General features: G+C 52.7%; 5 protein-coding genes, 2 pseudogenes and 1 gene segment (V, D, J or C); 1 reads left to right on the forward strand and 7 right to left on the reverse strand.

Annotated features, from left to right (window-relative positions):
* Positions 1 to 3,449: 3,449 nt before the first annotated feature.
* On the reverse strand, positions 3,450 to 3,752 carry LOC141732606 (feather keratin Cos1-1/Cos1-3/Cos2-1-like). The gene has a single exon (XM_074561876.1). It carries the CDS (start codon positions 3,750 to 3,752, stop codon positions 3,450 to 3,452), a length of 303 nt encoding a protein of 100 aa, XP_074417977.1.
* Positions 3,753 to 12,197: 8,445 nt separating this feature from the next.
* On the reverse strand, positions 12,198 to 13,178 carry LOC141732688 (olfactory receptor 6F1-like; annotated as a pseudogene).
* Positions 13,179 to 15,936: 2,758 nt separating this feature from the next.
* Positions 15,937 to 16,239, reverse strand: LOC141732607 (feather keratin Cos2-3-like). Its single transcript, XM_074561877.1, has one exon. The coding sequence runs from the start codon at positions 16,237 to 16,239 to the stop codon at positions 15,937 to 15,939; it is 303 nt and encodes a 100-aa protein (XP_074417978.1).
* A 2,588-nt stretch (positions 16,240 to 18,827) lies between these two features.
* Positions 18,828 to 22,629, forward strand: LOC141732608 (T cell receptor alpha variable 26-2-like). The segment is given in 4 exon segments: positions 18,828 to 18,879; positions 19,329 to 19,612; positions 21,391 to 21,483; positions 22,471 to 22,629. Coding segments are annotated over 4 exon segments (588 nt in total).
* Positions 22,630 to 29,245: 6,616 nt separating this feature from the next.
* On the reverse strand, positions 29,246 to 29,551 carry LOC141732584 (feather keratin Cos2-3-like). The gene has a single exon (XM_074561801.1). It carries the CDS (start codon positions 29,549 to 29,551, stop codon positions 29,246 to 29,248), a length of 306 nt encoding a protein of 101 aa, XP_074417902.1.
* A 7,666-nt stretch (positions 29,552 to 37,217) lies between these two features.
* LOC141732583 (feather keratin Cos1-1/Cos1-3/Cos2-1) lies at positions 37,218 to 37,532 on the reverse strand. Its single transcript, XM_074561800.1, has one exon. It carries the CDS (start codon positions 37,530 to 37,532, stop codon positions 37,218 to 37,220), a length of 315 nt encoding a protein of 104 aa, XP_074417901.1.
* A 4,454-nt stretch (positions 37,533 to 41,986) lies between these two features.
* Positions 41,987 to 42,292, reverse strand: LOC141732906 (feather keratin Cos2-3-like). Its single transcript, XM_074562471.1, has one exon. It carries the CDS (start codon positions 42,290 to 42,292, stop codon positions 41,987 to 41,989), a length of 306 nt encoding a protein of 101 aa, XP_074418572.1.
* Positions 42,293 to 64,772: 22,480 nt separating this feature from the next.
* Positions 64,773 to 65,753, reverse strand: LOC141732687 (olfactory receptor 6F1-like; annotated as a pseudogene).
* Between the last annotated feature and the right edge of the window lie 1,512 nt (positions 65,754 to 67,265).

The raw sequence follows: 67,265 nt of genomic DNA on the forward strand, positions 1-67,265 counted from the left end.
CCTAGTACAACAGCACAGTCCAGGGAAAGGCTGCATTGCTGTTGACAACAGGAACATTGGGTGCCCCTGACGTGTAACTGTCATTATCCCCTTGGGAGCTGCAGGCTCCAGTCCCCGAGAGGGAGATGCCAGGCTACAGTGACTTGGGCCCACAGCAGGAGCCTTTAAGGTTTTACATTTCAGGTGCAATTGGGTAGGCTAGAGTGAGAAAGCAAGAGCAGGAAATAGGAATGAAGATGACCCCAGTCCGGGTCAGGCAGTGCGCACACCATGGGTTCAGGTGCTCATGGATGACTTTCACCACCTCATTGTCTGCTGCAGGAGGAAAATGGCTGGGCACAAGCAAACCAGGACATGTGTGGGCTGTATGGAAGACACATTTTTGATGCAGGCAATCCATGAACACATTAGGACAGAGGCTCTCTGTGATCTGCTACTCACAAATGAGGAAGAACTGTTGGATGATGGAAAGTTCAAGATCAGCCTTGCCTGCAGTGACCAGGAGACTGTGGAATTTAAGCTCCTCAGAGAACTGACCAAGACAAACAAGACGACTACTGCAATGGACTTCAGAAGAGCGCATCTTGTAGTGGTAAGGAACCGACCGGCTTGGCACAATGCCCTGGGAAACTTCCCCAAGGCAGGGAGGTCCCAGAGGAGCTGGCTAACCTTCAAGGAGAGCCTCCTCAGAGCACAAGGATGGTCCTCTGCAAAATGGATTTAAAAGCACAGCTGGAGTGGAAAATTGCAAGAGATGTGAAGGGAATCAAGAAAGGTATTTCTGGGCCTATTGGCAGCAACAGGATGGCTAAGTAGATTTGGGCTCATTACTTGGTAAGGAAGTGGATCTGGAGACAAATGACATGTACTCGATGTCTCTTTCTCCTCAGCTTTTACTGGTATGGCTTCTTCTCAGGGCTACCATATCCCTCACCCTCCCCACAGACTCTATGGGAATGAAGCAGCACCCACAGTAGAAGAATAAGGAATTAAGGAGCTCGTACTACCATTTGGACATACACAAGTTCATGGGATCACTTGGGATGCATCCAAGGGCATTCAAGGAGCTGACTGGACAGTATCTACCCAGACCCTGGAAGGAAGATGGAGACAATATTCTCAGGAACCTTCTCTAAATGCATGAAAGGCAAGAAGGGGATTGGGAGCAGCTGACATGGTTTTACTGAGGACAAATGATGCCTCACCAACCTCATTGCTTTCCATGAGGAGTTGACAGGCACTGTGGGAACAGGAGGGGCACTGCCTGGGGTGTGCCGTGACTTTAGCAAGACCTTTGACATAGCCTCATGGGTGCACACACATGCGCACCCATAGGCAGACGAAGCTATGCACACTCACAGGCATGGACACGCACAAATATGTGTGCCGTTGGGGAATTTTTATTGTACCATTTGAGGCAAGTTAAACACTTGCCTATGCTTAGAGTTAAAAAAAAAAAAAAAACGAAAAAAAACCCCCAACAAACGACCACCAAATGATCAATCTATTGGCCAGAGTCCTATCACCATAAGCAGTTCTACAAGGAATCTGCAAAGATGAGTCAGAAGCCAATTCCTTATATACACTGGCAGAAGCACAGGTGCCAACTGTCATAAGTGATCTCCCTAAGGGTGCCGTGGGGGTGTGGGACCAGTCCCAGCTCTGTAAAGGGAATGGTGCCTCAGTGATGAGTATTCACAGGGCAGCAGAGTGTGGCACACCTGGGACAAGCCAGACTCCCCACAGGCTGCAAACACTGAGGCTGGAACACCTGAAATTATAATAACTGATCCCAGTAAGAAAGGCACTCTGCCTCTTCAAAGCATTCCTTAAAAATGTCATTTGTTAGTGCCAGGACTAGAAAGAAAGAGATGATAATATAGGTAACCTTACATCCCTCGAGACGCTGGGAACACTGAGCAGATCCCATTCACAGAAGCGTTGCTCCATTTTGGTCCGTTGAGTTTTAGAGCATTTTCTTCAAAGGAAACAGTTCCATTCATCATTTCAACTGTCAAACGCCACAACTCTGCCAGTTGTTTATTGCATGTGAAAAACTACGAGCAGCTTTCCCATCCTTGTTTCTTAGGGTGGAAACCAAGGGGTTGAGCAGGGGAGTAAGAATGATGCAAAGAAGAGCCACTGCTCTGCCTAGCGACCCTTTGGAGGGGGCTCCCATGTACGTGGAGACACACGTGCCATAGAAACTGGCCACAGCAGTGAAATGGGAAGCACGGGTTGAGTCAGCTCAGTGCCTGCCTTCTGCACAGCAGAGCCACAGGATGATTCTTGCTCTGCACCTGTAGAGAAGTGAGGATGAAGTGGAAGCAGCAGAGGGTCACCTCACCAATACTGAATGTGATGACATCCTTGTTGGCAGAAGTGCCAGCACAAGCCATGTCCAGGAGGAGGGGTGGCAGATGACTGAACTGGTGCATGTGCCTGGGTGCACAGTAAACCAAGTGGGACGTGATCTTCTCATTCCCCTGCATGCTCTTTATGAGAGCAATTTGATCTCCCTCAGAAATACACCGTTTCACTGTCCTCATTTCTGTGCTGACTGCCCACAGTTCCCACAGGTTTAGCTCCAGTTTCCAGCCTCAATTCATTCAGCAGAATGAGTGACTTTTCCCTGCTGATGCCTCCAGGCCATGGCCCGAGATTTGGTGATGGAGGAAAGAGGTCACCCCAAAGCCTGTTCCCTGCATTACCACTCCTGCTATTCTGCGGAGCCAATCATCTTCTGGAACTCCACACCCACTACCCAACCACCCCAGCACAGCTCCGGCCATAGCAAGAGGAACACCCTTCCTCAAAAGCTCATAGGGCTGCTGCCCCCTCAGGGCCTCCTGCCTTTCTGGGCGTCCATGAGCAGAGGCAGAGAGGGCAACGCCTGATGCTCATTGGCAGCAGAGCAGCCCGGGATGCCTTCCTCAGCTCCAAGGGATGGTTCCCAAAAGAGAAGCCCCTGCAAGCCATACCAACCTCCCACTCCTCTGAGAATGGAGACGGGTCTCCTTGTGCTCTCAATCCCTTCCATCCCTTCTCCTTTGGAAGCCAGGCAGTGTCCCTAGAGGGAAGGACCACGTGGACGCCAGGCTTGAATGCAACAGAACTTTAATGATTCAAAAGAGGGAAACAAAGTCATTCCACATGGAGGCCACCAATGCGTGGGGCCCCAAGGGCAGCTGTGAGTCTGCTGTCCTTGGCTATGGAGAAGTTCCCACATCATGTCTGTCATCCTGGCCCACAGAAGGAGATGAGACAGACAGTCCCTACCAGGCTGGCATTAGGGGGACAAGGGGATCCAAAGCAAACAAGGAAAAGGGAGAGAAAGGCAAAGCCATTCCGCTGTGTTGAAAACAACACTCAAAAGATCAATCCGCTTCCCAGCACCGTGTTCTGAGTTCCTCAGGGAGCCTCTTCTTGGGGCTTTCCTATAATCTTTATCAGAGGAGGGACCTTCTTCCATAGTAGCGGCTGGTAATGCCAGAGAGGTCACAGCACCCAGAGGTGATGGGCACTCCATCACAGCTGAGGATGCTGCCAACGGCAGCGGAGGTGGAGGATCCCACAACGGTGTTCTGTGGGAAGGAGCTGAGGATGGGGCCAGGCAGGGTCACCACCACGGGAGAGGGCTCGATGACAACGGTGGAGTTCTGGCACTGCCTGACACAGGGCTCATTGCAGCTGTTGGCCAGAGGTGTTGGGCCACAGGGCCGGCAGGGCAGGCACTGGTTGTAGCAGGACATGTCTCTAAGGGTAGAGGTGCACCTGGCAGAGAAGCAGGGAGGAAAGAGAGCACAAGGGTGGGTGAGGAGCAGCCTGGTTACCCTGTCACAAAGAATCTAAGGCCACTACTGAGTGGAGAGATGGAAGCTGTGTTAAGGAGCCACATTGTTATCAATGGTCTACAAATTGGAGCCTGGCCCATGGAGGGTCTCGTAATTTGTAAACCAGGGCCACCACAGCTACATCCCAGCTACTCTCTTTGCAGAACTTCCCCACACTTCCCTCTAGCATGACAGGGAGCTCCAGGACACAGAAAAGAAGAGAGGCAATACCAGCTGAGAGGTCCATCGAGGAGAGATCTCACTTTGGAAGAGGAGGAGAAGGAGCTGCAGACTCACCTGGTTCCCAAGGAGAAGGAGGCCAGAGAAGTGCAGGAGAGAGCAGGGACTTGGGCTGGCTTTTATACCTGCCCTTCATTGACGCAGCACCAGAGGCATCCTTTGCGGAGGTAACAATTTTTGCACAAGCTCATCTTGAATGCAAACCATCACAGCTAATGATATGGGCTGTGCTTTGGTCTCCTGCACTGCTGCCTTTTAATTTCCAGAGTTGTACCATACCCATTCCTCAATCAAAGTTTCCTGTGATCACTGGGATGAAAGGCCCCAGGATTTCCAGGGCAGGAACGCAGCAGTGTAGGCAGAAGACTCAGTTCAAGTGCTGAGTGGGTCCAGAGGAGGCAAGTGACACCAGCCTGGGTCACTTCAGTGGGGCTGTTTGGTGTCGTTCTCTGGAAGAAGCTCCAGCCGTCCTCCGCTGGCAGCCCAAGTGCTCCCGCACATGAGGAAGTGACACTTCCATCTCTTTCGTTCCCTCCTCAGCTCACCCCGGTGGTCACTTGTTGTTGCCCCCCCAGGTGTGTGCGTTGTGCTATTAGGTTTTTGACCCCATCCTGCCTAACACTGTCTTCAGGAAAAAACTGTGGCCTGTTTTGACTCGTCCCCACTCTGTGCAGTCTGTGAGTACACAAGTAAAGACATAGGAATGCCTGGGGCCTTGTCCTTTCCCAAATGCTCTAACCCTGCCACAGTTGTCCCCAGGTGTTGTCAGCAGGATCCACACCTGGGTGTGTTCCTGCATCTGTTCTTCTCATCTGTGCTTTACGAGCAGCTGTGTTAGCGTGGATGAATGTGGAATCACAAATTAGTGTATAATTTCATGGTGGCCTGCATGAGACCGTGTGTGCATGTGTGTCCTTGTGTGTCCCTCCTCAAGAAGCAATATGCTGCTCATGACAGGGACATTCTCTGTTGCTCTCTCCATGAGCACCAGAGAGCAGCAGATTCCCAGATTCAGAAGGCACCTGAGTGCAGCTGAGTGGTGATGGCACCAGCCTGCTGGAGATGTGTCCAGGGAAGAGGCACTGAAATGCAGCCCCTGCCTCCTGACACCTCCTTCTCCTGCCCCTCCAAAGCTTCTGCCAATTTCAGGCCACAAGAACAGTTTCACTCCTGTTTGACTCCTTAGTTTAATTCATATTAGCAATATTGGGAGCTCCTCAGCATGGTTGGCAGTCCCCGCTCCCTGCCTCTCCAGGCCAGGACACAGTTCCTTTCCCCAGTATTAGAGAGATCAAAAGGATGGGGATTGCTTTCTGGGCAAGGAGAAAGGATGAGGGATCTTGTCCACCATGTGCTGGCCATCCCTGAGTGGATCTGCTTCCAAAGCACTATTGACTGTGTCTGGGATGGGACATAGCCCTCTCTCATGCCCAAGCCAATGCCAAACGTACTTGTGCTCTTCACAGGCGTGGTGCTGTGCCCGGCAGGGGCTGAGACCTTTTCCCAAACAGGTCCTGAATGAAAGGAACACAGAGTCTGATATCACTGCGCTGTGATTGGAAGAACAGACTCTGTGGATTTCATAGGAGAAGCCAAAGAACTGATGACAGCTTTGATGTTCATGCCCATAATGAACACTAGTGTCGGTGGTGTCTGGGGTGGGACACGGTCCTCTCTCATGTCCATGTCAATGCCAAATGGGCTTGTTCAGCACATTGACCTGATGCCATGTCAGGCAGGGGCTGAGACCTTGGATCAAACAGGTCCTGAATGAAAGGAACATGAAGCCTGACATCACTGTGCTGTGAGTGGAAAGACAGACCCTGTGGCTTGCACAGGGAAAGCCAAAGGGCTGACAACTGCTTTGGTCTTACAGCCTACAAGGACCTTCATGTCCCACACTGGAATCTCAGTCTGAGTGCCCAGCAACTGCCGCAGGAGGGTACAGACATTAGATTTGAGGCCACATCCACCAAAGCCTAGTGCTGTCCCACAGGGGTTTCCAAAAGGGACCCTCTTTCCGACACGGGGTGTCAAGGGTGTATGGAGTTCCTGAGCCCATCTCCCCTCCTGAATGTTTGTCTTCCTGGACTCAGGCCCAACCAGGAGACAGTGTAGCCAAGGCTTCCCCCTTCCCTTTCATGTACTTTGGTGAGCTCATTGCCAGGGAGCTCTGCTGGGACAGCTCAGCCAGGGATGACTTCCCTCTCTGTGGAGCTGCTTCTGAGTCGAGACTCTAGTGTAGTTGAGGGCAAAGCTCATTGCTTTCTCAGGAGGTGATGGGCACTGTGGACAAGAAAAGGCAGTGGAGATGAGTATCTAGAGTATAGCAGGACCTCTGACAGCCTCTCCTGTCCTTTTTATGACCTAACTGGAGGTAATTGGGCTCAATAAGAGGATGGTAAGGTAAGAGTGGAATGTCGGTCAGAAAGAGTTGTGAGCAGTGGTGCAAAGCCCAGCTGGCAGACACGACCTTGTGGGGTCCCACAGGGATCAGCAGTAGCACCAACACTTCCTAATGTTTTCATGTACAGTAGTGGGAAGGTCAGCACTTCCTGCAAGTTTGGGGATGATGCCCAAGTACAGGGAAGAGGCAGGACACTGATCTCTGTAAGCCAAATTGTTCCCAGCAGGTCCATGAAGTACCTGTTTCAAGGAAACCGAGAAGGTGGCCTAGACTCTGGAAGCACCCAATGGCAGGAGTAGAGGCAATGGACAGCAGCTGGCGCATGTCGAGCTCAAATTCAGTAATGGGCTAAAAGAATTGAGGACAGGAATAGATTTCCCTGGGGGTTTCTGCAATCTCCATCCTGGAGTGGCCTGATATAATGGGAATCAATAATGGGAACTGTTCAATGCAGGTGTTGGTCTAGATGACCTCTGAAGATCTCTTCTCACCTACATTCTGACACTGGGATTCCCCACCACCCCTGCCCTCCCTGACCCCTGCCCACCCATGGAGGACAGGGAGAGTCCATTTCCCAGTTGGGCAAAGTGCTCCCCGTGCCGGGGAGAGCCCCTGAGCGCTCTGAGCCCAGGTGAGCCCCCGAGCGGCGCCGGCACAGAGCTGAGCTCCGGGGCGGAGCTGGCGGCGGCGGAGACGAGAGGAGGCGGTGGAGAGGAGGCGGAGCGGCCGGAGCAGAGAGCCGGGGCTGGCGGGGGGCAGCGAGGTGTGGGCGGCGGAGCGGCGGGATGCGGCGGTGCCGGGGCGCAGGGCTGTCGGGGCTGGCCGCGCTGCTGCTGGGTGCGTGGGGCTGGCGGTAGTGGATGGGTCCAGGGCTGTGCCCGGCGTGTTCCCCGGGGAGCCCAGCGCCAACTCTTCCCTCTCCTTCTTCAGCCTCTCTTTCCCGCTCCTGGCTCTCTGCCATCTTTTATGCCTCCGAGCCTCCTCTTGCTATTTTCCCCATGTCCTCACCGTTTCGATCGGTAGACCTGCTTTGCATTCACCTTTGCATGTCTATTTTTGCATGCACCCTCTCCTTCCCCTGTGCATTCTGCAGTTCTTATTGCCCTGAAGATTGTCCTCTATCCTTTGCTGTAACACACACTTCCCCTCCTGGTCCTCTCTCGCCATCCATCCACCCACCCACCCACCTGACTTTTATCTAATCTCCGCATGCATAAATTTCAACTTCACTCCCTGCCTTCTCTCATGCCTTCAGACACCCACACCCGGGTCACTCTCCATTTGTGTTGATAGGCCCATACTGCCATCTCTTCCTGTCCTGTGTCCCTGCCACTGTTCCTGACAATTCCTCTGCTAGAAGAGCCATCACAGCTGGACCACCTTTAACAGCTGTCGTCCTTTCCTTCTCCTTTCTCAGCAGCAGCTGCAGGAGGAGCCCAGGTACAGCAGCAGCAGACGGTAGAGACCCCCGAGGGCACTGGCATCAACATAAATTGCTCGCACCCCAATATAAACTCTTACGACTTCAAACACTGGTACACTCAGCTGCCAGGACGAGGCCCTGCATTGCTCATGCGCACACTTGAAGATTCGAAAGAGCTGCGGGACCCGCCGGGGCGGCTGTGGGTGTCGGCAGACCGCCGCTCCAGCGCCCTGTGGCTCGCCCGGCCCCGGCGCGGGGGCCGCGCTCGGGTATTACTGCGCCCTGGGAGACACGGGGAGAGGAGCCGGGGCTGCGGCCGGGCAGGAACCGGCGCAGGCGGGGCCGGGCGTGTGTGTCGGGGTCGGGGGGACAGCCCCGGGCGGGCCCGCCAGGGGGCGATGCCGCCTCGCCCCAACCGGCTCCAGCTGGCCCCGAGCCCCGGGCCGCTTCCCCCGCCCGACTGGGTCCGGGTCCGGCCCCGGCAGCGGCAACCCCGCACGCCCAGAGGGACGCCTTCCTGCACCGCACAGGGCGGCAGAGATCCTCCTGCCCGCGGGCAGCCGCCCAGCCCTCACTGCTGCCGCGCGGACCGCCCACTGCTGCTGCTCCATGGGCAGGTGCTGGGGATCTCTTTCCACCCCACTCAACGTTGCCAGGCACTCTTAGAAGAGAAAGACCCAACTGCTACAGTGCCCTCTCAAGCCCTTGCTCTGAAACCACAACCACAAGTGGTTTCTTGCTGGGAACTTTGTCAATCCGCTCAGCTACACAATTACATCCTGTACCCTCCAGCTTCACACTGCTTCTAGTGTTGCAAAGGCATCCTGTGGAGCTTGCAGTTCTACTCCGGCACCAACTTGAGAAAGAGATACTCATTGTCACAGACACCTTCAAGTGTCTCCTGCAGTGCCTGGTGATCGGAACATAGAGCTTGGGGCACCAGATTCCCCTTAACCTCAGATTGAGAGCCTTTGGTGTTGAAGGGAAGTCCAGGAGACAGGAGAGAAGCCAGAGCTGGGCACTAGCTGAAAGACACATCTGAGACTCAAGGTCAGACTCAGGAGGGAGCCCCAAAAGAGATGTGCTAAGTTACCCCATGGGGCTGAAGGTCTGTGGGGAGAGCTGAAAGGGGGCTTCTGGGCATGGGGTCCTGGGCCCAGCTAGTCCCCGGTGAGGCCTGTGTGGCTGTAGGAGCTGAGAGAGCTGGGACAATCCGTGTTCAGAGGCTTCAGGGGCAGAGAGGAAAGGCTCAGGTCTCTTCCCTGCCTCAGCTGGGGCCTGTAGTGGCAGCCATAATTGTATTCCAAGGGAACTCCTGGCAGTTTTGCAGTCATTGGAGAGAAGAGGGGAGCCCACTGTCCTTCTGAAATGGCCTCGACTGAACAACAGGACAGTAAAGGCCTTGTGGGAGCGTGGCTGTGAATGGGGGCTGGTGTGCCAATAACGTGCTTCCTGCAGTCCCTGCCAACTGTGTGAGAAAGGCCCTGGGTGAGAAGAGGCAGAGGAGCCCTGCTCCAGGCAGCAGACACCAGAAAACATGAAAATCAAGTAGGCCTTTTGCTTGCCTGGGTATTGAGGTTCTGGGGCCCAGGGTGGGAGAAGCATGTGGAGGCTGTGTGTAATGTGGGTAAGTGAAGGGACACAGAAGGACTGCCTGCACAACAGAGAGCTGGGTTGCCATGCCAGAGTGAGGCAGTGTGTCTGTCCCTGTGCAGCTGGTTTCTGGAGCAGATGCTCTTCACAGAGATGTTTCTCTTCAGGTTCCTCCTCTATGGGCAGAGGAGAAGGGAAAGAGTGTGTGACACCTGGGTCCAAGGCACTTCAGTGTGTGCCTGGTCCTCTCTCCATCCAGACAGTCCAGGGACAGGGTGGACATGGGTGGGTGCAGGGGTGCCTTCTCCCTCTCCTGCAGAGCTGGGTGCAGGCCTGTGCAGCTGGCTAGGTGGTGGGTGTCAGGAGAAGTTCTCAAGGGATCTTTGTTCTTTAGATGGCCACTACTTAAACCATGATTCTTTTATGTCTCTAGAGAGCTGCCTTGTGGTAGAGGTCGGGGGAAAGGCCCAAAGAGGCCTGGCTGGAGCAGCAGGGAGAGAGTTTTGCTCCACCCTCTGGGCTGTGGTTTGGAGGCCTCTTTGATCAGGCAGAGGAGTAGAAGAGGTGAAGGTGCAAGCCTCAGGTCCCTCATGCTCGCAGGTCCCTGGGCACCCCCTGAAGAGAGAGCGTGACATGATCCTGATTTTCCTGTCAGCCCTGGTGGGACTGGCTGACTTTGGTGAGATGTGACTTTCAGGCTGGGGAGATTGAGGCAAGAGTTTGTGCATCTGGTGGTGGAAGGGAGGAGATGTGAGTGCTGACTGCCGAGGACACCCGGGAGTGTATCCGTAGGGAGATCAGGGGCTGCATATGGGTACAGCAAATAATCTGGGAGATGTCAGGAGTAATGGGCATCAAAGGAGGAACAAGACCTCACCTGAACTTTGCAGCTGCTCAGCATTCCTGAATGTGCTGCTAATACATATTAAGCCTGAAAAGAGGGAAAGGTGCTGGGGAATGGACCAACGTGGCATAGAGCGGCTTCTCTGCTGTTTGTATTGGATACAATGCTACCAATCTCTGTAGGGATGGTCATAAACAAGAAGCTGCAGAATAAACAAGGGCAAACAGCTAGCCGTTTCTGAAGCTAGGAAAAGTGAGATGGACAGTGGGGACAGTGAGCAAACTGATGAAGTGGTAGATGGACAGGTCCATTGGCAAGCAAAGCTGAAAGCTCTTCCTGGCTTTACAGGTCATGCCCAAAAGGACTCTGTTCTCCAGTTCCCAGCAGAAATGACCATCCAGGCGGGACACAAGGCAACGCGGCCTTGCAATTTCTCCACCAGCGATTCCAATCCCTACGCCTTCTGGTACCAGCAGAGCCAGACCCAGTCCCTTCAGATGCTGCTACGAGTAAGCAAGTACAGAGCTCGCAAGGCATCAGGGAGGTTCTCCTCCACACTGTCTGCAAAGGACTCCCAGGTGCTTCTGCATGTGCGAGACACCGAGCTCCAGGGCAGCGCTGCCTATTTCTGTGCACTGAGCCCACACTGGTGCCCACAGCTGGCAGCAGTGCACAGAAACGTGGGAGTGCTCTGAGGAGCAGTTCCCTCCCTGCCACTGCTTGCATGGAGCTCTGAGCTCAGACTGCCCAGCAGTGGCACCTGGGGCTGTGGTGAGGGTGGGCCTCTGCCTCCCCAGCCTGTGCTGCTGTGAAGCACATGCCAATGTGACTTTTACAGCTGTGTCTAGATCCAGGGTCTTTGCTGGTGAATAGAACCAAAGAAACCTGACTTGGGGCAGGCCCATTGGAGGCTAAACCATAAAGAAGCCAAACCAGGCTTGTAAATGCCCTCTGTTTAAAATAGCTGGTGTACTGGAGTGAGTCCGCAGGGCAAGTAACCTAGATGTTCAGTATGGATTCAATCATCTCAATGGAGAGCTCTACACTCAGGTGAAATCCGTCCCACACTGATCTTTGCCAATCTCATTGAAGTGTTTCCACAACAAAGCCCAAAATGGGTGGAATGATGGATTGTTAAAAACTGATGTGGGGTTTCAGATGTGGAAATGTCCTGAGACATCTAGCATGAAGCATAGTGATTTGCATATTTTTAATTAGAAAGAACAAAGTACCTCCAGATACTGGATAGGGGGAAGGAAGAGGAGTGTAAATTTTGTTGACTGCCTTCTGTTAGAAGTAATGGCTTTTGAGATACCAGACATTGCCAAATTTTCTGTTGAACCAGAGCATGACTCTCTGAAACAGCCCCAAGAGTGGGACATAAATCCTTCCAGAAAATGTCAAACTAAACATAGAAATACATGCCCCTTTCCTAAAGCAGTGAGCCAGCTGCTAAAAATCATTTAGGGGGCACAGGTGAATCCCTGACAAAATGAAGCACTTGGCAACCTGGAATTCAAACCTGTGGGAGGACTACTCTTCCAGTGTTCTGTTGGAGAGCTGCTTCTGGATGGTATTTGTGAGCCTTTCCAAGTGGTGGTCTTTAGAGCACTGGGAGGCATTCTGAGTTTACCCAGGAGGGAACAGAGGGAGGTGGGAGCATTAGAATTGAGGTGCAGCCCAGCCTAAGGTGGCTGTGAGGTGGATGAAATGGGCTCAGTGGGGAACTGGTGGCTTCTCACTACCTGTGATGCCCAGGTGCAGTTACACTTTGGTGAGGACCTTCTGCAGGGTGGAAACCGTGGGAGGGAGGGGATGAACCTCTTTGGTCCCACTGAGACCCTTTGAAAAGCCACTTCACTTGTTCTGGAAGGCCCACCACAGAGCTTGCTTCACATCTTTGTTCCTGAGTGTGTAAATGAAGGGGTTCAACACAGGAGTTACAGCTGTGTGAAAGGTGTTCATGAGTTTGTTCAGATCCAGGGAGTTCTGGGCCGATGGCTTGACGCACAGGAACATGGTGGAGCCATACCAGACTGTGATAACACTGAGGTGGGCGGAGGAAGTGGAAAATGCCTTTTTTTGATAATGAGCTGACATGATTCTGAGCATGGAAGAGGTGATGTACACGTAGGAGAGCTGGGTAACCACACAGGGCGCCACCAGAACAGTTTAGGAGGCAAGGATTGTTGCTAGCTCCATGGGCCACATGTCACTGCAGGAGAGGGCGAGGCAGGAATCTATATCACAGAGGAAATGATTGATGACATGTGGCCCACAGAACATCAGCCTGGATGTCAGAAAGGCCAGCAGCGAGACGGACAGAAAGCCTCCCAGCCAGGAGCTGAGCGCCAGCCGAGCAGAGAGGACACTGCTGATGAGGGAGCTGTATCTCAAGGGGTAGCGTATGGCTAAGTAGTGGTCATAGGCCATGACAGACAAGAGAAAACACTGAGTGGAGCCTAGGGAGAGAAGAAAGAACAACTGGAGGATGCAGGCGTTGAAGGAGATGGTCTGGCTACTCCCCAGCATGACTCCTATGGCTTTGGGAACAACACGAGTAGTGTGCCAGATCTCCAGAAAGGGGAGATTACGGAGGAGAAAGTACATTGGGGTACAGACGTTGCTGTTCATCCACATGAGAGCCATGATGGATGCATTGCATGTTACTCTCAGGGAGCACGTCAGTGCAAATACCACCACAAGGGAGACCCAGAAATGCCACGTGCCTGGCAAGCCAAGAAAAATGAATTCTTCCACAGTTGTCCCATTTGCAGTGTGTTCCCAAGGATTGAGGTTCATTTGCAAAGACAGGAAAGTTTCTGTGAGCGTCTGCATGCCTGTGCTGGTCCTTCAGATGCCACTAGGAGTGAAACTAGAGCAAATGATGCCTCATCAACCTCATTGCTTTCTATGTGGACATGAGAGGCACTGTGGGAAGGGGAGGGGTACTGCCTGGGGTGTACCTTGATTTTGTCAAGACCTTTGACCTACCTTCATGGGTGCACACACATGCACACCCATGCGCACACAGAGGTATGCAGACTCACAGGCATGCACATGCACAATTACGAATATACAGACCAGTCACACACATTTATACCCTCCTCCATGTGTGTATGTGTATGGCGGTGTGCTCTCCCCCTTTCCCCACCTCGGCTGCTGCTCAAGCCATAACCATCAGTGGGAGTTGTGATGAGTTGCACCTGGACTTTGAGGGATGGCTGGCAACACAGTCAAAACACTGTCTGGAGTGGGGACCTAGCTATTTTGTTCCCATGCGAATATGACTATAGGACAACTCTCTTACTCTATAAATAGTGGACTGCGTGCCAGGATCTCCCCTCGAGTGGGGACACCCACTTAAGGTTCTTCTCCTCGAGGCCGAGAGGTTCCTTGCCGCAACAGATTCTTGGTAAGTGACTAATAGCATGCTAAACTTTGAAATCTTAGCTAAGTGATATAAAGGATTGATTGCCATATATAATCCTTTAGACATAAACCGTTGAGCAAGTCTGGGACTAGGGCTGCATCCAGCCACGCCCAGACTCCTCTCTGAGAAGGAGTTTAGAAAGCAAGGGGGTCCTTACTGAACCTCCTGACTCAACGGGAGGGTTTCCCTGACAGCTTGTCTGACCCTGTCCTCTATGCAGTAAATAAACAAGTGTACCCTTCTACTGAAGCTCGTAAAATACTGTTGCATTCACTACTAACTTTGTTAAATTACTGTTTCATATAAATAAATATTTCACTATTTCTCTCTTACGAGTGAAGTTAATCACTCCCCCCATGACAGTCTGCGAAAACACATACACATGGATACAATTGCCAGAACACATACCCACAGAGAACATTGGTGCACGCTCACATTTGCATGTGTATTACCACAGGCACACACATGTATGTGTGAATGTGTTGTCCCAAATCTGGGTTCTTTACCCGGTGTGCAAGCCAATAACACACATAGCAGAGATATTTCCAAGTTTATTCCATTACTGCGCAGAAACGGAGTGCTCGTTCCAAGGGAGCACATCTTAGTTTCAAAAATTTCCCTTTTCATACACTGATTATTACATATTCTAATAATTGATACATATTCATTGTTATTCTCTTTAATGATTGGTCAAGGTTTCTTTGCTTCCTTTATGTATTGGTATGCAGACTCTGTCCTCTTCGTCTGTGCTTCTCTTTTAAATAGGTGGTATCAATGGGTCGGTGGTCACGGTCTCCCCCTACCAAAATTACCTTTTAACTACTTCTCCTCTAATCTTAGATTAATCATGTCAAGTTACTATTTCTCTATAATTAATGAAACATGGTTGGCGCTGTATAGATGACTTCTAGCAGCAGCGGCAGGTTCCCTTGGTTGCTTCAGATACATGCTATATTTCACTTTTCAAGTTAATATCAATTTTACTACAAGTGCACACATGAGTACAGCGAGAGGAACATGTACACAACCACGATCATGCACACACACCACTGAGAACCAGGACTCCTGACACCAGCTCTCAGCCCCTCTAGAGGAATCTAGGCCAGTCCTTCAGACCCTACAGGTAAGGAAGGAATCAGCCCTGCATGCTCTGTATCAGAGCAATATGATCTCCCTCAGAAATATACCATTTCACTGTCCCCGTTTCTGTGATGACTACCCTCAGCTCCCACAGGCTTAGCTCCGGTTTCCAGCCTCAACGCATTCGGCAACATGGATGACAATTCCCTGCTACTCCTCCCGATGCCTACTGGCCATGGCCCCTGGATTGGGCGATGGAGGGGAGAGGAAGGTGGAATGGCAGCTATGGGCCATCCCAAGGGCTGTTTCCTGCTTAACCGCTCCTGCCATTCTGCAGAACAAATCATCTTCTGTAGCCCCACACTGACCCTCTGACAGCCCAGAGCAGCTCTGGCCATAGCAAGAGGAAGGCCCTTCCTCAAGAGCTCATGGGGCTGCTGACACCTCAGGGACTCCTGCCTTTCTGGACATTTGTGGGCAGAGATAACAGCAAGGCAAGGCCTGATGGTCACTGGCAGGAGAGCAGACCAGGATATCTTCCTCAGCTTCAAGGGTTGGTGCCCAAAACAGGAGCCACTACAGGCTGTCCCAGCCTCCCACTCCTCTGAGAATGGAGACGTGTCTCCTTGTGCTCTAACCCCCTTCCACCCCAGAGCAACACCTTTCTCCTTTGGTAGCTTGGGGAGTGTCCACAGAGGGAAGGACCACATGGAGGCCAGGCTTGAATGCAGCAGAAGTTTAATGAGTCCAAAGAGGGAGACAAAGTCACTCCAGGTGGGGGCCGCCAGTTCATGGAGCCCCACGGGCAGCAGCAGAGGCTCTGTTGTCCTTGGCCGTGCAGAAGTTCTTGCATGCTGTCTGTCTGCCTGCCTGCCCCATAGAGGGAGAGGAGACAGCAGGTCCCTACCAGGCTGGCATTAGTAGCACCTTACTGCCAAGGGGAACTGAAGCAGTCAAAGAAAAGGGAGAGAAAAGCAAAGCTCTTCAGCTACACCAAAAACACATCCTAAATCTCGATCCCTTGCCCAGCATCATGTTCTGCATTGCTCGAGATGTCTCCCTGGGGCTTTCCCAGCATCTTTATCAGAGGAGGCACCTTCTGCCACAGTAGCGGCTGGAAATGCCAGAGAGGTCACAGCACCCAGAGGTGATGGGCACTCCATCACAGCTGAGGATGCTGCCAACAGCAGCGGAGGTGGAGGATCCCACAACGGTGTTCTGTGGGAAGGAGCTGAGGATGGGGCCGGGCAGGGTGACCACCACAGGAGGAGGCTCAATGACAACACTGGAGTTCTGGCACTGCCTGATGCAGGGCTCATTGCAGCTGTTGGCCAGTGGGGTGGGGCCACAGGGCTGGCAGGGCTGGCACTGGTTGTAGCAGGACATGTCTCAAGGGCCTGGAGGTGCACCTGCAGAGGATCAAGGAGGAAACAGAGCACAAGGGTGGGTGAGGAGCAGCCTTGTTACCCCCTCAGAAAGGAGCCAAGGCCACTACTGATTGGGGAGCTGGAATCTTGGCCAGGAGACACACAGTCTTCATCACCCTACAAAGAGTAGCCTGGCCCATGGAAGGTGTCTCCTAGAGCATAAACCAAAAGCCCTGTCCGCCACCACTCAGCTTGTCTCTAAGCAGACCTTCTCCCTGCTTTCCCCTAGCATGACAAGAAGACGCAAACCGAAGGATGGAGAGAGACAATATCAGCTGAGAGGTCCATCGAGGAGAGATCTCACTTTGGAAGAGGAGGAGAAGGAGCTGCAGACTCACCTGGTCCCCAAGGAGAAGAAGGCCAGAGAAGTGGAGGAGAGAGCAGGGACTTGGGCTGGCTTTTATACCTGCCCTTCATTGACGCAGCACCAGAGGCATCCTTTGCAGAGGTAACAATTTTTGCACAAGCTCATCTTGAGTGCAAACCATTGCAGCTAATGATATGGGCTGTGCTTTGGTTTCCTGCACTGCTGCCTTTTCATTTCCAGAGTTGTTCCATGCCCATTCCCCATTCCCCATTCCCCAGTGAAGGCTTCCTGTCATCAGTGGGATGAAAGGCCCCAGGATTTCCAGGGCAGGAATGCAGCAGTGTGGGCAGAAGACTCAGATCAAGTGCTGGACAGGTTCAGAGCAGATGACAATAGCCTGGGTCACTCTGCTCATCTCGCCTCATCTCACCCCAATGGTCACTTACTGTTGCTTCCCCAGATGTATGTGTTGCACTGCCAGGTTTTCACCCCACCCTGCCTAATACTGCCCGGTTCCCAGGGGTCCTCAGAAGAATCCATGGTTCATGGTGTTCCTATGTGTGTTCTTGTCTTTTGTGTACTTGTAAGCAGCCAGGTTTTTGTGAATGCACATGGGAACACAAATTTTTGCATGATTCCATGCCAGCGTGCCTGAGCCTGTGTGTATGTGTCGTTGTGTGTCACTCATCAAGAGGGCATGTGCTGGTTATGGCAGGGATACTGTCCGCTGCTCTATCCATGAGCACCACAGAGCAGCATGTTCCCCGGGGCAAAAGGAGCCCGAGTGCAGCTGAGCGGTGATGGCACCAGCCTGCTGGAGGTGTATCCAGGGAAGAGGCACTGAAATGTAGCCCCTGCCTCCTGACACCTCCTTCTCCTGCCCCTGCAGAGCTCACACTCTGCTGCTGCCTATTTCAGGCCACAACGAGGATGGTTTCACTCCATTTTGGATCCTTAGTTGAATTCAGTGTGACACTATTTAGAGTTCCTCAGCACGGCCTCTCCAGGCCAGGGCACAGCTGCTCTCCCCAATGCTAGAGAGTTCAAAGGATGCGGATTGCATTCTGGGCAAGGAGAAAGGCTGAGCAATCCTGCCCACCTTGTGCTGGCTGCCCCTGAGTGCACTTCTTTCCAATGCAGTGTCGGTGGTGTCGGGGGTGGGACATGGCTCTCTCTCATGTCCATGTCAATGCCAAACGTATTTATGTAGCTTATCAACCTGGTGCGGGGACAGGCAGGGGCTGAGACCTTGGATCAAACAGGTCCTGAATGAAAGGAACATGAAGCCTGACATTGCTGTGCTGTGAGTGGAAGGACAGACCCTGCGGCTTGCACAGGAAAGCCAAAGAACTAATGACCACTTTGGACTTCAGCCAATAAGGTCCATCATGTCCCACATTGGAATCTCAGTCTGAGCCCAGCAACTGTCCCTGGGAGGGAAGGGACAGTGGATTCAAGACCACATCCCCCAAAGCCAGCTACTGTCCCACAGGGCTGTCCAGTATAGACCCTCTTTCTGACAAGGGCTGTGCCCAGTGGGGAAATTTTCTAAGGCCATCTCCCCTCCTGAATATCGGTCGCCCTGTGCTCACATCAAGCTTGGAGACAGTACAGCCAAGGGCTTTCCCCCTTGCCTTTGAGAGACCTTAGTGAGATCAGAGGCAGGGAGCTCTGCTGGGAGAGCTCAGCCAGGGCAGGTTCCCCTCTCCGTGGAGCTGCTGTTTCTGAGCTGAGGCTCTAGTGTAGCCACGATAGCTGACTGTTCCTTTTCTATTGCTACCTGAGAGCATCCAGCAGAACCCCGTGCCCTTCCCTTCCACATCTGGTTTTAAATGTCCAAGTTTTGTCCAAGAATGTCCGAGACATATTCGAGAAAATAAGAGTACTGTTAAAATAGCAAGCACTTGACCTCCAAACCTTCCTGCCATGCCCTGCTGCTGTGCCATTTGCCCTCCCCTTGGCTCCTTCCAGGCCACCAGCGTCCCCGTGGCTGAGGTGCCCGTGCCGGGGACAGCCCGTGCCCGCCCTCCCTCACAGCCGGTGTAGCTGCGGGCAGCTCCGCTCCGGCCGGTCTCTGCCCCGGTGCCGCCTTCCTGCTCAGGGCGCAGGGCTGAGCCCCGGGGCGGAACTGGCGGAGGCGGAGAGGAGAGTAGAGGAGGCGGCGGAGAGAAGGGGGCGTGGCAGGAGCAGAAAGCCGAGGCTGGCGGCGGGCAGCGAGGCACGGGCGGCGGAGCGGCGGGATGCAGCGGTACCGGCGCGCAGGGCTGTCGGGGCTGGCCGTGCTGCTGCTGGGTGTGTGGGGCTGGTGGCGGCAGGCAGTGGGCTGTGTGTTACCAGCGCTGGAGCCGGGGCTCTCCTGCTCCTTCTCGAACCTTATTCCCCCTCTGTTCTCCTTTCTACAGACATCCCTTCTGCCCTCAATGAGGACATTCCCTCCCAGATGACCTGTCTCACTCTGTTACTCCATCCATCCATCCATCCATCCATCCATCCATCCATCCATCCATCCATCCATTCCTCCCAGTCCATATCTTTTCCTTATTCCTTTCTCCTCGTCTTTATTCTGTTCTTCCAAACATCCCTCCTACATTCTTGTCTCCAACCAAGCACTCTCAGAGAAATTTTCTCTCCATACTTTGTTCTCTGAACATATCCCCATCATCAGTGACCTGTCTTCTCCCCTCTCCTGGTGCATGACATTTCCTGCTGAAGCAAAGTGATTCTTCTTTTCTTCTTGGCAGTGGCTGCAGGCAGAACCCAGGTGCAGCAAGAGCCGTTGGCAGAGACCACCGAGGGCGCCGGCATCAGCATCAACTGCTCCCACCCCAACATAAAGATCACCTACTTCATCCACTGGTACCGTCAGCTCCTGGGCCGAGGCCCTGCATACCTCGTGAGCAGCCTAAAAGACTCCAAAGAGCTGCGGGACCCGCCGGGGCGGCTGTGGGTGTCGGCAGACCGCCGCTCCAGCGCCCTGTGGCTCGCCCGGCCCCGGCGCGGCGACGCGGCGGTGTATTACTGTGCCGTGGGTCTCCCACGGGGAGAGGAGCCGGGGCTGCGGCCGGGCAGGAACCGTCGCGGGCGGGGCCGGGCGTGTGTGTTGTGGGCGGAGGAACAGCCCTGGGCGGGCCCGCCAGGGGGCGCTGCGCTCCGCCCGCCGGGTCCCCTCCGGACAACCGGAAGGGGTTTCACAGTTCGTTCCCCTGGAAAAGCTCAGATATACAATGGAAAACTGAGTCCGCCAGCTACAGAATTTCAGACACCTGCCCAAATGTTCCTGCTAGTGTTACAAAGTCATTGCATGGGGTCAGAAGTTGAAGCTCCCCAGCGGCAGGAGAAGGGCATGTCGAGGTCAGAGGCACCTTCAAACGCTCCCCAGAGGGGCTCAGTGGTGAGACCAGGAGCTTCTTTGACAGGATTCAGCACCTTGGCAGCTGGGGCCCAGGAGACAGGGTAAACCGCTTGGCCTGGACACACTGAGCGCAGCCTCAAGGCATGCCAGGTTTCTCCTTGAGGGATGAGTCAGAAAGGGATTTGCTGAGTTGCCCTCAGGGGCTGGAGGTCTGAAGGGAATGAGAGCTGGCAGGAGGCCTCTGGTAAGAGGCTGTGGGCTCCAGCCAGGCCCCGGGGAACTCTGTGTGACTCAAGCAGCTGACAGAGGTGGTCAAACCCATGGGCAGAGGCTTCCAAGGCACAGAGTGAAGGATCTGTCTTGCTCCCTGTCCCCGTCCCCTGTGCCATGGGGCTTCCCCCACCTGACCGGAACCGGCATCAGCACCAGCACTGGGCGTGGCATCAGCATCCACCATGGCCCCAGCACCGGCATCACCGGGTCCTCCTTGGAGTCAGTGCCTGGGCTCAGCCCCATTTCTCATCAATGGCTCCTGTGGATCTGTGCTCCTGAAGGCAGCGGACAGCCCCTTGGTCAGCAGACACATGGAGACTGAGATGCTCAGTGCAAGGCAGGGAGGGGAGTGTGGTGTTTCCTACAAGATTCTCTTGCTTCCCCATAAAGTGCTCCCAGTGTTCTGGGTAACGTGGCATCCTCTGGCCTGTCCGTAAAGGCCTGACAGCTTTGTCTCAGAAATGCCTCACAGACGTAGAATAAGTTGCAATGGCAGTCATCCACCCCAGCGAACCATAAATGTTTGTAAGAGCTCCTTCAAGTTCTCTTTACTGTGGCCTACCACCTGCTCCTCAGCCCTGTCAGGGCCAGACGTTCACCTGGGCTGTAGTGGTTCCCTTGCTTTGCAGCGGTGCTTGATTTTATTCCTCTGACACCAATGGAGACAAAGAATTCACCCCAGAACACCTTTGGATCCTCCCTCTTGCCTAGGTAGCTGATTCCTTCTGGACATGACAAAGCTGTTTCAAACAGGGCAGTACGTTGCCCCAAAGGAAACACCAATATAGTCAAACAGGGGGACCTCCCCAGGGGGCACATGCTTCTGCTTGTCTTTGTCTTCTCCGTGCATCTCCTAATCATAGTGGGAATAGCCTCATGGTTGTCACCGCAGGATCCTGAGGTAGCTCTTCCTTGGCTGGTTTTCCTTCTTGGAGATCTGCTGTGCCACCACCGTTGTCCCCAGATGCTGGAGGCATTCCATCATTTGTGTTTCCTGCTTTCCTTTTCCCACTTCTTCCTAGGTATGACTGAGTTCCTGATCCTCTCAGCCACGTCCTTTGATCATTCTGTCACCATATGCAAGCTGCTCGGTGAAAAATGCTGTCACGACAAAGAAAGTCTGCTTCCTGCCAGCACTGGGAGCACGCACAGTCGGCTTTATGGTCATCTTTGCCCAGGTGGCTCTGCTGCTGCAGTGCCCTTTCTGCACCAAGAAGGTTGTTGACCAGTTCTACCGAGATGCTGGGCCAGCAGGATCATGGCCTGTTTGGGTTGGGTTGACCTTGGCTGGCTGCCAGGTGCCCACCAAGCTGCTCTGTCACCCCCACTCCTCAGGAGGACGGGGGGAGAAAAGAAGACGAAACAAGAGAGAACAAGCTCATGTGTTGAGAGAAGGACAAGGAGATCACTCAGCCATTACTGTCACGGGCAATACAGGCTTGACTTGGGGAAATCAGTTTAATGTATTGACAATCAAATCCGAGTAGGATAACAGAAAATAACAAATCTAACAGCACCTTCCCCCCACCCCTCTCTTCTTCACAAGCTCAACTTCACTCCTGACTTCTCTACTTCCTCCTCCCAAGCATCTCAGGGGGAAGGGGAACGGGGGGTGCAGTCCGTTCATAACGCTTCTTCTCTGCCACTCCTTCCTTCTCGTGCTCTTCCTCTGCTCCAATGTGGAGTCCTTCCCATGGGAGACTTTGTGAACCGCTCCAACACAGGCCCTTCCCATGGATTGCAGTTCTTCATGAACTGCTCCAGCATGGGCCCTTTCCATGGTCTGCAGTCCTTCAGGCACAGATTGTTGCAGTGTGGGTCCCCCGCAGGGCCACAGGTTCCGCCAGAAAACCTGCTGCAGTGTGGGGTCCTCTCCATGGGGCCACAGGTCCTGCCAGCAGCCTGGTCCAGCGTGGGGTCTCCATGGAGTCACAGCTTCCTTCAGGGCACATCTACCTGCTGTGGTGTGGGGTCCTCCATGGGCTGCAAGTGGATATCTGCTCCACCTCTAACCTCCATGGGCTGCAGGGGGACAGCCTGCGTCCCCATGGTCTTCACCATGAACTACAGGGGAATCTCTGCTCTGCGCCTGGAGCACCTCTTCCCACTCCTTCTTCACTGACATTGGTGTCTGCAGGGCTGTTTCTCTCACCTATTCTCACTCCTCTCTTCCAGCTGCTCTTGCGCAACTGTTTTTTCCCTTCTTAAATATGTTAGCATAGAGGTCCTACCACTATCGCTGGATGGCTCCGATTTAGTCAGTGGCGGACCTGTCTTGGAGCCGGCTGGAGCTGGTTCTGTTCAACATGGGACAGATGCAACTTCTGTCATCTTCTCACAGAAGCCACCCCTGCAGCCTCCCTGATACCAAACCCTTGTCCAATAAACCAGATACAGTCCACCCCTCGCCTCTGTGAATCGCATATTTGAGAATTGTCCTTAATAGATGCATTCATCACACAATCTACAATGTTCACAAACTTCTCTTACATCAACAAAAAAGAATTCCTCACACCAAAATCGAAATAACACCATCACAACACCCACTAAGGTGGGCAATTTACACACACTCCACGCCCCGTCCCTCCACAACAATGACATCAGCAGCAATTCCCCACAATTATTCCACTCTCTGGTCTCTAGCAATGTTTAGTCCATGTTCCAGGGTTCCCCAGGGCTCAATTTCAGGGCCAGTCCTCTTTAATGGTTTCATAAATGATCTGGAGGCAGGAATCAAATGTACCTTGAGTAAGTTTGCCAACGATACTAAACCAGGAGGAGCTGTGGACTCCCTTGAGGGTAGAGAGGCCTTGTAGAGAGATCCGGGTAAACCAGAGCACTGGGCAATCACCAGCCATATGAAAAGCAACAAGATCAAGTGACAGATTCCTCACCTGGGATGAGGTAATCCTGGTTACACATGCAAACCGGGGGATGAGAGGCTGGAGAGCAGCCCCGTGGAAAGAGGTCAGAGGGTTTGGGTCGATGGCAAGTTGAATATGAGTCACCAGTGTGCCCTGGCAGCCAAAAGGGCCAACAGTGTGCTGGGGTGCATCAAGCCCAGCGTAGCTCGCTGTTTTTGGGAGATGATTGTCCCACTCTACACTGCACTAGTGTGGCCCCACCTCGAGTCCTGTGTGCAGTTATGGGCGCCTCAACTTAAGAAGGACAGCAAACTATTGGAGTGTGTCCAAGAGAACGGTGATCAAGATGGTGAAAGGTCTCGAGGGCAAGACTTAGGAGGAGTGGCTGAGGTCACTTGGTAGGTTCAGCTTGGAGAAGAGAAGGCTGAGGGGTGACCTCATTGCAGTCCACAATTTCCTCAAGGAGGGGCAGTGGAAGGGCAGGTGCTGATCTCCTCTTTCTGGTGACCAGTGACAGGACACATAGAAATGGTATGAAGCTGCATCAGAGAAGCTCAGATTGAACATTAGGAAAAGGTTCTTCACTGAAAGGGAGATCGGTCACTGGAACAAGCTCCCCAGGGAAGTAGTCACAGCACCAAGCCTGTCAGAGTTGAAGGAACGTATGGATGATGCTCTTAGTCATATGGTTTAGTTTTAGGTAGTCCTGCAAGCAGCAGGGAGTTGGACGCGATGATCCTTATGAGTCCCTTCCAACTCGGGATATTCTACGGTGCTATGACATGCCAGCACACATAAAAATACATGTGCATATACATCCAGTTACACGGGAACCCCTGTGCAGGCACACACACACACACGTTCACCCCTGAGACTTGTCACCACATAAGTGTTCACATGTGCTTATACACACGTGCACCTATATATATATGCAAGCTCCTGTACAAACACAGATATGTGTTCGTCTGCTCACATGTATGCCCACAGACATACAAAGGCACGCACACTGACAACACACACACGCTTACCTCCACACCTGCAAAAATGTGTGTGGACACAAACACATGCACAGACATAAACAGAAATGTCCTCGTTCACACGCACGCTGGCAGACACTCACTCTCACGTGTGCATTTGCAAATGCCCACACAAATGCAAATACAGAGGCACAAATATGCCTCCAGGTGCAGACAGATGCATATGCACATGAGGAAGCCCAGCCTCTCCCCACACTCTGAGAAGCAGGACTCCACGGGCAGCTCTCTGCCCCTGTGCCCCTGAGGCAAGTCCTTGAAAGCCTACTGCTAAGAAGACACATGAGGCGCCAGCCACTGTTGGTGGATTTAGTGACAGCAGAGGGCTTTTGGGCTTTTGTGCGTTGGCCAGTAGTTCAACTGATTGTGTTCTCATTACAGGAAAGAGAGAAGGTGTATTGAGGTCCAAGCAGTGGGGTCTTTTTTTTGAAATTCAACCATGTTCACATACCAATTCAGTCCATGAGAGACAAAGTCAAAGCTCAAGACCATCCCTATTGCTGCAGCTCCAGGCATTCTCCACTTTACAAGTCAAAATGATCCCGACGTTTTGCAAGCTCCGGCCCATCCCTGGTGATTGCCGTAAGGCAGTTGTGGAGGTCTGGGACCAGTTCCAGGTTCAATGCAGGGAGAGGTGCTGCCCTGACACGCTCACATGGCAGCAAAGGGTTGTGTGCGGGGGGTGAGCCCCATGGCCTGCAGCTGCAAATGCTGGGGCTGGGACACCAGAGAGGAAGCTGGCCTGATGAAGTTGCCTTAAGATAAATACCATCTCTTCAAAAGACAAACTAATATTAATTAGCAGGTGGCATCAGGAGGAGATTTCAAGCTGCCTGAGCCAAGCCCCAACATCTGTCAGTGAACGTGGCTCATTTGAGCTCAGGGAGCTGCTCTGCTGAGGTGACCATCTCCTCATCTGCTTTTAGCACTGGAGCAGCCGGGAGAGCCAGAGGAGTGGTGGCAGAAGGCTGTGCCCAGCACTGCACAGGCACCGGGAGGACAAGCCCTGAGAACCTCCCAGAAAGGCTGGCATTTTCCAAGGGTCCTCACCTGGCCTGGAAGGCTCCCATTCAGGTCCCCCCAACTGGGACCTGCCTCCCTTGGAAGGAGTCCCTCTCCCAGCTGTGCTCTGCAAGTGCAGCATCAGGAAGCAAGGTGCCAGACAAACGGTTTTTTCCAGCTTTGACAAACATGCAGGTATGGCCTGCTCTGAGCAAGCTCTTGAAATTGGTGACCTGCAGAGGTGCTGTCCAACCTAAATTATGCTATGGAAAGAGTAAAGACAGTTGGGTTAGTTGGTTTGTTGAATGCTAAAAGTAAGGAGAGGACAAATGGAGATCCTACCTGTGTTGAGGAAAGTGAGAATGGAAGGGCTATGGTCAAGTGGAAGGACCGTCTCTTTGGGTTTGAGTGTGTTTTTTTCCCCAATGAGCTTGAGATGGGAACGATTTATGAGATGGGATGGGAAGTGTGGCAGGAAACTTGATTTGTTGGTTCCTGAGACATCTTCTTTTGGACAGAGGAAGAAAGTGCCCAGTGCCTCGTTGGGCTGAGTAGGGCAGCTGGTGTCTGCAGGGTGTGGGGGTGTTGACCGTTGTGTTTCTGAGACCTGCGGGTTTGGGTATGCTGAAAGGAGCTTGGGACTAGACACCATGCAGGAGCCAGGAGAGGCCAACCCAGCCAAGGGCTTGAGGATGGAGAGAGAGAGGACACAGGCATCAGGGAAGGAGACACTCCCAACACGTTGCAGAGGGGGATGTGTCAGAGAGGTGGGTCACCAGGTGCAGGCCTATCCCCCTTTAACCCCTCACCTTGCAAAGGCAGAAGCTGTTGACTGCAGGAGCAACACGCGCCAGTACTGGGGAAGAGAAAACCGCAGCACAGGCATTTGAGATGTGCTAAGAACAAGCATTTTCTCCTCCCCATTTCATTCTTTGTTCCCCTTGCAGAGCCATTTCCGGCAGCTCTGCTCTCTCGGGGCTCTTGGTGGGGACGTGTGGGTTTTCTAAGTCTGTCCCACACATGCAAGAGGATCGGTCTCAGCACACACATCAGGTATCTCATCCTCTCTGCCTTCCTGAGGCAACCACTGGGTAAGGATTGTCTTTGACTGGAGGCATGATTCCTCTTCTTCCCAGGACACCCACACCCCCTCAACATGTCTCTGCGGGGAGCTGCTCTTGAATTATGGGCAAATGCACCTGCTTTCTCAAGATACTGCTACATAGAGAAAAGATGAGACCAAGAAGAAAGAGCTCCTCTCCTGACCATCATAGACCCCTTGCTTTCCTTTTCTCTTGCCACCCATCCACCTCTCTCTGCACCTCTCTTCTGACCTCTCTGAGCCCAGTGTTTCACAGACATACCATTGCAGAAGCTCTTTTCTATCTTGGTAGTACACCTTTCCTGACCTTGTACTTGTGTTTTGACACACAGGGTTTTTTGAAAGCTGATGCAGGGACATGAAAGCTCTCATGCCACTCACGCTCTTAGGGTGTCCCAGTCTCTCTCCAGGCTGGTGCATGTCATGCAGCTTGCCTGGACTGTCCATTCCTCCTGCAAGTCCTCAGTGCCTGGGCTTTCTTTTCCCTCCCTACCTTGACTTCGGAGCCTCCTGAGAGGACAGGGAATGGGGAGCAGCATGAAAGTGCTCACAGGTGTTTCCATGATCTCTCACCATGCTGGAGGTGACCTGGAGCCAGCACAGGAGGGCCAGGCACCACAGGCTCTTCCCTGGACACTCCAGGCAGCAGGAGAGTGGAAATTAAAAGTGTGGGTGAAAGCACAGCTCTCCTCTGGGGGTATCCCTGTGTGAGGTAGTTGGCATTACTGTGTTGTGAGATCCACGCTGAGCTGAGGTGTGAGGCTGCCTGCTCAAAGATACCGCCTTGCTGTACCCATCCATGGGGCTAGTGCTGCAGAGAAAGGAAAAGGGAGCCTGCTCCTCTGACATTTTGCATCTCCTCTTGTTTTGCATTTCAGAGTCTTTCCCTGCACAGTCACTGACCCTCTTTTTCTTCCAGGCACCATGGGATAGACCACTGTCACCCAGCAAGAAGCACAAGTCACAGTGAAGCAGGGAGACACCTTTGAAACCACCTGCACCTACCAAACCTCCAGCTTTGATGCCTTGCTCTGGTACAAACAGAAGAAAGGACAAGCTCCACAGCGTATCTCCTATCAGGCAGCAGCTGGCTACAAGCCCAGTGGCTGCCTCACCACCGTGCTGAACACCACCGAGAAATACAGCCTCCTACAGCTGGAGAAAGTCGAGCTCTCTGACAGTGCCTTCTACCTCTGTGCTTTGCATGACACCCCGGTGCAGGGAGCTTCCTTGGCTGTGCAAGAGCCCAGGGGAGGGAGGGGATGGGTCTGAGCTTGGGGGAAGGGGCCCTCAGGTGTCCCTTGGCAGCGATGCTTCCCCTGTTCACCCAGGGATTTGCAAGACAAGATCCTCTTCCAGGAGAGGACAGTGCCAGTGGCCTGAGAAGAAATAGAAGGGTGGTGAAAGACTCTCAGGTTCCCTTGTTTTCACCAGGGGTTATGTGGTTATTCTGCCCAATGGCTCTGGTGAGCTGGTGGGCAATGCAGGACGTTGTGGGGGTTTGTGCAATAGTTCCCCGCTGCTGCTCTTTGCTTTCTGGATCTCCCTGCTGCACACTGCTTCCTCAGGGTTTCCTGTGGGCCTGTTTCTTTGAGCCTCTGCTCTGAGACGTGTCCCTTAGCGGCTGGAGTTCAAAGAAAGATGGAAAACCTGCCCTCTGGCAATGGTCCTTCCTGGAATTACATGATTGCAATAATTTTCAAAAATACTCAGAACCACCATGCGGACCCTCCAATTGCTGCATGGCCGTGTGCTGAGATCTGGAGGACCTCCTCCCCAGTGCACTCTGCCCATCCTTGGAGCCCTTCTCATGCAGTACCTCATAGGTTTCCCGCAGCCCTGCCCCATTTCTTCTGCAGTGTGACCAGGCTGTACAGCTCTATGCAAGATCTCGGTAGGGGAGTAGACCAGCAAGCGGAAGTGAGTAACAGGCTCCGTGAGGAGAAGAGCTGGCCTTAGGGAAAGCTATTTCATGATTCCAACATCAACCTGTGAGTCCCCTTAGCCTTGCACGTCTGTGTAACTGCTGGGCTGTGCAGGAAATTCTTTCGGGGTAGAGGGTGTATAGGTGGGCTGCCCTTACTACCCTTGGCCTTGCGTTCAGGCCGTGTGCCCTCATTCAGGGGACAAGTGTGAGGACAAGGATGAGAAGGCCGGATGTTGCTCTGAAGGCTTTTTCTCACACCATCTTTGCTCCTGCATCCTTGGGGGCCACCTTCTGACTGAGCTTCTTTTCCCACCACAGGGCTATCCAGAGCAGGAGGAATTCCCTTCTGCACAGGCTTGTGAGCTGCTGACCACTCAGAGCCTCCAGCAGCACTGGGGAGCACTCTCTAAGGGAAAGCAATGGTCAGTCTCCTTGTTGCAGGACGTGTTCTGATGCCAAGAGATTCCATGTGAGCAGAGATGCTGGAATACAGGGCCTGATACCCACTGGCTGTGGAGGAGATGAGTATATCTTCCTCAGCTCCAAGGGACAGTGATTGGAAGGGACCCATTACCCCATGTCCCACCCTCCCCTTCCTCTTCTGCTTGTGCCCGCACCTTATCCCCCACCACCCAAGACAATGCCTTTCTTCCTTGGCATACAAGGCAATGTTGACCATGAAAATGATTACACGAAAGCAGACGTAAGTATGAGAAAACTTTAATGACTCTGAGGTGGAAAGAAGTACACTTGTAGAGGAGGTGGCCAGAGCAGGGAGAGGACCAGCAGATGACAGAAGTCTGCTGCCATTGCCCACAGTTGAGACCCCACAGGCCTGTCCCACAGAGGGTGAGGGGCCAGCAGATGCCCCACGGCGGCTTTGCACGTCTTATGGCCTAGAAGAACAAAAAATACCAGAAGAAATGGGAGAGAGAATAAGGCACGGAAGTTAGACTTTGGCCAGATTTTCAGTGAAACCCATCAGCTCTCCTTTGGAAGGGCAGCAATGGATGCTCAGCCTCCCTAAAATCAATGGCCAGGAGCTTTGTCTTCAATCCAGCATCAGGTTCCTGGGGGCCCTTGTCAGGGCTGTCACCAGCGCATTTAGCAGGGGGGACACCTTCTGCCATAGTAGCGGCTGGAAATGTCAGAGAGGTCACAGCACCCAGAGGTGATGGGCACTCCATCACAGCTGAGGATGCTGCCAACGGCAGCGGAGGTGGAGGATCCCACAACGGTGTTCTGTGGGAAGGAGCTGAGGATGGGGCCGGGCAGGGTCACCACCACGGGGGAGGGCTCGATGACGACGGTGGAGTTCTGGCACTGCCTGACACAGGGATCATTGCAGCTGTTGGCCAGTGGTGTCGGGCCACAGGGCCGGCAGGGCTGGCACTGGTCATAGCAGGACATGTCTCTGGGCTGCAGGAGCACCTGGGAGAGAGGGCAGAGAGGCAGTAGAGCACATACATATTTGAGGAACAGTCTGCCAGGAGTCTGTCACTCCACCACAAGCATGTCAAAGGCACCTGCTGAGCCAGGAGCTAGAAACTGTGCAGTGAGGCAAAAGGGTTACCAGACACAGTACTGTGAGGATCACCCAGGCCCAACCAGGCTGCTGCCAATCTTTGCAGTGAAGGGCAACCTCAGCCAAGTGCCAAGTCCTCTTTCAAGATAATGCAAAGTGTCTCCAGGCCCAAGGAGGCTGCTGCCTATCTCTTAAGAGAACAGCTCCCTCAACCAAGTCCCAGACACTCTCTGACTCAGACCTTCATCCTTCTTCCCCTTCTCATGGAGAGCAGCACCACAGCCCACTATAGGAGGGAGGAGTACACACCTGCATGAGCAGAAAACAACGCAGGGAAAGGGCTTCAGACTGACCTGGTTCCCAAGGAGAAGGAGGAGAGAGAAGTGGATGGGAGAACAAGGAGTTGGGCTGGTTTTATGGTGGCCCTGACCTGCCCTGGGCCGAGAGGTAGCTTCTACCGAAGTGGCATTGTCTAAGCTGCTCATGATGAACAGAAAACATCCCAGCTAATGACATGGGCTGGGTAGCTGTTTTCTCAATGCCGCCTTCTCATTTCCTAGCTTATGCTGTCCGCCTTCCCTCACGGAGTCTTCTTCTGAGTGCTGGGATTGTGAGACCCCATGATTTCTGGGGCAGGAATGTGTCAGTGCCTGCTGCAGCCTCAGCTCAAGTGCCGAATGGGTGCAGTGCAGGCAAGTGATGTTGGCCTGGGGCACACTGGTGGGGTGGTCTGTGGCTGCATTGACAGGAATGAGCCAAACTACTCCCAACTCTGCAATCCTTGGTCGGTCTCCCAAGAACGTACCTTGTCTTTCCCTCCCATCTCACTCCAGTGGTCACTTGTAGGGTGCAGGTGGGCTGCACTGCTGGGTTTCATAGACTCTTCAAATCTTTTAAGCAGGAAACTAAGCAGCCCTCCCCAAGCTATGGGTATTAAAGAGCTGTAAAATTATTTCCCCCATTATTTCAATGCTGATGAAAATCAAAGTTATGCGGGTCCTCTACCAGCACCGGGATATAGCTCTGCCCTGGTGAGGCCACATCTGGAGGAGGAATTTCTTTACTTTGAGGGTGACAGAGCAGTGGAACAGGCTGCCCAGAGAGGTGGTGGAGTCTCCGTCTCTGGAGACATTGAAAACCCATCTGGATGCGTTCCTGTGCAACCTGCTCTAGGTGAATCTGCTCTGACAGGGGGGTTGGACTAGGTAATTTCCAGAGGTCCTTTCCAACCCCCATCATTCTGTGATTCTGTGATGACCTCCCTCGACCTGCTGACCACACCCTTCTTAATGTACCCAGGAGACCACTGGCCCTCTTGGCCACAAGGACACATTGCTGCCTCACAGTCAACTTGCTGTCCACCAGGACTCCCAGGTCTCTCTCTACAGAGCCACTTTCCAGCAGATCAGACCCTATCCTGTTATTCCTCCCTTGGTGTAGGACCCTACACTTGCCCTTGTTGAACTTTATTAAGTTCCTCTCCACCCAAGTCTCCAGCCGGTCCATGTCTTGCTGTATGGCACCACAGCCTTCTGCTATGTCAGCCAGTCCTCCCAGTTTTGTATCATCACCAAACTTGCTGAGGGTATACTCTGTCCCCTTATCCAGGTTGTTGATGGATGCATTGAACAAGACTGGGCCCAGCACTGACCCCTGAAGAACACCCACTGGTTACAGGCCTCCAACTGGACTCTCTGCCCCTGTTCCTGGTCTCAAGGACATAGGATTCCTCAAGACTGGTCTTGGCTTGTAAAGACTGAGGCAAAGAAGGCATTCCGCACCTCAGCCTTTCCATGTCCTGTGTTGCCAGGCTGCACAGCATCGGAGAAGGCCCACTCATTCAGCAGGGGGACTACAGTTCCTCTAGCCTTCCTTTTGTCACCTGTGTCCTTAGAGAAGGCCTTCTTGTTGCCTTTGACATCTGTTGCCAGAGGCAGTTCCACTTGGCCTTTGCCTTTCCTAACCTCATCCCTGCATGCTTGGACAGTGTCCCTGGAGTCCTCCCCAGTTTCCTCTGCTCACTTCCTTCGTGTGTTTTAGTTTGGCCAGGAGCTCCTTGTTCATCCATGCAGGCCTCCTGGCATGCTTTCCTGACTTTCTGCTCATTGGGATGGCCTGCTCTTGAGCTTGGAGGAAGTGGTCCAGATGTCTTAAGCCTCTGTTGCCTCCAGGGCTATACCCCACAGGAATTTTCCAAGCAGGTCTTTAAAGGCACCAAAGCCTGCTGTCCTAAAGGCCCAGGTTATGAGCTTGCTATTTACCCTCCTCAGTCCCCTTGGGATCATGAACTCCACCATCTCACGGTCACTGCAACCCAGGCTGCCTTTGATCTTCACATCCACAACAAGCTCTTCCTTCTTGATACCTATGAGGTCCAGCAGAACACCTGTCCTCATGGGATCCTCTATCACTTGGGTGATGAAGTTGTCATCCATGCACTTGAGGAAACGTGCTTATGTCCTGCTGTGCTGTTGTTCCAGCAGATATTGGGGTGGTTGAATTTTCCCATGAAGGCCAGTGAATATCAGACTGCTCCTGCCTGCCTGTAGAGGGTCTCCTCTGCTGGTTCTTCCTGGTCAGGTGTCCTATAGGAGACACCCACTACAGTATGTTCTTTATCTGTCTTCTCTTTAATGCTTACCCACAAGCTCTTGGTTGGCATATCACCCATCCTCAGGCAGAGCTCCATGCACTCCAGCTGCTCTCTCACAGAAAGAGAAAGTCCCCCTCCTCATCTTTTCAGTCTGTCTTCTGAAAGAGCCTGTATCCCTCCACTGAAACATGCCAGTCATGGGAGTCATCCCACCCTGTCTCCATGATCCCAACATGATCGTAGCCCTGCAACTGCGCACTGATCTCTAATTCCTCACATTTATTCTCTTTAAAGGCAATGAACTGTTTTGTAGTTGTAAACCCGTAGGTGGGGCAGAAGCCTTCCGCTTGGTGCCAGAAGTCACCAGCATCCATCCTCCAATTGTCCTCTGCAAATCTGCTTTTAGGAGTCTACAAGCAGTATTCAGTTTTTAAGAACCATCTTTTAAAAGCACAGGAACAGGCAATTCCATTGTGTTTCATGTTAAGCAAGCAGGGCAGAAGACCTCATGGAACTCAAGAGGAAAAAGAAATTGTAAAAACTCTGGAAGGAAGCTCAGGCTTCGCAGGAAGGTTATAAAGCTGTGGTTCACATATGCAGGGAAAAGGCAGGAAAGGCCAAGGCTCAATGAGAGTTGAGAGTTGGCCCATCTTGTGTCAGTCAACAAGAAAGCATTTTTAAGTACTTAGATAGCAAGAGGAGGTCTAAAGGAAACACTGAACAAATACCTGTTGAAGATGGTCACTTGACTGAAGTCCTGTTGAACTACTTAGATATCCTTCTATGATGAGGTCACCCACCTAGTGGATGAAGGGAAGGCGGTGGATGGAGTTTTTCTGAATTTTACTAAGGCTTTTAATAGTGTCCCTATCCTTCTGGAAAAGTTGGGAAGTCAAGTGAGTTCTGGAGAGTCAACTGTGGGATGAGCAGGAATATGGTGTGCTGGGTGAAAAACTGGCTGAAAGGCAGGGCTCAAAGGGTTGTAGTGAATGGGGCTACATCTGGCTGATGACCAGTCAGCACTGGTGCTCCTCAGGGCTCAATTCTAGGGATGGTTCTGTTCAATATTTTGATCAGTGATCTGGATGTAGGAGTTGAGTGTGCCATGAGCAATTTTGCTGATGATACCAAACTGGGAGGTGTTGACGCGTCTCTGGAGGGACAAAAGGCCTTGCAGAGGGATCTAGGTAAATCAGAGCATTGGGCAATCATTAATGGCATGAAATTTAACAAGTCCAAATGACAGATTCTGCATCTGGGATGGAGTAACACCAGACACAGGTATAAATTTGGAGAGGAGTGGCTGGAGCTGCCCTGCAGAAAGGGATCTGGGGGTGCTGGTTGTCAGCAGGCTCAACAGGAGTCAGCAGTGTGCCCTGGAGGCCAGAGGGCAAACCACAGCCTGGGGTGCATTAACACAGTCCAACCAGCTGGTCAAGAGAGGGGATTATCCCACTGCATCAAGCACTGGGGCGGCCTCCCCTTGAGTACCGTGTGTATTTCGGGGCCCCACAAGTTAAGAAGGAAGTGAAGGTGCTTGAATGCATCCAGAGGAGGACAACAAAGCCTGTGAAAAGGCTGGAAGGAGTGTCCCATGAGGAGTGGCTAAGAACTTTGGGCTTGTCTAGTTTGGAGAAAAGGAGTCTGAGAGGTGACCTCATGGCTCTCTACAGCTTCCTGAGGAGGGGAAGTGGAGAGGGAAGTGCTGATGTCTTCTCCCTGGGATCCAGTACCACGACACAGAGCAATGGTTCAAAGCTGCATCAGGAGAGGTTCAAAGTTGTCATTAAGAAACAGCTCTTCACCAAGAGAGTGGTCACACACGGGGACAGGCTTCCTAAAGAGGGGGTTGATGCCTGTCAGTAGTTAAGAGGCATTTTTGGACAATGCCCTTAATAACATGCTTTAACTTTTTTAACTTGCAACTGCTTGACGACTGACGAATGCCCACTGCTTGCTGTTTGTTATGCCTGAGAATATTCTGTGGTCTTACAGTTGCTGGCAACTGCTACCTAAGGAAGTGCTCTGGAAAGATCCTTTTACCAAATTTGTGGAGGACGTAAGGTTTGCTCTTCTGCTCATTTACAGAGCTTTAGGTAAAGCAGGGATGGACTATTTGGGGGAAAAAGAAGCACCTAGTCCATGCAAATTAGCACGAGCAACTATGGGGGCTGTAATGACCTGGGAAAGACAGGAGGACTGACACAGTCCTCTCTTTGGATGCTGAAATGAGGGACATTCTCCAGACACCAGGTTTGCTGGCCTATGAGAAAGCTTAGGTGTATACAAACGCTCTGCAAAAGTACTTCTCCCACAAGAAGCAGAGCAATCAGAAAAGGGGGACAATAACTCCTGCTTTTCCAGAGGAAAACCAGACAGAGGTGGATAAGCCCCTGGAGACTCCTGAGGACTCCAGCCCTGTTGTTCAGGAAGTGCCTGATAATATGCATCCACGGTATTGGAAGAATGCGCAAGTGCTCCTAGGTGAACTAGGGCAGCACAAGCCTGTTTCTTCTTGGGAAAACCAGGGAAGTTTTGTGTACAAAAGAGATGTCATTAAGGGGTCCCACCTGCATGATTTAGTCCAAGGTATCCTTCAGACTTGTGTCCCATCTGAGAAGACCTGAAGACTAGGATGTGTTTAGGAAAGCCATGGCTGTGGTGAATGTCCCCTCTGGCATCATGGATCATACAACAACCACGGTCTCTGGAAAAACTAAAAGTGACTGAAGATGTCCAAGAAGCATCCCAGACATCTTGTAATATGAGGATGATACCTAAAACTCAGTGGCACATGCTCTATAGTTTACTGTTGAAATAAAAATATTCATGATGCAGTAGTATCCGCAGGCCATGAGGGAGAGATGCTGCAGTTGCTTCCTCTGGAAAGCACTTTCTGTAGCATTGTGATTTTCAAAGGCCATGATGCTTTCAGGAAAGAGAGCACTCTTTGAGTGGGGGGTAACCACATGAGTCAAAAAACTCTGTGTGGTTCTGATGTGCCAAGAAAATTGCTAGCCAGTGCACTCCGGTCTGGTTATGAGGGTGTGTAGTCACCACCACGCTCACTGGTCTTGCGGGAACATGGGCCCCAGGGAGCTAGTTCCTCAGCTAAGCGCCCAGAAATGTTTTCCTGGTGTAGGGCTCTGCTAAGAAAAAACAAGAGAGTTGCTCCATCTCAGACTGCGATCTCATCCCTGTGTTACCACTGGACTCAGCACTGACTCCTACAGAAGAGGGAGAGGTGGGGAGAGGTGTCCCCAGTCCTAACCCCATGCAGGAATCACTCTGTCCTCTGCCCTGGTCCTGTGCTGCTGTCGGTGTGTGGCATTTGTGTGAGGGCAAACTCCCACAGCACATGGGCACAGAGCCTGCAGTTGTGGGATGCCCTTGGCCTGTGTGTGGGGAGCAGCAGTGCTGCATGGAGCACAAGGGTCACTTCAGCCCCAGGGTTCTGGGAATGCTGAAGGAGGTTGGTGCCTGGGGAAAGGCACCCCAGCGTGTAGCCTGTGACTGGGCTGCTGTGTGTCCTGTACCCTTCAGAGACAGCTCATGGATCTTACTGAGGGTTGAATGAAATCCCACTGTTGCTGCCATGTCTCCATGAAGCTGGAATATCTCCTCTCACACAGCACCTTTCTGGACTAGACTGGGGTTGTGGCACTTGTGGGGCTGCAGAGTTCCTGCACCTCAGGAAAGCTCTGCTTGAGGAAGACAAGGCAGCACAGAGCAGTGCTGCATCTTTGGGCACCAGTCACTGTCCTAGGCCTGCCTTTGGCCAAGGGGTGCTGGGTTCACTGGGACAGGGGCCTCCAGTGAGTGGCCTGCTGTAGCTGATACCAATAGGAACTTGTGAACACCTCAGCCCTACATATCTGGGCAACAGATGAAACATGCCAGATGCTGGAGAGTGATAGAATTGTATGGGGAATCTGTCCCTGCTGCTCGTGCATGGCATACTGACCATGTCCCCTAGATCAGGTGATGGAGGGAAGCGGCAGGTGGAGTAGGCAATGTGGGCCATCCCCAAGGCTATTCACCCATTCCCAGTTCCTGCCATCCTTTGGGAACATGGTTTTCTGAGCCTCCTTGCCCAGCACAGCTCCACCCAAACCAAGAGGAGCACTCTTCCCCAAGAGCTTGTGGGACTGCAGACTTCCCAGGCCTCCTACATGCCCACAGTTCCTCTCTCGAGGACAAGAGTTGTCATGATTCCCTTTCACATGACACGGGCCATGGCAAAGGGGCTATTTCTGAGCAGAGCTGCAGCAAGGCAAGGACTGATGGCCGTTGGCTGTGGAGTAACCAGGGATGTCTTCTTCAGCTTCAAGAGGCAGTGCCTGAAAGAGGACTCGCTGCAGTGTGTCCCACCCTCCAATGCCTCTAGGAGTGATGAAAGGTTCCCCTGTGCCCCCACCTAATTCCTCCTGGAAAGCAATGGTTTTCTCCTTCCACAGTCAGTGTGCAGATGGAAAGACCATATAAAGGGCACAGGCAGGGTTGCAGTAGTTGTTTAATGAGTCTAAAGAATGAGAATGAGTCTAAAGAATGTGATCATTCCAAGTGGAGGCCCCCAGCGTGGGGAGCAGAAGGAGCAGACAAGAATGTGTTCCCCATTTCCTGTGGCAGAGTTCCCACAGGGCATCTGTTGACCTGCCCATCAAAGGGAGACAGGCTAGCAGGTTCCTCCAGGCCGGTTTCTGAGGTCTTCACAACAAGGCTTTAAGGGAAGCACAAGACATCAAAGAAAAGATAGAAAAAGGGTGAGAGGAAGACCGGAAAGGTAAATATTGTCTGTGTTTTCAGAGACACCAGGTTGGCGTCTTCACATCTGTACTTGCAGGGAGAGTCAGAGATGGTCAGCTGCTCTTAAAAAAAATGGCATGAAGTCTGATCCTCTGTTCAGCACCATGTTCTGAGTTCCAAGGGGTCCTTACGGGGAGCCGTTGTCAGCATGTTTAGCAGGGGGGGCATCTGCTGCCACAGTAGCGGCTGGAAATGCAGGAAAGGTCACAGCAGCCAGAGTTGATGGGCACTCCATCACAGCTGAGGATGCTGCCAACAGCAGCAGAGGTGGAGGATCCCACAACGGTGTTCTGTGGGAAGGAGCTGAGGATGGGTCCAGGCAGGGTCACCACCACGGGGGAGGGCTCAATGACGACGGTGGAGTTCTGGCACTGCCTGACACAGGGCTCATTGCAGCTGTTGGCCAGTGGGGTCGGGCCACAGGGCCGGCAGGGTTGGCAGGGCTGGCACTGGTTGTAGCAGGACATGTCTTGGGTTCAGAGGTGCACCTGTGAGACAACCAAGTGAGGAAGCAAAACAACGGGTTGTATGAGGAACAGCCTGTCACAGCACCATGAGAGAGAGAAAGAACATGCAGGGCTGGGAGACGGAGGCTGTGCCAAGAATGTGAGGACTTCTTGGCCTCGTTCTGACAGGGCCCAAAAAAAGCCACCAGCTCCTACGCAGCTACTGCCTGGCCCCTGAGTCCAGAAGCCACCTCAGCACAGTCCCAGCCTCCCTCCATGTCTAACCTTCTCCCTGCTTCCCCCTCCCATGACAAGCAGCCCCATGAGCTGGCAGAGAACAAAGCTGGTATCAGCTGAGAGGTCAGCTGAAGTGAGACCCCCTTTTAGAGACAGTGGAAAAGAAGGTTCTTCAGACTCACCTGACTCCCAAGGAGAAGGAGGCAAGAGAAGTGGATGAGAGAGTGAGGAGCTGGGCTGGCTTTTATCATGCACCTTAACTGCCCCAGGCTGCCAGAGGCATCCCTTGCAGAGGTGATTCTTTGCTGACAAGCTCATCTTGAATGCAAAACATCCCGAGCAATGCCATGAGCTATGTTTTGGCTTCCTGGATTGCTGTCTTTCCATTTCCTGCTTTATGCCAGGCACATTCCCCAGTGGAGGCATCTTTTGCATGACAGGATGAGGGGCCCAAGCATTTCTGGTGCAAAACACGTCAGCGTGGGCAGACGACTCACCTCACATGCTGGAAGAGTCCAGGAAGGGTCACTCAAGACACACTAAACAGATGCTTTGACAACACACACACACACACACACACATACTCACACACTAATCTAGACCTCCAGGCATCTAGAGTGAAATGAGGAGACTCAAGACACCCAATGAGAGGCTGCCTACACTGTCCAGGGCACAGGACATGGACCTGACAGAGTCATCTTCTGCAAATCCTGTTTGAAAGAGTTCATTGTAGCTGAGGGAAGACTGATGTGCACTCAGGGAGAGCCAGAGATGCAGCTGAGGAGAGTGACATACCCAGCTTGATGCCATTCACCCACACAAAAGCCCTTTCCCTGCTACCCATCTGCGCCTGAGTACCAGGGACATGGATATGGGGTTTAGCCGTGGGATAGAGGTGTTTGTAGGCTCTGGTGGAAGAGCCTGTGGGTTCACTTCTGACCGTGTGATGAAGCAAGCCATGTGCAGGTGACCAGGTAGACAGGCCCTGCTGTGAGCTTATGCTAGCTGAGGAGTTCAGAGGCAACCATTGGTCATTTGCAGGATCGGTGTCTCCAGAAAGATGATTCATTCCATTTCCTGTGGACATCTGCTTAGGATGGGACAAGTCCCCTGTGTGAGCTGATGTCTCTCTACTGACTGTGGGAAGAGTCTGTTGGAGTGGGTCCAAAGAAAGGCTCCAAAATGATCCAAGGGTTGGAACACCTCTCCTGTGAAGAAAGGCTGAGAGAGGTGGGGTTGTTTAGCCTGGAGAGGAGGAGGCTCTGGGGAGACCTTCTTGTGGTTTTGCAATTTTTGAAGGTGGCTTATAAGAAAGAAGGAGAAAGATATTTTACCAGAGCCTGTAGTGAAAGGCCAAGGGTCAATAGCTTAAAACTGAAAGAGGGTAGATTTAGATTGGACTAAGGAAGAAATTATTCTATGATGAGGGTGGTGAGAAACTATAAAAGATTGACCGGAGATGTTATGAAAGCCCCATCATTGGAGGTGTTCAAGGTGAGGTTTGGTGCAGGCTCTGAGCAATGTGATCTAGTGAGAGATGCTGCTGGCCATGACAAGGGATATTGAACTAGATGGTCTTTCAAGGTGCCTTCCCATGGGTGCAAATGCATACATGAGCAGAGCAAGAGGAACATGTACGTGAGCATGAACCTGCACACACACCGCTGAGAACTAGGGCAACCAATGCCAGCTCACAGCCTCTTGGGATGACTTTAGGCAAATCCTTCAGACCCTACAGTCAAGGCAATGAATCAGGCACCATCAGCTTTAGTGAGTTCAAGAGCTTGACGCTGGTTCAGTCAATTGTTTTCTCACTAGAAAAGAGAGAGAAAGCACAGTGGAGTCGAAGCTGCCATGACCTTTCCAGATATTGAGCTTCTCCATGTCCCAACTCTGTGCGTCAGGCATAACAAGAAATCTAGAGAACATCCGTATTGCTGCAGCTACAAAGAATCTCCACATTACAATTGAAAAAAACTCCTCCAGCCTTAGATGGTCCCGGGTGTCCTAAGTGATCTCTTTAAGGGCGATGTTGGGGTGTGGGACTTGGCCCAGCACTGTAAAGGGTACAGTGCCTCAGTGGTGAGCCTGGGACAAGCCCGACTCCCCACAGGCTGCAAAAACTGAGGCTGGAGCACCAGAAATGACATGGACTGATCCCACTAATAAAGTCACTCAGCATCTTCAAAGCATTCCTTAAAATGCTATTTACTAGCGCTAAGACTAGAAAGAGAGGACCGTGTGGATAACCTTAAATCCCGCCAGAGACTGGGAACTCCAAGATGGGAACTCCAACAACACCTGCTGTTCTGTCCAGTGACCATTTGGAGGTCACTTCCCATGATGGTGAAGACACACGGGCCCTAGCAACAGACCACAGCAGTGAAATGGGAAGCATAGGTTGAGGCAGCTCTGGGCCTGCCTTCTGTACAGCAGTCACAGGATGGTTCTCGCTCTGCACCTGTAGGAAGTGAGTATGAAGATGAAGCAGTGGAGGGTCTCATCACCAATACTGAAGGTAATCACGGCCATGTGATTAATCATGGCCAATCACGGCCAGCACAAGCCATGTCCAGGGCAGCTTGTGAATCAGCTAAGAAGTGGAGGATGTGCTTGGGCCTGCAGGAAGCCAAATGGGAGGTGAGTATTGCATGCAGAGAAGGAGGCAGGGAACTGGCCAGCCATGTGCCTGCCGCCAGCCAGATGCACACAGCCTTATGCACGATGGCCACATAGTGCAGTGGGTTGCAGAGAGTCAAGCAGTGGCCGTAGGACATGAGATCGTAGAGGAAGCATTGAGCGCTTCCCAGGAGCCAGAAGTATAGCTGGGCCATGCAGCTGTGGAAGGAGATGTGTATGTCCCCTGGCCTGAGAAGTCATCCAGCACCTTTGGAAGGAAGGCACCAGAGAAGAGAGACTGCAACTTTTGGTCTTCAGTCATTCTGAGCTACACTTCATCCACCATAATTCCCTCTCAGTGGAGGACATGGGTGGGGGGATTACCATCCTTGCACTTGTACAGTTTTTGCCAAGGCAACTGAATTTTCATGGTGGGAAATAAGATATGAGACTGTAGTGGCGGCCAAGAGGTAGTTCCACGGATCATAAGGGATGAGACGTACAAGCTAAAAAGTGTTCTGCTCCGAAGAAAGGCAGCCAATTCCTGAGTTGCACATTCTTTAGGGGGACCAATGAAGCAGTCAAGAGCTCTGCACCTGCCTTCAGCATTCATGGGAAGTGCTCCCAGTACCCTCATCCTTGCTGATCTTCCCGTTCTCCTGCACGGTCTCTATCACAGCAATTTGATCTCCTTCAGAAATCAACTGTCCCCACTTCTGTGCTGACCACTCTCAGCTCCCACATGCTTAGCTCCAGTTTCGAGCCTTGATACCTTCAGCGGCATAGATAACTACCCTGCTGATGCCTCCAGGCCATGGCCCCTAAATTAGGTGGTGAAGGGGAGAGGTCATGCCAAAGGCTGTTCCCTGCATGACCACTCCTGCTATTCTGCCAGCAAATCATCTTCCAGAGCCCCACACCCTTCACCCCACCACCCCAGAGCAGCTCCGTCCATAGCAAGAGGAACGCCCTTCCTCAAGAGCTCATGGGGCTGCTGAGTCCTCAGGACCTCCTGCCTTCTGGGCATTTGTGGGCAGAGATACCAGCAGGCCAAGGCCTGATGCTCACTGGCAGCAGAGCAGCCACAGATGTCTTCCTCAGCTCCAAGGGATGGTTCCCAAAAGAGGAGCCAATGTAGGGTGTTTGAACCGCTCATTTGTCTGTGACTGGAACAGGGTTTCCTTGTGCTCTCAACCCCTTCCACCCCTTCTCCTTTGGCAGGACGGGATGTGTCCACAGAGGGAAGGACCACATGGAGGCCAAGCTTGAATGCAACAGAACTTTAATGAGTCAAAAGAGGGAAAGAAACTCATTCCAAGTGGGGGGTGCCAGTTCATGAAGCCCCAGGGGCATCTGTGAATCTGCGGTCCTCGGCTGTGGAGAAGTTCCTGCATCATGTCTCTCTACCCGCCCCACAGAGGATGAGGAAGACAGATGGTTCCCACTAGGTGGGCCTTGAGGGAACCTTGCTGCTAAGGGGATGTGAAGCAAACAAGGAAAGGGGAGAGAAAGGCAAAGTCATTCAGCTATGCTGAAAGCAGCATTGAAAACATCAATCCTTTGCCCAGCACCATGTTGTGATTCCTCAGGGTGTCTCCTTGGGGTTTTCCCCAGAGTCTTTAGCAGGGGAGGCACCTTCTGCCATAGTAGCGGCTGGAAATGCCAGAGAGGTCACAGCAGCCAGAGTTGATGGGCACTCCATCACAGCTGAGGATGCTGCCAACGGCAGCAGAGGTGGAGGATCCCACAACGGTGTTCTGTGGGAAGGAGCTGAGGATGGGGCCAGGCAGGGTCACCACCACAGCAGGAGGCTCAATGACGACAGTGGAGTTCTGGCACTGCCTGACACAGGGCTCATTGCAGCTGTTGGCCAGTGGGGTGGGGCCACAGGGCCGGCAGGGCTGGCACTGGTCGTAGCAGGACATGTCTCAAGGGTGGAGGTGCACCTGGCAGAGAAGCAGGGAGGAAAGAAAGCACCAGAGTGGGTGAGGAGCAGCCTGGTTAGCCCGTCAGAAAGGAGCCAAGGCCACTTCTGAGTGGGGAGCTGGTAGCTCGGCCAGGAGCCACATGGTATATATTGCACTACAAAGAGCAGCCTGGCCCAGGGAAGGCCTTTCCTTGGGTATAAATCAAAAGATCCTTCTGCCACATCCCAGCCTCTTGCTAAGCAGACCTTCTCCACTCTTCCCTCTATCATGACAAGAAGTTACAAAGCCCAGGACAGGACATAGCCAATATCAGCTGAGATGTCCATCAAGGAGAGATCTCACTCTGGAAGAGGTAAAGAGGCTTCAGACTCACCTGGTTCCCAAGGAGAAGGAGGCCAGAGAAGTGGAGTAGAGAGCAGGGACTTGGGCTGGCTTTTATACCTGCCCTTCATTGCCGCAGCACCAGAGGCACCCTTTGCAGAGGTAACAATTTTTGCACACAGTCATCTTGAATGCAAACCATCACAGCTAATAATATGGGCTGTGCTTTGGTTTCCTGCACTGTTGCCTTTTCATTTCCAGAGCTGTGCCATGCCCATTCCCAAATGAAAGCTTCTTGTTAGTGCTGGAAGGAAAGACTCCAGGATTTCTAGGGCAGGAATGCAGCAGTGTGGGCAGAAGAGTCAGCTCAAGTGCTGGAGTGGTCCAGGGCAGGAAAGACACCTCAGCTTGGGTCACTCCGGTGGGGCTGTTTGAAGTGTTTTTCTCAGGAAGACAATTCAGCCATCCTCAGCTGGATGCGAATGGGCTCCCATGCATGAGGAGTCTTTCCCCCCCTTCTCTGCTCCCTCCAGTGGTCACTTGTTGTTGCCTCCCCAGGTATGTGCGTTGTGTTGCTAGGTTTTGAACCTGTCCTGACTACCATTGACCTCAGCAAAAAATTCTGGCTGCTTTGGAATGGTGCCCACTCCCTGGAGTCTGTGAGTACACAAACAATGGCATGGGCATGTCTGGGGCCTTGTGCTTCCACAGAAAGTTCTAACTCTGTAACAACCCCATCTGTCCTTGGCAGACTCCATGCTCGCTTGTGTCCCTACTTGTCTTCTTGTGTTATGTGCACTTATGTGCAGCCGTGTTTCTGTGGATGAAAGTGGGAGCACAAATTTGTGGATGACTTGATGCTGTTGTGCATTAACGTGTGTGTGTGTGTATCCTTGTGCATTCCTCATCACAAGGGAATGTGCTGCTCATGGTGGGGACAGTCACAGGAGTGCCAAAGTGCAGCAGGTTCCCAAGGTCAGAAGGAGCCTTACCGCAGTGGAGTGGTGATGGCACCAGCCTGCTGAAGGTGTGTCCAGGGAAGAGGCACTGAAATGCAGCCCCTGCCTCCTGACACCTCCTTCTCCTGCCCCTGCAGAGCTCACGCTCCACTCCTGCCCATTTCAGGCCCCAACAAGGTTGGTTTCACTCCAACCTTGATCCTTAGTTGAATTCAATGTGACAATACTGAGAGTGCCTCAGCATGGCTGGCAGTCCCCACTCCTTGCCACTCCAGGCCGGGACACAGCTGCTCTCCCCAGTGCTAGAGAGTTCAAAGGATGGGGACTGCATTCTGGGCAAAGTGAAAGGCTGAGGAATTCTGCCCACCATGTGCTGGCCATCCCTGAGTGGATCTGCTTCCAAAACACTGTGTACTGTGTCTGGGATGGGACACAGCCCTCCCTCATGCCCAAGCCAATGCCAAAAGTACTTGTGCTCTTCACGGCCCTAGTGCTGTGCCAGGCAGGGGCCAAGACCTTTTCCCAAACAGGTCCTGAATGAAAGAAACAGAGAGTCTGATATCACTGCGCTGTGAGTGGAAGAACAGACTCTGAGGATTTCACAGGAGAAGCCAAAGAACTGATGACAGCTTTGATGTTCATGCTCAGAATGTTCATGTCCCCTACTGGAATCTCTCAGACTGAGCACCCAGCAACTGTCCCTGGGAGGGAAGGGACATTGGATCCAAGGCCACACTGCCCCAAAGCCCACTGCTGTCCTGCAGGGGTTTCCAGAGACACCCTCATTCAAACAAGGGCTATGCACAGTACAGAAAGTTCCTGAGCCCATATCCCTGCCTGAAGGTTTGTCTGCCTGGACTCACATCCAGCTTGGAGATAAGGCAGCTGAGGGCTCCTCCACTTCCCTGTAGTGACCCCATAGAGATGAGTGCCAGGGAGCTCTTCCAGGAGAGCTCAGCCAGGGCTGGTTTCCCTCTCCATGGAGGTGCTTCCCAGCTGAGGAGCTGATAGCCAAGCTCATTGCTTTCTCAGGAGGTAACAGTCACTGTGGAGAAGGGAAAGGCAGGACATGAATGTACATAGAGTTTAGCAAGACCTTTGACAGCCTCTCTCCTACTTCCTTCAGAGCCAAATTGGGGATAAATGGGTTGGAGAATGATAAGGTGAGAAGAAAATTGACTGGAGTGTTATGCAGAAAGAATTGTGAGCAGTGGTGCAAAGCCCAGCTGGCAGTCAGGTACTAGTGGGGTCTCTCAGGGATCAGCAGTAGGACCAACACTCTTTCTTGATTTCCTGAGCAACATGAGAGGTGGGAAGGAGAGCACTCCCACCAAGGCTTTGGGAAACACCAACAAGGGGGAAACAGGCACTACACTGAGCTGTGTATAGGTAAAGTGTTCTGAACAGATTGAGGAACCACTTGCTCAGAGGAGATGGAGAAGACAGGCCTTGCCTCTGGAAGTGCCTAATGACAGGAGTAGAGGCAATGGACATCAGCTGGAACTGCTGGAGAGGAGAGGAGAGGAGAGGAGAGGAGAGGAGAGGAGAGGAGAGGAGAGGAGAGGAGAGGAGAGGAGAGGAGAGGAGAGGGCACATCCCGAGCAGAGAAGCGGGGGGCAGCATGGCGCCGGGCTGGTGGGGCTGGCCGCGCTGCTGCTGGGTGCCTGGGGCTGGCGGCGGTGGATGGGGCCGGGGCTGTGCCCCGCGTGTTCCCCGGGGAGCTCAGCGTCAACTCTTCCCTCTCCTCCTTCAGCCTCTCTTTCCCGCTCCTGTCTCTCTGCCATGTTTTGTGCCCCTTCCCAACCCTCCAAGTCCCCTCTTCTCCCTCTTTCTTCACCGCCTCTATCAGTACGAGCCTCCTGGCACGTATGCCTAATTTTCACGTACCCTTTCCTTCCCCTGTGCATTCTGCAGTTCTTACTGCTCTCAATATAGCCCTCTCTCCTTACCTGTAACAACCTCTGCTCCCTCTCTGCCCTTTGTCCACCCACCCACCCATATTCTGATCCATCTCTCCATGTGTCTACCATCTCTTCCTAGTCCCCGAGACCCCTCTCCCATCTTTCCCTCTGCTTCCTTCATATCCATAACCACAAATTGACTTTTCTGCACTGTGTCATTATTCCATATATCCTCCGATCCCCCTGTGCTTTCAGCATTTATTCTTCTTCTCAATTCAACCCTTCATCCTTCACTGTAACACATTCAACTCTCCTGTCTCCTCTTCTTCTCCCCACCCATGCATCCACCCATCCATGCCTCCACCTGGCTTTCATTCGATCTCTGTATGCATCTATTACAGAGTCCCTTGCGGACTTGTCCCATTGCTCCACAAACCCACACAAGGATCACTCTTGATGACCACATGGTCCCCATTTGTTCCAGTCCAGCTCTATCCACATGCCACTCTTTCTGACGATTTCTCTGGCATAAGAGCCATCAGACCTGGGTGCTCTTTAGTGGTCTTTGGCCTTTTCATATCCTTTCTCTGTAGTGGCTGCGGGCAGAGCCCCGGTGCAGCAGGAGCCGTCGGCAGAGACCAGCAAGGGCACCGCCATCAGCATCAACTGCTCACACCCCAACATTAAGGGAAACATGAACGTTCAGTGGTATCATCAGCTTCAAGACCAGGCACTGTGTCACATTGTGACAAGTGTCACCGGAGATAAACCAGTGCGGGACCTGCCGGAGCGGCTGTGGGTATCGGCAGACCGCCGCTCCAGCGCCCTGTGGCTCGCCCGGCCCCGGCGCGGGGACGCGGCCGTGTATTACTGCTTCCTGGGAGACACGGGGAGAGGAGCCGGGGCTGCGGCCGGGCAGGAACCGGCGCGGGCGGGGCCGGGCGTGTGTGTCGGGGCTGCAGGGACAGCCCCGGGCGGGCCCGCCACAGGGCGCTGCCGCTCCCGGCCAGGAGCAGCGCCTTTCTGCTCCGCACAGGGCGGTGGGCAGCAGGAATCCTCCTGCCCACGGGCAGCCGCACAGCCCTCGCTCCTGCTGCACGGACTGCCCACTGCTGACATGGAACATACAGGGCCTCTTCTCGGCCTTTTGACTTTCCCCACGAGGATGCCGAGGGAATCCTGGGCATAGAATCATAGAATCATAGAATCATAGAATCATAGGGTTGGAAGGGACCTCTGGAGATCATCTAGTCCAACCCCCCTGCCAGAGCAGGGTCACCTAGAGCAGGTTACACAGGAACATGTCCAGGCGGGTTTTGAATGTCTCCAGAGTTGGAGACTCCACCACCTCTCTGGGCAGCCTGTTCCAGTGCTCTGTCACCCTCAGGGTAAAGAAGTTCCTCCTCATGTTTAGGTGGAACTTCCTATGTTCAAGTTTGTGCCCATTGCCTCTTGTCCTGTCCCCGGGCACCACTGAAAAGAGCCTGGCCCCATCCTCCTGACACCCACCCTTTAAGTATTTATAAGCGTTGATAAGGTCACCCCTCAGCCGTCTTTTTTCCAGACTGAAGAGACCCAAATCCCTCAGCCTTTCCTCATAAGAGAGGTGTTCCAGTCCCCCAGGAAAGCAGGTGCTTTCCTCTGCTCTGCAACCATGGGGACTCCAGGGCAGAGTTACCAATGCCAAACCTGCCTTAGAAAAGGACAACCAGAAAGGGTTTCACAGTTCATTCCCCTGTAAAAGCTCAGATATACAATGGAAAACTGAGTCCGCCAGCTACAGAATTTCACACTCCTGCCCAAATGTTCCTGCTAGCGTTACACAGTCATTGCATGGGGTCAAGAGTTGAAGCTCCCCAGCAGCAGGAGAAGGGCATGTCGAGGTCAGAGGCACCTTCAAACGCTCCCCACAGGGGCTCAGTGGTGAGACCACGAGCTTCTTTGACAGGATTCAGCACATTTGCAGTTGGTGCCCAGGAGACAGGGCAAACTGCTTGGCCTGGACACACTGAGCACAGCCTCAAGGCATGCCAGGTTCCTCCTGGAGGAGTGAGTCAGAACGGGATTTACTGAGTTGCCCTAAGGGGCTGGAGGGCTGAGGGGAGTGAGAGCTGGCAGGAGTCCTCTAGCCTCCAGCCAGTCCCCGGGGAACCCTGTGTGGCTCGAGCAGCTGACAGAGGTGGTCAAACCCATGGGCAGAGGCTTCTGAGTCACACAGGGAAAGATCAGCCCTGCTCTCTGTCCCAACTGGACTTGATAACTGTGTTCCCAGGGATCTCCTGGCAGGTGACAAACAAGGCAGAGCAACAGGCATGGCCAGGCCAGCACATGCATCTGATACATGGTCACATGGGATTGGCCCCTCTTATTGCTGTCTCTGTCTTCCCGTGCTTGCTCCTGGCCAAATTGCCTTGATCCTTCCCTTTCCCTGTCTCTGCTGCTTCTCCGAAATATCCCATGTCTTCCACAAACTAGAAAAAAACTTTTCCACTTCACAGAATCATAGAATGTGTTGGGTTGGAAGGGATCTTTGAAGGTCATCTAGTCCAACCCCCCTGCAGGAAGCGGGGACATCTTCAACTAGATCAGGTTGCTCAGAGCCTCATCAAGCCTGGCCTTGAATGTCTCCAGGGATGGGGCCTCCACCACTGCTCTGGGCAACCAGTTCCAGTGTCTCACCACCCTCATTGTAAAGAACTTCTTCCTCATGTCAAATCTAAACCTACCCTGCTCTAGCTTAAAACCATTGCCCTTTGTCCTATTGCTACATGCCCTTGCAAAGAGTCTCTCCCCAGCTTTCTTGTAGGCCCCCTTCAGGTACTGGAAGGCCGCTATAAGGTCTCCCCGGAGCCTTCTCTTCTCCAGGCTGAAAAACCCCAAATCTCTCAGCCTGTCTTCATAGGAGACGTGCTCCAGCCATCGGATCATCTTTGTGTCCCTCCTCTGGATCTGCTCCCACAGGTCCATGTCCTTCTTGTGCTGAGGGTTCCAGAGCTGGAAGTGGAATCCCATAAGGTGTTTGATCCCCCTGAAGGTGGAAACATCCCTGAGTTTATAAGATGATCCTCTCTTCTCACCCTTCTGGAGGGTGTCGTCTTCAGGCAAAGGGGCAGACCGTTATACCTGAAGGGATGGGCAGTAGATGTCTGTGAAGCAGAGGGCTGTGCTGGATGTCCTCCAGCCAGAGAGAGGTGTTTTGTCTGACTCTGGGTGGGATGGTTACAGCAGGTGCTGTTCCCAGAGACATTTCCCTTGAAGGGCTTCATCCATGGCCTAGGGAGAAGGGAGAGAATACTCCTGTGTCAAAAGAGACACAGATACTGTTCCTGGGTGTGTCTTGTCTGTTCCTGGTTCTACCTCTTTTCAGACACTACGGAGGAACAGAGACCACATGAGTGGCTACAAATGGGTCTTTCTTCAGGTGGTTGCAGGCCCCTGTCTCCGGCTGGGCACTGCATGGCAGGAGCAGGTCACCATGGACCCTGCTCCCATGCTGGGGCTGGTTGGGCTGGTTGTGACCTCCAGGAGGAGCAAAAAGCAGGAAAACAGCCTGCAGCCTCCTAGACTAGAACTGGCCTTCTTCAGCGTTCAAAAGAGAAGCTTAAGAGAGACCTGTTCCTAAGACGTGACTGGAGCATGAAAAGCCAGATGGAGCCAGACACTTCTTGAGCACAGTGACAGAGCGAAAGGCAATGGACATGATCTGGAACAGGGGAAATTCCTACTGAAAATTTGGAATTGTGGAGTTTTTTGATGATGAAGGCGCAGCATGGCTGTAGATAGATCCCACTAGGAATGGGTGTCTGCCTCCAGAGTCTTGACTAAAATACCATGAGCTGGAGATAGTACCAGAAGGTAAAAGGGGATAGAATGTGTGATGTTATGCCCCTTCAAATGCTGGGAACCCTGAGTTATGGAGCCTGAGGTGGAGATCGAGTTGGGACTTAGCGCATAGTGCAAATCCTGCCCATGCTGAGATTCATCTTAGGCATTGTCATCTCTGGAGTTTTCATGGCATTTCCTTAGAAATAAACCGCTCCCAATTTCTACTGTTCAGCAAAAGGGCATTTATATGAAAGCACAGTGCTTCACTCCTAGATCAAGACAAGGACGTGTTTGTGGCAGCGTTGCCAAGTTTGCCAAGTGATATATACAGCTCAGCACAGCACAGGTCTGGGCCTACTCAGGTCAGGTTAACTTAACGACAATGAGCGGTTGGTTCTCTCTGCCATGAGTGGTGCATGGGATCACTCTGGAGTTCCTGTGGCAAGGGGGTGGGAGTAGGGGTCCCCACCTGCAGTACCCCCACCCCTTCACATGCCCTTTCAGCTGTGGGTGCGGGGCTGCCCTATCCCCATCCCTCACAGTGCAGCACTCCAATGGGTGTCCCATGTGCTCCCTGGGAGCGGAGGTGACCCACTCATGCCTAGTTCTGTTCCCTCCTGGTCCCTTACACTTTACCCTAGTGTAGGAGTCTGTTGTCCTTGATATCTCTGGGTTTGTTGCATCTACACAGCAGTTCTGGAGCCAGGTTCCTTGCTCATACTGTGGGTTGTCCTACCAGAACTGGACACAGCCAGAAGCCCTGGGCTGCTGGATGGTTCCTGTCCTAACTGGGGAGGACTCCACTGTGAGCTCGCTGGAACAGAGCGAGTCCCTTTCCACCACTGGGACCCCCAGATTCCCCAGGAACTCTTCATGGGGAAATGCTGAGAATGCCACTGGCTGAGGGAGCCACAGGTGTTGCTGTTGGAGGAGGGAGAAACCCAGAAGCAGCATTTGAAGCACAGGACGTACAGATCACTGCTCTTCCCCGCTTCTTCCTTTGCTCCCCCAACAGCGTTGTTTCCAGCAGCTCTGTTATCTCGGGGCTGGGAGGGGGTTTTCTGACTCTCTCTCACTCCACAAACAGGTGGGTTGGTCTCAACATGCAAGTCAGATCTCTCATCCTCATGGCCTTCCTGGGGCAACTGCTGGGTAAGTCCTGGCTTTCTATAAATGCATCCTTCTTCTCCCAAGGCTTGCCAGGTTGATCAGGATCATGCAGAGAACTACTCCTTAACTAGAGGAAAATGCTGGGAAATATTGACTCACATTTTTGGATTTCAACCTGTTCTCTCAAGATCCTCTTTCTTTTGGATATGAAAAGAAAGAAGAGAGATACCTGCTTTTCTCTCACCTTCATGCCTTTCTCTCTGACTTTCGCTCCTGATCTGCGTGCTGTCACCACAGGAGATCTCAGCTCTCATTTTTGCATGAGAGCACTCTCACATTTTCCCTTTCCAATGCAAATTGGCAGAACTTGTCAACACTGCCTGGAGGACATTTATGCTCTCATCCCACTGGCATTACCAGGGCGTCCCATTATGCCTCCTGGCTGGCACATGCCTGACATGCCTTCCAGTTTTCTCCTGTCTGTTTACACAGCCAGGGATCTCTCTTTCTACCATTCATCTCAGCATTGCCGCTCATCAGGGAGCTAGGAACTCTTGGAGATGACAGGCATAGTGAAACAGGATGAATCTTTTTGCCATAGCTCCATAGATGCCTCAACATGCTGGAGTTGTGCTGGTCCCAGCACACAAAGGTTAGGAGTAACAGGCTGTTCCCTGGTTCTCTGGGCACTAGGAGCAGGGAGGAGGAACAGGACTTGGGAGGAGGAGCAGGGACACTGCACAGCTCTTCTCAAGCTCCACACTGGGCTCAGAGCTCCGAGCTGCTGCCCAAAACTCCTCTCCACCTGGATGTCCCCAGAACTCAGGATTTTCCTACAGGACAAGGGAGAGGCAGCCTTCTCTGCCTGGGTCTTGCTTCCACTCCTGGTTTGTTTCCCAGAGCCCTTCCCTGCTGAGCTGCTGACCTTCGCTTTCTTCCAGGCACCATGGGCCAGGTCACTGTCACCCAGCAAGAAGCACAAGTCACAGTGAAGCAGGGAGACAACTTTCAAATAACATGAACCTACCAGACTTCCAGCTATTACGGCTTGGTCTGGTACCAGCAGAGGAAAGGCCAAGGTCCCCAGCTGGTCTGTTACCAGGCAACTGCTGGCCGCAAGCCCAGTGGCCGTCTCACCACCGTGCTGAACACCATGGAGAAATACAGCCTCCTCCAGCTGGAGGAAGTCGGGCTCTTTGACAGTGCCTTGTACCTCTGTGCAGTGCGTGACACGCTGGTGCAGGGAGCTTCCTTGGCTGTGGAAGAGCCCAGGGGATGGAGGAGATGTGTCTGTGCAAGGCTGAGGATGAGGGAAGGGGCTGTCAGGTGTGCCCTTGCAGCGCTGCTTCCCCTGTACACGCAGGGGAAGTGCCCTCGGGGGTCCGTTCCACACATCAATTTATGCAACCATGGCCTTAAATATTCCCATACCACACTACATGAAGGCACAGTCTTCTTATTGTCAATGCTTTGGACGTTCTGCTGTCTGATTAAACAGCACACACTTGAACCATTGCATTTATATATTAGCCATTTGTTTATCTTCACCGCTATTAATAACCGCAGGCACATCCATCCTCCACGACACCCACTGGGTTTGTCTTGTCTCAAGATGGAGACACCTTAAAGCTGGTTCCATTGTGGTATTTCCCTCTTGAACATTGGCCATGGCGGTTGATGTAAAGAGATGCTGTGCCTTTTCTTCTCCTAGGCAGATCCCAGCATGGGGCATCCATGGGTCTTCATTCCCCTGTTCTCGCTGGGGGCGTTAAACATTCTAGTGGGAGCTGCTCAGTTCCTCCTGCTCATCTGCTGTGATGAACTGGCACTTTTGGTAGCAAGTGTCCTGGATCTGCTCAGTCACAAATGAGTGCCTGAGCACTGCTCTCTTCCCCCAGAGGGATTTTCTTTCCCTTTTGTCCCTGTGCATAGAGGTGGCTCCTCAAGGGAAACATCTCCATGAACAGTAGCTGCTGCAGAAGCTCCCCACACAGGGACAGGCATTGTCCCTCACTCTGCTGGGTTGAGGAGGACACTCAGCACAGCCCTCTGCTTTACAGACAGTCCCTCTCCAAGCTTCACATAGTCACACGTGTGACCTCTAAATGCCTTTGCTAGCCAGGGTCCTGTCCCCTGGGCAAGCACATGGTCTACCCTAGTACAACAGCACAGTCCAGGGAAAGGCTGCATTGCTGTTGACAACAGGAACATTGGGTGCCCCTGACGTGTAACTGTCATCATCCCCTTGGGAGCTGCAGGCTCCAGTCCCCGAGAGGGAGATGCCAGGCTACAGTGACTTGGGCCCACAGCAGGAGCCTTTAAGGTTTTACATTTCAGGTGCAATTGGGTAGGCTAGAGTGAGAAAGCAAGAGCAGGAAATAGGAATGAAGATGACCCCAGTCCGGGTCAGGCAGTGCGCACACCATGGGTTCAGGTGCTCATGGATGACTTTCACCACCTCATTGTCTGCTGCAGGAGGAAAATGGCTGGGCACAAGCAAACCAGGACATGTGTGGGCTGTATGGAAGACACATTTTTGATGCAGGCAATCCATGAACACATTAGGACAGAGGCTCTCTGTGATCTGCTACTCACAAATGAGGAAGAACTGTTGGATGATGGAAAGTTCAAGATCAGCCTTGCCTGCAGTGACCAGGAGACTGTGGAATTTAAGCTCCTCAGAGAACTGACCAAGACAAACAAGACGACTACTGCAATGGACTTCAGAAGAGCGCATCTTGTAGTGGTAAGGAACCGACCGGCTTGGCACAATGCCCTGGGAAACTTCCCCAAGGCAGGGAGGTCCCAGAGGAGCTGGCTAACCTTCAAGGAGAGCCTCCTCAGAGCACAAGGATGGTCCTCTGCAAAATGGATTTAAAAGCACAGCTGGAGTGGAAAATTGCAAGAGATGTGAAGGGAATCAAGAAAGGTATTTCTGGGCCTATTGGCAGCAACAGGATGGCTAAGTAGATTTGGGCTCATTACTTGGTAAGGAAGTGGATCTGGAGACAAATGACATGTACTCGATGTCTCTTTCTCCTCAGCTTTTACTGGTATGGCTTCTTCTCAGGGCTACCATATCCCTCACCCTCCCCACAGACTCTATGGGAATGAAGCAGCACCCACAGTAGAAGAATAAGGAATTAAGGAGCTCGTACTACCATTTGGACATACACAAGTTCATGGGATCACTTGGGATGCATCCAAGGGCATTCAAGGAGCTGACTGGACAGTATCTACCCAGACCCTGGAAGGAAGATGGAGACAATATTCTCAGGAACCTTCTCTAAATGCATGAAAGGCAAGAAGGGGATTGGGAGCAGCTGACATGGTTTTACTGAGGACAAATGATGCCTCACCAACCTCATTGCTTTCCATGAGGAGTTGACAGGCACTGTGGGAACAGGAGGGGCACTGCCTGGGGTGTGCCGTGACTTTAGCAAGACCTTTGACATAGCCTCATGGGTGCACACACATGTGCACCCATAGGCAGACGAAGCTATGCACACTCACAGGCATGGACACGCACAAATATGTGTGCCGTTGGGGAATTTTTATTGTACCATTTGAGGCAAGTTAAACACTTGCCTATGCTTAGAGTTAAAAAAAAAAAAAAAAAAAAAAAACGAAAAAAAACCCCCCAACAAACGACCACCAAATGATCAATCTATTGGCCAGAGTCCTATCACCATAAGCAGTTCTACAAGGAATCTGCAAAGATGAGTCAGAAGCCAATTCCTTATATACACTGGCAGAAGCACAGGTGCCAACTGTCATAAGTGATCTCCCTAAGGGTGCCGTGGGGGTGTGGGACCAGTCCCAGCTCTGTAAAGGGAATGGTGCCTCAGTGATCAGTATTCACAGGGCAGCAGAGTGTGGCACACCTGGGACAAGCCAGACTCCCCACAGGCTGCAAACACTGAGGCTGGAACACCTGAAATTATAATAACTGATCCCAGTAAGAAAGGCACTCTGCCTCTTCAAAGCATTCCTTAAAAATGTCATTTGTTAGTGCCAGGACTAGAAAGAAAGAGATGATAATATAGGTAACCTTACATCCCTCGAGACGCTGGGAACACTGAGCAGATCCCATTCACAGAAGCGTTGCTCCATTTTGGTCCGTTGAGTTTTAGAGCATTTTCTTCAAAGGAAACAGTTCCATTCATCATTTCAACTGTCAAACGCCACAACTCTGCCAGTTGTTTATTGCATGTGAAAAACTACGAGCAGCTTTCCCATCCTTGTTTCTTAGGGTGGAAACCAAGGGGTTGAGCAGGGGAGTAAGAATGATGCAAAGAAGAGCCACTGCTCTGCCTAGCGACCCTTTGGAGGGGGCTCCCATGTACGTGGAGACACACGTGCCATAGAAACTGGCCACAGCAGTGAAATGGGAAGCACGGGTTGAGTCAGCTCAGTGCCTGCCTTCTGCACAGCAGAGCCACAGGATGATTCTTGCTCTGCACCTGTAGAGAAGTGAGGATGAAGTGGAAGCAGCAGAGGGTCACCTCACCAATACTGAATGTGATGACATCCTTGTTGGCAGAAGTGCCAGCACAAGCCATGTCCAGGAGGAGGGGTGGCAGATGACTGAACTGGTGCATGTGCCTGGGTGCACAGTAAACCAAGTGGGACGTGATCTTCTCATTCCCCTGCATGCTCTTTATGAGAGCAATTTGATCTCCCTCAGAAATACACCGTTTCACTGTCCTCATTTCTGTGCTGACTGCCCACAGTTCCCACAGGTTTAGCTCCAGTTTCCAGCCTCAATTCATTCAGCAGAATGAGTGACTTTTCCCTGCTGATGCCTCCAGGCCATGGCCCGAGATTTGGTGATGGAGGAAAGAGGTCACCCCAAAGCCTGTTCCCTGCATTACCACTCCTGCTATTCTGCGGAGCCAATCATCTTCTGGAACTCCACACCCACTACCCAACCACCCCAGCACAGCTCCGGCCATAGCAAGAGGAACACCCTTCCTCAAAAGCTCATAGGGCTGCTGCCCCCTCAGGGCCTCCTGCCTTTCTGGGCGTCCATGAGCAGAGGCAGAGCAGGGCAACGCCTGATGCTCATTGGCAGCAGAGCAGCCCGGGATGCCTTCCTCAGCTCCAAGGGATGGTTCCCAAAAGAGAAGCCCCTGCAAGCCATACCAACCTCCCACTCCTCTGAGAATGGAGACGGGTCTCCTTGTGCTCTCAATCCCTTCCATCCCTTCTCCTTTGGAAGCCAGGCAGTGTCCCTAGAGGGAAGGACCACGTGGACGCCAGGCTTGAATGCAACAGAACTTTAATGATTCAAAAGAGGGAAACAAAGTCATTCCACATGGAGGCCACCAATGCGTGGGGCCCCAAGGGCAGCTGTGAGTCTGCTGTCCTTGGCTATGGAGAAGTTCCCACATCATGTCTGTCATCCTGGCCCACAGAAGGAGATGAGACAGACAGTCCCTACCAGGCTGGCATTAGGGGGACAAGGGGATCCAAAGCAAACAAGGAAAAGGGAGAGAAAGGCAAAGCCATTCCGCTGTGTTGAAAACAACACTCAAAAGATCAATCCGCTTCCCAGCACCGTGTTCTGAGTTCCTCAGGGAGCCTCTTCTTGGGGCTTTCCTATAATCTTTATCAGAGGAGGGACCTTCTTCCATAGTAGCGGCTGGTAATGCCAGAGAGGTCACAGCACCCAGAGGTGATGGGCACTCCATCACAGCTGAGGATGCTGCCAACAGCAGCGGAGGTGGAGGATCCCACAACGGTGTTCTGTGGGAAGGAGCTGAGGATGGGGCCAGGCAGGGTCACCACCACGGGGGAGGGCTCGATGACAACGGTGGAGTTCTGGCACTGCCTGACACAGGGCTCATTGCAGCTGTTGGCCAGAGGTGTTGGGCCACAGGGCCGGCAGGGCAGGCACTGGTTGTAGCAGGACATGTCTCTAAGGGTAGAGGTGCACCTGGCAGAGAAGCAGGGAGGAAAGCGAGCACAAGGGTGTGTGAGGAGCAGCCTGGTTACCCTGTCACAAAGGATCTAAGGCCACTACTGAGTGGAGAGATGGAAGCTGTGTTAAGGAGCCACATTGTTATCAATGGTCTACAAATTGGAGCCTGGCCCATGGAGGGTCTCGTAATTTGTAAACCAGGGCCACCACAGCTACATCCCAGCTACTCTCTTTGCAGAACTTCCCCACACTTCCCTCTAGCATGACAGGGAGCTCCAGGACACAGAAAAGAAGAGAGGCAATACCAGCTGAGAGGTCCATCGAGGAGAGATCTCACTTTGGAAGAGGAGGAGAAGGAGCTGCAGACTCACCTGGTTCCCAAGGAGAAGGAGGCCAGAGAAGTGGAGGAGAGAGCAGGGACTTGGGCTGGCTTTTATACCTGCCCTTCATTGACGCAGCACCAGAGGCATCCTTTGCGGAGGTAACAATTTTTGCACAAGCTCATCTTGAATGCAAACCATCACAGCTAATGATATGGGCTGTGCTTTGGTTTCCTGCACTGCTGCCTTTTAATTTCCAGAGTTGTACCATACCCATTCCTCAATCAAAGTTTCCTGTGATCACTGGGATGAAAGGCCCCAGGATTTCCAGGGCAGGAACGCAGCAGTGTAGGCAGAAGACTCAGTTCAAGTGCTGAGTGGGTCCAGAGGAGGCAAGTGACACCAGCCTGGGTCACTTCAGTGGGGCTGTTTGGTGTCGTTCTCTGGAAGAAGCTCCAGCCGTCCTCCGCTGGCAGCCCAAGTGCTCCCGCACATGAGGAAGTGACACTTCCATCTCTTTCGTTCCCTCCTCAGCTCACCCCGGTGGTCACTTGTTGTTGCCCCCCCAGGTGTGTGCGTTGTGCTGTTAGGTTTTTGACCCCATCCTGCCTAACACTGTCTTCAGGAAAAAACTGTGGCCTGTTTTGACTCGTCCCCACTCTGTGCAGTCTGTGAGTACACAAGTAAAGACATAGGAATGCCTGGGGCCTTGTCCTTTCCCAAATGCTCTAACCCTGCCACAGTTGTCCCCAGGTGTTGTCAGCAGGATCCACACCTGGGTGTGTTCCTGCATCTGTTCTTCTCATCTGTGCTTTACGAGCAGCTGTGTTAGCGTGGATGAATGTGGAATCACAAATTAGTGTATAATTTCATGGTGGCCTGCATGAGACCGTGTGTGCATGTGTGTCCTTGTGTGTCCCTCCTCAAGAAGCAATATGCTGCTCATGACAGGGACATTCTCTGTTGCTCTCTCCATGAGCACCAGAGAGCAGCAGATTCCCAGATTCAGAAGGCACCTGAGTGCAGCTGAGTGGTGATGGCACCAGCCTGCTGGAGATGTGTCCAGGGAAGAGGCACTGAAATGCAGCCCCTGCCTCCTGACACCTCCTTCTCCTGCCCCTCCAAAGCTTCTGCCAATTTCAGGCCACAAGAACAGTTTCACTCCTGTTTGACTCCTTAGTTTAATTCATATTAGCAATATTGGGAGCTCCTCAGCAGGGTTGGCAGTCCCCGCTCCCTGCCTCTCCAGGCCAGGACACAGTTCCTTTCCCCAGTATTAGAGAGTTCAAAAGGATGGGGATTGCTTTCTGGGCAAGGAGAAAGGATGAGGGATCTTGTCCACCATGTGCTGGCCATCCCTGAGTGGATCTGCTTCCAAAGCACTATTGACTGTGTCTGGGATGGGACATAGCCCTCTCTCATGCCCAAGCCAATGCCAAACGTACTTGTGCTCTTCACAGGCGTGGTGCTGTGCCCGGCAGGGGCTGAGACCTTTTCCCAAACAGGTCCTGAATGAAAGGAACACAGAGTCTGATATCACTGCGCTGTGATTGGAAGAACAGACTCTGTGGATTTCATAGGAGAAGCCAAAGAACTGATGACAGCTTTGATGTTCATGCCCATAATGAACACTAGTGTCGGTGGTGTCTGGGGTGGGACACGGTCCTCTCTCATGTCCATGTCAATGCCAAATGGGCTTGTTCAGCACATTGACCTGATGCCATGTCAGGCAGGGGCTGAGACCTTGGATCAAACAGGTCCTGAATGAAAGGAACATGAAGCCTGACATCGCTGTGCTGTGAGTGGAAGGACAGACCCTGTGGCTTGCACAGGGAAAGCCAAAGGGCTGACAACTGCTTTGGTCTTACAGCCTACAAGGACCTTCATGTCCCACACTGGAATCTCAGTCTGAGTGCCCAGCAACTGCCGCAGGAGGGTACAGACATTAGATTTGAGGCCACATCCACCAAAGCCTAGTGCTGTCCCACAGGGGTTTCCAAAAGGGACCCTCTTTCCGACACGGGGTGTCAAGGGTGTATGGAGTTCCTGAGCCCATCTCCCTTCCTGAATGTTTGTCTTCCTGGACTCAGGCCCAACCAGGAGACAGTGTAGCCAAGGCTTCCCCCTTCCCTTTCATGTACTTTGGTGAGCTCATTGCCAGGGAGCTCTGCTGGGACAGCTCAGCCAGGGATGACTTCCCTCTCTGTGGAGCTGCTTCTGAGTCGAGACTCTAGTGTAGTTGAGGGCAAAGCTCATTGCTTTCTCAGGAGGTGATGGGCACTGTGGACAAGAAAAGGCAGTGGAGATGAGTATCTAGAGTATAGCAGGACCTCTGACAGCCTCTCCTGTCCTTTTTATGACCTAACTGGAGGTAATTGGGCTCAATAAGAGGATGGTAAGGTAAGAGTGGAATGTCGGTCAGAAAGAGTTGTGAGCAGTGGTGCAAAGCCCAGCTGGCAGACACGACCTTGTGGGGTCCCGCAGGGATCAGCAGTAGCACCAACACTTCCTAATGTTTTCATGTACAGTAGTGGGAAGGTCAGCACTTCCTGCAAGTTTGGGGATGATGCCCAAGTACAGGGAAGAGGCAGGACACTGATCTCTGTAAGCCAAATTGTTCCCAGCAGGTCCATGAAGTACCTGTTTCAAGGAAACCGAGAAGGTGGCCTAGACTCTGGAAGCACCCAATGGCAGGAGTAGAGGCAATGGACAGCAGCTGGCGCATGTCGAGCTCAAATTCAGTAATGGGCTAAAAGAATTGAGGACAGGAATAGATTTCCCTGGGGGTTTCTGCAATCTCCATCCTGGAGTGGCCTGATATAATGGGAATCAATAATGGGAACTGTTCAATGCAGGTGTTGGTCTAGATGACCTCTGAAGATCTCTTCTCACCTACATTCTGACACTGGGATTCCCCACCACCCCTGCCCTCCCTGACCCCTGCCCACCCATGGAGGACAGGGAGAGTCCATTTCCCAGTTGGGCAAAGTGCTCCCCGTGCCGGGGAGAGCCCCTGAGCGCTCTGAGCCCAGGTGAGCCCCCGAGCGGCGCCGGCACAGAGCTGAGCTCCGGGGCGGAGCTGGCGGCGGCGGAGAGGAGAGGAGGCGGTGGAGAGGAGGCGGAGCGGCCGGAGCAGAGAGCCGGGGCTGGCGGGGGGCAGCGAGGTGTGGGCGGCGGAGCGGCGGGATGCGGCGGTGCCGGGGCGCAGGGCTGTCGGGGCTGGCCGCGCTGCTGCTGGGTGCGTGGGGCTGGCGGTAGTGGATGGGTCCAGGGCTGTGCCCGGCGTGTTCCCCGGGGAGCCCAGCGCCAACTCTTCCCTCTCCTTCTTCAGCCTCTCTTTCCCGCTCCTGGCTCTCTGCCATCTTTTATGCCTCCGAGCCTCCTCTTGCTATTTTCCCCATGTCCTCACCGTTTCGATCGGTAGACCTGCTTTGCATTCACCTTTGCATGTCTATTTTTGCATGCACCCTCTCCTTCCCCTGTGCATTCTGCAGTTCTTATTGCCCTGAAGATTGTCCTCTATCCTTTGCTGTAACACACACTTCCCCTCCTGGTCCTCTCTCGCCATCCATCCACCCACCCACCCACCTGACTTTTATCTAATCTCCGCATGCATAAATTTCAACTTCACTCCCTGCCTTCTCTCATGCCTTCAGACACCCACACCCGGGTCACTCTCCATTTGTGTTGATAGGCCCATACTGCCATCTCTTCCTGTCCTGTGTCCCTGCCACTGTTCCTGACAATTCCTCTGCTAGAAGAGCCATCACAGCTGGACCACCTTTAACAGCTGTCGTCCTTTCCTTCTCCTTTCTCAGCAGCAGCTGCAGGAGGAGCCCAGGTACAGCAGCAGCAGACGGTAGAGACCCCCGAGGGCACTGGCATCAACATAAATTGCTCGCACCCCAATATAAACTCTTACGACTTCAAACACTGGTACACTCAGCTGCCAGGACGAGGCCCTGCATTGCTCATGCGCACACTTGAAGATTCGAAAGAGCTGCGGGACCCGCCGGGGCGGCTGTGGGTGTCGGCAGACCGCCGCTCCAGCGCCCTGTGGCTCGCCCGGCCCCGGCGCGGGGGCCGCGCTCGGGTATTACTGCGCCCTGGGAGACACGGGGAGAGGAGCCGGGGCTGCGGCCGGGCAGGAACCGGCGCAGGCGGGGCCGGGCGTGTGTGTCGGGGTCGGGGGGACAGCCCCGGGCGGGCCCGCCAGGGGGCGATGCCGCCTCGCCCCAACCGGCTCCAGCTGGCCCCGAGCCCCGGGCCGCTTCCCCCGCCCGACTGGGTCCGGGTCCGGCCCCGGCAGCGGCAACCCCGCACGCCCAGAGGGACGCCTTCCTGCACCGCACAGGGCGGCAGAGATCCTCCTGCCCACGGGCAGCCGCCCAGCCCTCACTGCTGCCGCGCGGACCACCCACTGCTGCTGCTCCATGGGCAGGTGCTGGGGATCTCTTTCCACCCCACTCAACGTTGCCAGGCACTCTTAGAAGAGAAAGACCCAACTGCTACAGTGCCCTCTCAAGCCCTTGCTCTGAAACCACAACCACAAGTGGTTTCTTGCTGGGAACTTTGTCAATCCGCTCAGCTACACAATTACAACCTGTACCCTCCAGCTTCACACTGCTTCTAGTGTTGCAAAGGCATCCTGTGGAGCTTGCAGTTCTACTCCGGCACCAACTTGAGAAAGAGATACTCATTGTCACAGACACCTTCAAGTGTCTCCTGCAGTGCCTGGTGATCGGAACATAGAGCTTGGGGCACCAGATTCCCCTTAACCTCAGATTGAGAGCCTTTGGTGTTGAAGGGAAGTCCAGGAGACAGGAGAGAAGCCAGAGCTGGGCACTAGCTGAAAGACACATCTGAGACTCAAGGTCAGACTCAGGAGGGAGCCCCAAAAGAGATGTGCTAAGTTACCCCATGGGGCTGAAGGTCTGTGGGGAGAGCTGAAAGGGGGCTTCTGGGCATGGGGTCCTGGGCCCAGCTAGTCCCCGGTGAGGCCTGTGTGGCTGTAGGAGCTGAGAGAGCTGGGACAATCCGTGTTCAGAGGCTTCAGGGGCAGAGAGGAAAGGCTCAGGTCTCTTCCCTGCCTCAGCTGGGGCCTGTAGTGGCAGCCATAATTGTATTCCAAGGGAACTCCTGGCAGTTTTGCAGTCATTGGAGAGAAGAGGGGAGCCCACTGTCCTTCTGAAATGGCCTCGACTGAACAACAGGACAGTAAAGGCCTTGTGGGAGCGTGGCTGTGAATGGGGGCTGGTGTGCCAATAACGTGCTTCCTGCAGTCCCTGCCAACTGTGTGAGAAAGGCCCTGGGTGAGAAGAGGCAGAGGAGCCCTGCTCCAGGCAGCAGACACCAGAAGACATGAAAATCAAGTAGGCCTTTTGCTTGCCTGGGTATTGACGTTCTGGGGCTCAGGGTGGGAGAAGCATGTGGAGGCTGTGTGTAATGTGGGTAAGTGAAGGGACACAGAAGGACTGCCTGCACAACAGAGAGCTGTGTTGCCATGCCAGAGTGAGGCAGTGTGTCTGTCCCTGTGCAGCTGGTTTCTGGAGCAGATGCTCTTCACAGAGATGTTTCTCTTCAGGTTCCTCCTCTATGGCCAGAGGAGAAGGGAAAGAGTGTGTGACACCTGGGTCCAAGGCACTTCAGTGTGTGCCTGGTTCTCTCTCCATCCAGACAGTCCAGGGACAGGGTGGACATGGGTGGGTGCAGGGGTGCCTTCTCCCTCTCCTGCAGAGCTGGGTGCAGGCCTGTGCAGCTGGCTAGGTGGTGGGTGTCAGGAGAAGTTCTCAAGGGATCTTTGTTCTTTAGATGGCCACTACTTAAACCATGATTCTTTTATGTCTCTAGAGGGCTGCCTTGTGGTAGAGGTCGGGGGACAGGCCCAAAGAGGCCTGGCTGGAGCAGCAGGGAGAGAGTTTTGCTCCACCCTCTGGGCTGTGGTTTGGAGGCCTCTTTGATCAGGCAGAGGAGTAGAAGAGGTGAAGGTGCAAGCCTCAGCTCCCTCCTGCTCGCAGGTCCCTGGGCACCCCGTGAAGAGAGAGCGTGACATGATCCTGATTTTCCTGTCAGCCCTGGTGGGACTGGCTGACTTTGGTGAGATGTGACTTTCAGGCTGGGGAGATTGAGGCAAGAGTTTGTGCATCTGGTGGTGGAAGGGAGGAGATGTGAGTGCTGACTGCCGAGGACACCCGGGAGTGTATCCGTAGGGAGATCAGGGGCTGCATATGGGTACAGCAAATAATCTGGGAGATGTCAGGAGTAATGGGCGTCAAAGGAGGAACAAGACCTCACCTGAACTTTGCAGCTGCTCAGCATTCCTGAATGTGCTGCTAATACATATTAAGCCTGAAAAGAGGGAAAGGTGCTGGGGAATGGACCAACGTGGCATAGAGCGGCTTCTCTGCTGTTTGTATTGGATACAATGCTACCAATCTCTGTAGGGATGGTCATAAACAAGAAGCTGCAGAATAAACAAGGGCAAACAGCTAGCCGTTTCTGAAGCTAGGAAAAGTGAGATGGACAGTGGGGACAGTGAGCAAACTGATGAAGTGGTAGATGGACAGGTCCATTGGCAAGCAAAGCTGAAAGCTCTTCCTGGCTTTACAGGTCATGCCCAAAAGGACTCTGTGCTCCAGTTCCCAGCAGAAATGACCATCCAGGCGGGACACAAGGCAACGCGGCCTTGCAATTTCTCCACCAGCGATTCCAATCCCTACGCCTTCTGGTACCAGCAGAGCCAGACCCAGTCCCTTCAGATGCTGCTACGAGTAAGCAAGTACAGAGCTTGCAAGGCATCAGGGAGGTTCTCCTCCACACTGTCTGCAAAGGACTCCCAGGTGCTTCTGCATGTGCGAGACACCGAGCTCCAGGACAGCGCTGCCTATTTCTGTGCACTGAGCCCACACTGGTGCCCACAGCTGGCAGCAGTGCACAGAAACGTGGGAGTGCTCTGAGGAGCAGTTCCCTCCCTGCCACTGCTTGCATGGAGCTCTGAGCTCAGACTGCCCAGCAGTGGCACCTGGGGCTGTGGTGAGGGTGGGCCTCTGCCTCCCCAGCCTGTGCTGCTGTGAAGCACATGCCAATGTGACTTTTACAGCTGTGTCTAGATCCAGGGTCTTTGCTGGTGAATAGAACCAAAGAAACCTGACTTGGGGCAGGCCCATTGGAGGCTAAACCATAAAGAAGCCAAACCAGGCTTGTAAATGCCCTCTGTTTAAAATAGCTGGTGTACTGGAGTGAGTCCGCAGGGCAAGTAACCTAGATGTTCAGTATGGATTCAATCATCTCAATGGAGAGCTCTACACTCAGGTGAAATCCGTCCCACACTGATCTTTGCCAATCTCATTGAAGTGTTTCCACAACAAAGCCCAAAATGGGTGGAATGATGGATTGTTAAAAACTGATGTGGGGTTTCAGATGTGGAAATGTCCTGAGACATCTAGCATGAAGCATAGTGATTTGCATATTTTTAATTAGAAAGAACAAAGTACCTCCAGATACTGGATAGGGGGAAGGAAGAGGAGTGTAAATTTTGTTGACTGCCTTCTGTTAGAAGTAATGGCTTTTGAGATACCAGACATTGCCAAATTTTCTGTTGAACCAGAGCATGACTCTCTGAAACAGCCCCAAGAGTGGGACATAAATCCTTCCAGAAAATGTCAAACTAAACATAGAAATACATGCCCCTTTCCTAAAGCAGTGAGCCAGCTGCTAAAAATCATTTAGGGGGCACAGGTGAATCCCTGACAAAATGAAGCACTTGGCAACCTGGAATTCAAACCTGTGGGAGGACTACTCTTCCAGTGTTCTGTTGGAGAGCTGCTTCTGGATGGTATTTGTGAGCCTTTCCAAGTGGTGGTCTTTAGAGCACTGGGAGGCATTCTGAGTTTACCCAGGAGGGAACAGAGGGAGGTGGGAGCATTAGAATTGAGGTGCAGCCCAGCCTAAGGTGGCTGTGAGGTGGATGAAATGGGCTCAGTGGGGAACTGGTGGCTTCTCACTACCTGTGATGCCCAGGTGCAGTTACACTTTGGTGAGGACCTTCTGCAGGGTGGAAACCGTGGGAGGGAGGGGATGAACCTCTTTGGTCCCACTGAGACCCTTTGAAAAGCCACTTCACTTGTTCTGGAAGGCCCACCACAGAGCTTGCTTCACATCTTTGTTCCTGAGTGTGTAAATGAAGGGGTTCAACACAGGAGTTACAGCTGTGTGAAAGGTGTTCATGAGTTTGTTCAGATCCAGGGAGTTCTGGGCCGATGGCTTGACGCACAGGAACATGGTGGAGCCATACCAGACTGTGATAACACTGAGGTGGGCGGAGGAAGTGGAAAATGCCTTTTTTTGATAATGAGCTGACATGATTCTGAGCATGGAAGAGGTGATGTACACGTAGGAGAGCTGGGTAACCACACAGGGCGCCACCAGAACAGTTTAGGAGGCAAGGATTGTTGCTAGCTCCATGGGCCACATGTCACTGCAGGAGAGGGCGAGGCAGGAATCTATATCACAGAGGAAATGATTGATGACATGTGGCCCACAGAACATCAGCCTGGATGTCAGAAAGGCCAGCAGCGAGACGGACAGAAAGCCTCCCAGCCAGGAGCTGAGCGCCAGCCGAGCAGAGAGGACACTGCTGATGAGGGAGCTGTATCTCAAGGGGTAGCGTATGGCTAAGTAGTGGTCATAGGCCATGACAGACAAGAGAAAACACTGAGTGGAGCCTAGGGAGAGAAGAAAGAACAACTGGAGGATGCAGGCGTTGAAGGAGATGGTCTGGCTACTCCCCAGCATGACTCCTATGGCTTTGGGAACAACACGAGTAGTGTGCCAGATCTCCAGAAAGGGGAGATTACGGAGGAGAAAGTACATTGGGGTACAGACGTTGCTGTTCATCCACATGAGAGCCATGATGGATGCATTGCATGTTACTCTCAGGGAGCACGTCAGTGCAAATACCACCACAAGGGAGACCCAGAAATGCCACGTGCCTGGCAAGCCAAGAAAAATGAATTCTTCCACAGTTGTCCCATTTGCAGTGTGTTCCCAAGGATTGAGGTTCATTTGCAAAGACAGGAAAGTTTCTGTGAGCGTCTGCATGCCTGTGCTGGTCCTTCAGATGCCACTAGGAGTGAAACTAGAGCAAATGATGCCTCATCAACCTCATTGCTTTCTATGTGGACATGAGAGGCACTGTGGGAAGGGGAGGGGTACTGCCTGGGGTGTACCTTGATTTTGTCAAGACCTTTGACCTACCTTCATGGGTGCACACACATGCACACCCATGCGCACACAGAGGTATGCAGACTCACAGGCATGCACATGCACAATTACGAATATACAGACCAGTCACACACATTTATACCCTCCTCCATGTGTGTATGTGTATGGCGGTGTGCTCTCCCCCTTTCCCCACCTCGGCTGCTGCTCAAGCCATAACCATCAGTGGGAGTTGTGATGAGTTGCACCTGGACTTTGAGGGATGGCTGGCAACACAGTCAAAACACTGTCTGGAGTGGGGACCTAGCTATTTTGTTCCCATGCGAATATGACTATAGGACAACTCTCTTACTCTATAAATAGTGGACTGCGTGCCAGGATCTCCCCTCGAGTGGGGACACCCACTTAAGGTTCTTCTCCTCGAGGCCGAGAGGTTCCTTGCCGCAACAGATTCTTGGTAAGTGACTAATAGCATGCTAAACTTTGAAATCTTAGCTAAGTGATATAAAGGATTGATTGCCATATATAATCCTTTAGACATAAACCGTTGAGCAAGTCTGGGACTAGGGCTGCATCCAGCCACGCCCAGACTCCTCTCTGAGAAGGAGTTTAGAAAGCAAGGGGGTCCTTACTGAACCTCCTGACTCAACGGGAGGGTTTCCCTGACAGCTTGTCTGACCCTGTCCTCTATGCAGTAAATAAACAAGTGTACCCTTCTACTGAAGCTCGTAAAATACTGTTGCATTCACTACTAACTTTGTTAAATTACTGTTTCATATAAATAAATATTTCACTATTTCTCTCTTACGAGTGAAGTTAATCACTCCCCCCATGACAGTCTGCGAAAACACATACACATGGATACAATTGCCAGAACACATACCCACAGAGAACATTGGTGCACGCTCACATTTGCATGTGTATTACCACAGGCACACACATGTATGTGTGAATGTGTTGTCCCAAATCTGGGTTCTTTACCCGGTGTGCAAGCCAATAACACACATAGCAGAGATATTTCCAAGTTTATTCCATTACTGCGCAGAAACGGAGTGCTCGTTCCAAGGGAGCACATCTTAGTTTCAAAAATTTCCCTTTTCATACACTGATTATTACATATTCTAATAATTGATACATATTCATTGTTATTCTCTTTAATGATTGGTCAAGGTTTCTTTGTTTCCTTTATGTATTGGTATGCAGACTCTGTCCTCTTCGTCTGTGCTTCTCTTTTAAATAGGTGGTATCAATGGGTCGGTGGTCACGGTCTCCCCCTACCAAAATTACCTTTTAACTACTTCTCCTCTAATCTTAGATTAATCATGTCAAGTTACTATTTCTCTATAATTAATGAAACATGGTTGGCGCTGTATAGATGACTTCTAGCAGCAG

The sequence above is a fragment of the Larus michahellis genome, chromosome 18 (genome assembly GCF_964199755.1).
Source record: "Larus michahellis chromosome 18, bLarMic1.1, whole genome shotgun sequence".
NCBI classification, from domain to species: Eukaryota; Metazoa; Chordata; class Aves; order Charadriiformes; family Laridae; genus Larus; species Larus michahellis.

Coding starts and splice junctions, on each gene's coding strand:
- LOC141732583 (XM_074561800.1), bottom strand. CDS start 37,532: ATGTCCTGCTACAACCAGTGCCAGCCCTGCCAACCCTGCCGGCCCTGT.
- LOC141732906 (XM_074562471.1), bottom strand. CDS start 42,292: ATGTCCTGCTACGACCAGTGCCAGCCCTGCCGGCCCTGTGGCCCCACC.
- LOC141732584 (XM_074561801.1), bottom strand. CDS start 29,551: ATGTCCTGCTATGACCAGTGCCAGCCCTGCCGGCCCTGTGGCCCGACA.
- LOC141732607 (XM_074561877.1), bottom strand. CDS start 16,239: ATGTCCTGCTACAACCAGTGCCAGCCCTGCCAGCCCTGTGGCCCCACC.
- LOC141732606 (XM_074561876.1), bottom strand. CDS start 3,752: ATGTCCTGCTACAACCAGTGCCTGCCCTGCCGGCCCTGTGGCCCAACA.